Source organism: Pinus tabuliformis, chromosome 4_1, assembly GCF_031772625.1.
Source record: "Pinus tabuliformis cultivar Carrire ecotype Pingquan chromosome 4_1, CPIR1, whole genome shotgun sequence".
Lineage (NCBI taxonomy): Eukaryota > Viridiplantae > Streptophyta > Pinopsida > Pinales > Pinaceae > Pinus > Pinus tabuliformis.
In genome coordinates this window covers 119,098,240-119,170,328 of record NC_142303.1, presented here as the reverse complement: position 1 = coordinate 119,170,328, position 72,089 = coordinate 119,098,240, and positions in this window count along the sequence as shown.

Here is a 72,089-nt window from a genome sequence, read left to right as displayed (position 1 = left end):
TGTGGCCTAGATGATTGCCTAATGGCCTTGGAGTTCTCTATTTTGATTAGGTCTCTCTTAGGCACTGCCATTTTGTGTTTTAGCACAATTTGTTCCTTTCTTCCTTCTTGTAGCAACATTCTGTCTTCTTGTAGTAGCCATTCTTTCTCTTCCAGAGTCTTTTAACTATATGGGAGTGATGAGAAATGATGTAGAGGGTTTGGAGGATGATGCAAGGGGTCAGAGGGAGTAGTGTAATTTTGTTAAAATGGAGAGGATGCTCTGTTTGTTTTTTCAAGAAATTTTCAGGGTGAGATAGAGTGTAGGGTATTGTTCTTGAGATTATGAAATGGGATGGATGAATGATGAATAGATAGTGAATATGAAGTGGATGGAGGGTTTGGAGTGTTGTGGTGACTTGGACTTTGTAGAAATTTCTTCTTTTAACTCTTGTCCCCATTCCTCGGAATCGTCACCCTTCCTAATTTGAATTTTCCACTTTGCATGAGCGAATGAGTGAGCTGAAATTAACTAGTTGAAGGTGGTTGAGACTGCTGACCCATACTTATCTTATAAAACCTCATCTCTCATGCATTGGAAACAAATTTATAACTATAATATGCTCAAGAGAAGAGGTCAAGAATATTACATAATTGTACCTACTTGATGGTTGTTGGAGAGACATGCATGTTGCTGCTAAGTTGATGTTCTTGTGTTGCTCATGACTCAGGTACATCTTCTTGACTACCTTTCACTTTTTTTGTTGATCTTATTTTGCTGATGGGTTGTCTTCTTGTTGATGTGCAAGTGTTGGCTTCCTCTATTTCTTCTGATCTCTGGAGGAGTTTCCTTTTGTATGCAATCATGATTCTTCTCTCTCAATCATTGTGCTGAAGATTAGGTATGGAGTTGCTGTTTTTTTTAAGAATAGATTGCTACCGGATTTCCTACAAGAAAACTATAGGATGTCCTATAACTGCCTTTTTCTTGATTTTTTTTTGCATCCTTCCTCTACTCTGAGGGTGAACAGGTCATGGAGTGGCAGGTGAGGTAGGCATCTGGTATTCTCCTTTGATTTTCTTTTCTCTTTCTTTTTTTCTTATTTCTTTTTCATTTGTTTTTTTAAAGACAACCATGACAGCCTCTTGTAGCAGACTTGTTTTGTCCATATCTCCCAAACATAGAATGGATTGACCTGAAACTTTTTGAGCATGCTGCCATCATCATTATGCACTTCCCCATAAAAACATCTTGGCCAATGTATGCATGAATCGCGAGAAAAAATAAAAATGACTGAATGTGATGGAGACTGATTTCTTGGAAACTGTGCACTAGAATTTGCTAAAATTACTTGGGCATGTTACCATCATCCATATACATCTCCCAGTGAAACATATTTTTAAATGGATTCACGAATAATGAGCAATCTCAAAAATGGTTGTAGGTGGTGGAGGCCGATTTCTCAAAAACTGTGCATTGGAATTTGCTGAAATTGCTTGATCATGTTACCATCATCCATATGCATCTTCCCCTTAAACAAATTGGATAATGGATGCATGGTTTGCAAGATATGGGAAAAATAGTTTTATGCTCTATGTACTTCTGTTTCATGTAGTAAAATAGAGCATTCCTGTAGTTGTTTAAGACAACAAGAAAATTGAATGGGAAAAACTTGAGAATGATTGGTGGATGGTGGAAATAGATGAGGGTGATGTATTGGAATGGCCTTGGCCTTGTTGGAGAATTTGAGAAAAGGAGGAGAAAGTCAAAATTTGACTTCTTTTGACTAGGCTTGACCAATTTTTTCTTTTGGTACCAACTTGTTTTTGTTGCTTGCAGATGTTGGAGAGCACCTACATTCATCATAGAGATACATGGAGCAAAGATTTTTTATTTTTTCCTTTTTTTTTTTTTCTTCTAGGCCTACTAGCTGCCTCAATGAGGTTTTCAACTAGTAGGTCTACCTAGGCGCCTCAAAGGAGGTTTTCACCTAGGATATTTTCTTTTTCTTTTTTTTTCTCTTTTTTCCAACCCATTAACCGCCTCATGGAGGTTTTCAATCAATGAGCCAATATCAGGCGCCTCAAAGGAGGTTTTCACCTGAGATTTATTTTTTCTCTTATTTTTCATTTTTAAATTTTTTCTACCCTACTCTACTTGAAAAACAAAATAACTTTCAAGTATAAGAATACTTCCAATGGAGCCATGTTCACATCAATATGACAGACAAACTAATGTGTAGGCTTGAACTATATGCTTTGACATGTACCTTAATTTGAGAGATCAAATTATTTGACTTTGACGATATCAAGCACAGTTGAAGAAGAGAGTGTTTTTGCAACTTAGTGATTGTCTGGAACCAAACCTCAATATAACTTTGATGCCCTTAGTTTGATTTCTTATCTGGATCATTCTTCATGTCTTCTTCTACCATGACCTTCAAATCTTCCTCTTTTTGCTGATTGTTCTCTTGAATACATGGAGGATTTGATGGTAACCATGAGGGAGCTTTCTCAATCTTTGATTTTGATGTCTGCTCTTCATCAAGTGCAGCCCATGGTTCTTTGATCTTCTCTTTTGAATCTTCTTTTTTTGCATGTGGTCCTTCAATGATATCAATAGAATATCCTTTTTGCAATACTCCTCCTGAGCTATGGTGAATACCATTTAGCTCAAGAGGAGATGTTTGGAAGTGTTGTACCTCAGCATTGTAAGTGGGTTGAGATACTTCAATGTGTGGGTTTGGAAATGGTGGTACAGGTAGTTGAGTGGGAGTGGATATTTGAGATGGATGTGATTTGGGTTGTGGTTGTGGTGGAGGTGAATGGTAGGGATAACATGGAGTTGGGTATGGAGGATATTGAGGAAAATATTGAGGATATTGTGGATGGCTCCCATAATTTCCTTGCAAACCTTGTTGCCAAGATTGGTTTTGGGGTTGAGATGGCCAATGTTTCCAAGGAAAGGGTGTGTTCCAATTACTTTGAAGTGGATATGCATAACCTTGAAATTGTGAATTAGGCTCTTCCATCATACTAGGTTGACTAGGCTACCATGGTCCTCTTGGAGCTACATAACATAGTTTCTTTGGTGATTGACTTGCTCCATTGTCCTCTTGGTAAAATTCCTTCAACCTTGGTAATGATGGACAATGTTTAACATTATGTGATTTTGCATGGACAACACAAATATCAACATCTTCTTTTTCTTCATCTTGCATTCTTAACATTTCTACTTGTTTGGTTAGATTGCTAAGAATTTCTGTTTTAAAATCATCAAACAAATTTCCAATTTTAGCTTGACTTACCGATCTTGATGTTGATTTACCTACTCTTGCCCTTCCTCTTGATATGTGTTTGCATGTTTCACAAATTTCTTCAAATGATAATTGGTATACATCACCTCTACTCATGAGATCAAGGAGATTAATCCATTCATCCCTAATTGTTCTAAGTAAGAGGGTTTTTAGTGTGTCGGATCCTAAATGATGTAGTTTTTCCCTCTTAACATTATACATGAACCTCTCTATTAGATCCTCTAGACTCTCATCTTCCTTTTGATTCATTCTAAATATTTCTTCTTTAAGATCATGATCTTTATATTTTTCTAAAAATATCTTTTGCATATCATTCCATGATCTTATTGAATTAGTCCCTAAACTCATGAACCATTTAAGAGCTATATCCTTCAATGTTGCCGGAAACAATCTCAATTTTTTAGTTTTTACTAAGTACCATAAGATCTACAAACAATTTCAAATTCAAAGAGAAAGGTTTCTAAATTCTCTAACCTTAGACCATGAAATTTTGGATGAAAATATGGAGCGATTTTCTTCATGTGCACACTAACATTAGTATCTTGAATGGGAAATCTGAGAGGATCTTCCTCATTGTTATCTTCTCCATCCATTTCTTCTACACCATATCTTCTTCTTCTACCTGCAAAAGTGGATGGTGATATGTCTCTTACTGCACCATGTGATCAAATGGGAGGGTGGGTTGGTGTTGGAGAATTTTTTTGTTTTTATGATTGAATGAAAACACTAATGCAATGCACTTTTCTGTTTTTTAAATGAAATATGCCTAATGCAAATATTTTTTTGTTTTTACAAAAGTAAAATGAAATGAATCAACTAGGGAAGAAAACAATGCATACTTTGACACCTCCCCGGCAACGGCACCAAAAAGTGATGAGCCTCGTTATTGCAACAAGAATGTTGCAACTCCCAAAGCTAATAACTTTAATTATCAACCAGGGGTTCGTACAAACTTAAGAGGTATCAACACTATATGTGAAACATATAATGTGTCCTTCCTTTGTTTTCATGGTGTAATGGAGTGCATGTACTAAAATCAAATCCTAAACTAATTGCAGAAAATGAAATGCTTGAAATGGAAACCTTAACCTATTACAATAATAAAGTACAAGGAAAGAAACCTATTCTAATTGCATAAATATCATAAACTAAATGTAAAAGAAACCTAGCTTAACCTTATTTATCACATGTGGTAATTTAAACTAATTGAGCATGGAGTCTGATATAGGGAGTATTAAATGTTATGTGCATGTGTGAATATAAAAGAACTTTTTTTTTAATCTTTTTGTTTTATAAATGCAAATGCTAATATTCCCTTGTTCTTTGGCAGGGGAGACAGGTATGGAGGAAGAGGGTTACAATGGTCTTGATGGCATGGAGGTCAAGTAGGGGACTAATCATAGCTTCAATGATGATTTTTCTCAATTCGGGCTCAAAACAGGCTGCTACAGGATTTCCTACAGAATGTCTACAGGATGTACTAGTTCTCCTACAAGATCCCATGTTTTACTACATGAACAGGCCGATAGATTAGAAAGTGATCTATAAGGTGGAATGAAGCTTGGGAAAGGTGGATAATGGAAGAATAAGGCATGGATGTGGTGGATACTACCTAGAACTCAAGCATGGGCTTCAAGATGGTTGGATTTGCTCAATAGAAATGTCAATTTTTGCTTATAAAACAAGAATTCGGATTGAGATTTTAGTGGATTTTGGTGACATGGGTGGATGAGACATGGATGAGGTGAACGACATGAGGTCTCCTTGCAATGTAGAATATCCTACACAAAGACACATTCTTGTCTGTATCTATACACAAATGCATCTATGCATAGGGAATATTTATTAAATGGAAGAAAATAGAACGGTTACCATCTAATGGCTAGGTGCATGAATGGAAATTCTTGAAATCAATCCAAAAGTGGTTTGAAACCAGTACGAAATATAAGAGATTAGAAATGAAAATTGCAACTTATCCTAAGAAACTTAAAGAAAATTAACCCATGCAAAAAAAATAGGGGAAAATTACTAGTCTAAAATCCAAAAATTCGAGAACTAGTGAGCTAGTAAATCTATAAAATTACTAACCTAATCAAGTGCAAATGCAATGGGGTAATTTTTGTTATGAAATATTTTTTTTTTGTGATCTAATTCAAGTGGAACCAACTCGATTGAATCTCATTAGCATGCTCTAAAAAATAGCAGAAATTTATTGTTCTTTGCCACAAAGGAGTTCCAAAAATCTAGATTTGGGAATAAGAAAACTAATCCAAGTAGCTCAATGATTACTATGACCTTACAAATATTTTCCAAGGATGAAATTATACTTTTGATCCTTCAAAAGAACTTACGTTAACCATTTAATCCAATACTACAACAAGAAATCATTAATACTAAATGCAAAAATTGAAAGAAACAAGAACAAGAGACGCATGTGAATAAGAAGTGACAAGAAGAAAAACAAATGATATAAAAGGGCTTTGAGGCTCCTGGGATGGCCAAGCCCAAGGAAACTCAGAGACCTATGGAGGAGAACAATATTTAGAAGCTGAACATGACACCAATCTTCATTATTTTCATCAATACAATTACATCCCTGCAAGAAAATATAATGGAGCTGCAAAAATACGAGTTCTCTCCATAAGAAGACTAATAAAAATCTACCCCTAGAGGAAAATTAGACTTGGTACTTATAAAAAATGATTAAGAATCATTCCCCATGAAAGGAAGAAGCTTTCCCCACCAAAATCCTTTGATTAGTGGATCTCGTTCCTGATACTAAGAATCTGCATTAAATGGCAGGGAACACATTCCTAGATTTTCTCAATCATTGGAGTTCCACAATCTGTGCCATAATTCCAAAATATCTTGTTGATTTATTATTTAATATAGTTCATATTGTAGTAGGGAGCAAGTCCCTAAATTTTCTCCTCCTCTAAATCTTCATAATCTACCTAATATTCTCATAATATTCCACAAAAAAAAATAATATTGGGCACAAATATGAAATTATTCATAAACCTTCATCGGGAACATATTAAAGTTAAAAATACATTATCTAATGCAAAAAGATAGGTTTAATGTGCTAAAGGATGGTTAGATGGGCCTTAATTTATGTTTAATTTAGAGGCCCATCACTAGTAATAGAGGTTATTTCAACAACATGTATCGAGTTCCATATCTACAGATTTTTCGTGTTGCATGCTTGTTATAATTTTATTTTTCAGTAGTACGAAGGCATGTGGTCCAGTACTCTAATGATGTCCTGGTTCTAATTGATCCAGGTCTGGGTGTGAAGAAGGACCTTTCCAAGAACTTTTACTTCCGTGATGTGTTAAAATTGCATTTTAAAAGAACATTAACAAATACAACTGCAGGCTGTAAAGAAGAGGAACATAACAATCATTAGCATATGAAAACAAAAGTCGTTGATAATAGAGTTCGTCTAGGAGGGACTACATCTTTGGGCCCCGGTGTCAAGATGGTGTAGGCCACTGCATTAAGTGCTGTCAATGAAGATGATGTACACAGAGATGATGTCTAGATCATACAAGGAAGAATGCCCTCACACAGGAGTGGCTCTAAGAGATGTTCCACAACTAGAAATCTCAATCAAAAGACTCCTATCAGTATGACACAAAACAAGCATGGTGCGCATCCCGCCAACATGGCACAAAAGGGATGTTAAAGAAAAAAACATGCATGACGTCAACAAGAGTATCCAAGCAACATATCACAAGGGATCTCAAAACATAACATGAAGAATTATGACAGAAAGTACATCACATAGAAAGATTTCGCATCAAATCAAGCAAGGAATCATGACAACATGTGATAAACAAGATCTTGCATCAACATCAATCATGGATATGTACAACATAATGTAGAAAGAATAAGTACATGAACACATCATATACCTCACAACCAAGGGCCATCTGAAGAAGTGGATGTTTCATGGCTGAAGTTGCTCGGACCATTGCTCTCAAGGCATCGATCTCATGAAGATGGCTACTCGCACAAGAATGTGGACATCTGCACTGGCACTTAGAAAAGTAACTAGAAGAAGAAGAAATGAGAGAATAAGAAATCTGAAGCCACCATCACACTTGTGGCACCAAGTAGTGCTGAATCGACTGTCCAAAATCTGAATTCTGAGAAGTTGAGAATTCTGGGCTCAAGGAATCTTTTAGATTCCCTTGGGATTCCTCAAAGATTCTATTCCATGGATGAACTGTAAATATGCAACTTAGATGGCGAATCGGATCTCGCCATTGTGATCTCTACTGAAAAACATCAAAAACAAGTATAAACTTAACTATATTTTGAAATGTCAAAATTTTACCTCCTTGGGAAAACTTCATGGCTCATGGTTCTGCTCCCTGTTTTTGCTGAAATCATGGTTCCACGTGCATTCTGGAACTGACTGGAAAATGCAGACCTCTAATGAAGAAACGAATAGCACCATTGTGTTGGTGGCGATGAGAGGTGTAAAAACCATATAAGACTTGTCAAATTCTGACAAAGTGAGAATTTTGCCCTCCTGCAAAATTCATGGTTCCTGCATTAAAATATTAATTAATTTACTACCTTGAAATCTATGCTTGCATTCTGCCTCTCTCTGTCTCGAACTACGTGCAGAGAGAAAAATGACTATTTAAGTAGAAAAACCTTGGGCGGATTCACCAAGGTAAAGTGGTTGGCGTATTGGCAAAGGAGGCATACGGTTACAGAGAGGTCGGGGGATCAAATCCTGCCTCTTCCATATATAAACCTTTCAACCACAAAGTATTTGAAATAGGGGTGTCAGTCCCCTTAAACCCCACATTAATCCATATCGGCGCATTTTAATACATAAATCGCGCGCATAATCAGCAGTCGGCAGTTGCAAGGGGCGTTGGCGCATATATCGGCGCTCGATATAGGGTTTTGCTGATACCCATATCGGCGATCGCGTTCATCGGCGATCGGCATGGTGTTGTTAACGGTGATCGGCAAGGCAGTTTGTGCGATACATGGAGGTTGCGCTGATATATATATATGTATATATATACATATATATATACATATATATACATATATATATACATATATATATATATATCTATATATATGGAGGTTGCGCTGATATATATATATATATGTATATATATGTATATATATACATATATATATGTATAGATATATATATATATATATACATAGATATAGATATATATATATATATATATATATATCTACATATATATATATATACATATATATATATATATATATATATATATATCTATATGTATAGATATATATATATATATATATATATATATATATATCTATATATATATGTCTATATATATATATATATATCAGCACAACCTCCATGTATCGCACCAACTACCTTGCCGATTATATATATATATATATATATATATATATATATATATATATATATATATATATATATATATATATATATATATATATATATATATATATATATATCAGCGCAACCTCCATGTATTGTACCAACTGCCTCGCCGTTATATATAGATATATATATAGATATATATATATATATATATATATATATATATATATATATCGACGATATATATTATGGTTGGACCATTGGGGTGTGGGCCGGGTCCACCACCGATGGCCCGCGCCCACCCCTTAATACAATATTTTTTAACCATATAACATGCGGCGACTGTGGCGGAGGGTTCGGCGGGGGTTATTGCCGCTGATCCCTTAATGCGACTTGCAATAAGGCTATTTAAAAGGGTTCGGCGGGGTTTGTTGCCGCCGATCCCGAAACCATGTCTTCGATTGTTTTTATATAGTTATTTTTAACTATATATTAAACAACATTTTGTTATATGGTTATTTATTTAACCATTTTCCATGATTTTGTCTCTTATGCAAATTTAGGAGACAAATGAGAAATTGCCAAGTGTCAATGGCTGATGGGCTGCCATGTGGGTCCTGCCTGCTTACTGGGATGCCATGTGGCACACTGTGGGCCCCACTTTTCCCCTGTCATGTCAAACTTTGAAGAGCTCTATCTTTCACATATGAGCTCAGTTTGACGAGCCATTCAAACCACCACGATGAGGACAACAAGGTCTTCAATCTAGTCCTGGGTTGAGGACAATCCAAACACTTTGATTTTTGAGCCATCTTTGTCCTGCGTGTCTCTCTGGAGCCACTTGGACCAATCCTCCCCACTGAGGAGCTTTTGGTCCTCCAAAATCATGAAAAATAATCTGCACTTTCTCTCTATACCCTGTCTACATCACAAGAGTCTTGTAAAGGTCTTGCTTCCATCTCCTTCACCTTTGTTCTTCGGAGCCTTAAGCGACGAACCGACACCTGCTACTTCTGCAACCTGTAATACAATGCTTGCAAATGACATGCTTTGAATGACATGACCAAACTAAAGACCCAAACGTCCCATACTTGCCATGAGTTTATAACACATACTCGGTGGTCAAGTTTACAACAAGATGGACGTAATACCCCAACTATGACAACAAGGCCAACTCATCATGGTTGCTTCAAAAAGTGATGGAAAACACATCATCACTGCAACACATGATTTACATACATAAGGCCAAACATTATTGTTTTGACAAGTGATGTAAACATAACATCACTTTCATAATTTTAACATGTGACTCAAAATACGACTCAAAACGTGAACAGACATCATTGTCGCTGACCAAGCGATGGAAACACATCATCACTTTTACACTTTAAAAATGCAACAAATGATTTACAAAAGAATGATCATGAAATGACATCATGTCAAAAAAACCACTTTTCACTTATCAATGTGAATGGGTCACCTCCTTGAGGTGGTTTTGCTTGTCGAACAATTTCTCTTACTGGTTCACGCACCAATGCTTTGTCTTTAAGGCGCTATTATGGATGGAGCCTCCAACAAGTGGCTCTCTGATGGCCATTTCTGTCGCAATGAATGCAGTAGGCTTTCTTCCTCCATATCTTCTTAACCTATTCCTTTTCATGCTGTTGAGAGGGTTTTTCACGCCTCATGAGTGCTGCCATTGTTTTCCAACACTTGGAAAAGGTATGGTTAGGTAAACCACAAAAAGTGAATGTTTTTCGATGCCTTTGTCTTCATTCATTATTAACAACATGATCATAATAAAAATGAACATTCGAAGATCGAAAGTGATTATACCTCACTTTTTTGTTGTTGATGTCAGCATGGCAATGAGAGCTTGCTTCAGCTCTCTCCCTGCAATGGAAACTGCCATGGGATGATGGGGATGTTTTCCCATCATTCTCTTTTCTCGACGATGTCTCGGACAAATCTGACACCTTTGGGCACTCTCCTCTGGTGTATCTTGAGCCTACAAATTGAGGTTTGTGCACAACCTCCAAAGGTTGACTTATGCCTTGGTTGGTAGCACCAAGTTCTTTCCCCTCGTGCCTTGTCTTTGTAAGAAGCCTCATATTTGTCCCTGTAATTGGGATCTCCAAATCTCCAACAGACATCATACTATCAGAAGATGAAACTGAAAGGAAATCAACATCTTTTAGCTTCTCTTTTGATGTGGAAAGGACTGATGAGGGTTGCTCATCATCCATTGTTGGTGGTTCACTAATTGTCTCGGTGCCTTGCCCAACTTCTTTCCTGACATACCCAAGTGCTGCCTAACGGGGTAATTCCTCTACTTGGATGGGGTTGACAATGCCTTGGCCATTAATGCCCAAGCCTTTTCCTTCATACCCCATTCTCTTCAACAGTTTGGAGCCAATTCCTATGGTATGATTTTCAAAAACAGTGAAATCATCATCAGGAAGCATACATGAAGATGGAGAACTACTTTTTACCTCACATGGGTCTCACTGTAGATTTTCCAAGGCCTCGTCCTTTGCTTGCAGTTGTAGTAGAAAACTCTGCTTCTCCTCTTTCTCTTCATGTAGACGCATCTTCAATTCATCATTCTCTGTTTGAAGATTATGTCTATCTTGCTTCAGTTCTTTCATGGCCTTTTCTGTGGATTTCAACTGAAGTCGTAATCACTCCTTTTCCTCTGTCTCTTTTTGTAGAGTTTCATACATTTTTTTCACCTTCTTGGAAATGTTGAGCATGGTCTCGTACATTTCTCTTTCATCCTCTGTCATTGTTCATGCTGCAATTCACATCAACGTAAAGACCTGCTCTGATACCACTTGATCCAGGTCCGGGTGTGAAGAAGGACCTTTCCAAGACCTTTTACTTTCATGATGTGTTAAAATTGCATTTTAAAAGAACATTAACAAATACAGCTGCAGACTATAAAGAAGAGGAACATAAAAATCATCAACACATGAAAAAAAAGCCGTTGATAACAGAGTTCATCGAGGAGGGACTACATGTTCGAGCCCCGGTGTCAAGATGGTGTAGGCCGCTGCAAGTGCTGTCAATGAAGATGATGTACACAAAGATGATGTCTTGATCATACAAGGAAGAATGCCCTCACACAGGAGTGGCTCTAAGAGATGTTCCACAACTAGAACTCTCAATCAAAAGACCCCTATCAATATGACACAAAACAAGCATGGTGCACATCCCACCAACATGGCACAAAAGGGATGTCAAAGCAAAACACATGCATGACGACAACAAGAGTATCCCAGCAACATACCATAAGGGATCTCAAAACATAACATGAAGAGTTATGACAGAAAGTACATCACATAGAAAGATTCTGCATCAAATCAAGCAAGGAATCATGACAACATGTAATAAACAAGATCCTGCATCAACATCAATCATGGATCTGTACAACATAATGCAAAAAGAAGAAGTACATGAACACATCATATACCTCACAACCAAGGGCCATCTGAAGAAGTGGATGTCTCACTATTGAAGTTGCTCGGACCATTGCCCTCAAGGCATCGATCTCATGAAGATGGTTGCTCGCACAAGAATGTGGACATCTGCACTGGCACTTAGAAAAGTGACTAGAAGAAGAAATGAGAGAATAAGAAATCTGAAGCCACCATCAGACTTGTGGCATTGAGTAGTGCTGAATCGACTGTCCAAAATCCGAATTCTGAGAAGTTGAGAATTATGGGCTCAAGGAATCTTTTAGATTCCCTCGGGATTCCTCAAAGATTCTGTTCCATGGATGGACTGTAAATCTGCAACTTAGATGGCGAATCTGATCTCGCCATGCGATACCTGCTGAAAACCATGAAAAACAAGTATAAACTTGACTATATTCTGAAATGTCAAAATTTTACCTCCTTGGGAAAACTTCATGGCTCATGGTTCCGCTCCCTGTTTTTGCTAAAATCATGGTTCCACATGCATTCTGGAACTGACTGGAAAATGCAGACCTATGATTAAGAAACGAACAACACCATTGTGTTCATGGCAATGAGAGGTGTAAAAACCAAATAAAACTTGTCAAATTCTGACAAAGTGAGAATTTTTCTCTCCTGCAAAATTCATGGTTCCTGCATTGAAATATTAATTAATTTACTAATTGAAATCCGTGCCTGCATTCTACCTCTCTCTATTTCGAACTGCGTGTAGAGAGAAAAATGATTGTTTAAGTAGAAAAACCTTGGGCAGATTCACCAAGGTAAAGTGGTTGGCGTATTAGCAAAGGAGGCATATGGTTACGGAGAGGTCAGGGGATCAAATCCCACCTCTTCCATATATAAACCCTTTTAACCACAAAGTATTTGAAATAGGGGTGTTAGTACCCTTAAACCTCGCATTAATCCATATCGGCGCATTTTAGTACATATATCGTGCACATAATTGGTAGTCGGCATTTGCAAGGGGCGATGGCGCATATATCGGCACTCGATATAGGGTTTCGCCAATACCCATATCGGCGATCGCGTTCATCGGCGGTCAGCACGGTGTTGTTATCGGCGATCGACAAGGCAGTTGGTGCGATACATGGAGGTTGCGCCTATATATATATATATATATATATATATCTATATATATATATATATATATATATATATATATATATATATATATATATATATATATATATCGGCGATATATATTATGGTTGGATCGTTGGGGTGTGGGCCGGGTCCACCGTTGATGGCCCGTGCCCACCCCTTAATACAATCGTTTTTAAACATATAACATGCGGCGATTGTGGCGGAGGGTCGGCGGGGGTTATTGCCGCCAATCCCTTAATGCGACTTGCGATAAGGTTGTCTAAAAGGGTTTGATGGGATTTGTTTCCGCCGATCCCGAAACCATGTCTTCGATTGTTTTTATATAGTTATTTTTAACTATATATTAAACAACATTTTGTTATATGGTTATTTATTTAACCATTTTCCATGATTTTGTCTCTTATGAAAATTTAGGAGACAAATGAGAAATCGCCAAGTGCAATGGCTGATGGGCTACCATGTAGGTCCCGCCTGCTTACTAGGATGCCATGTGGTACACTGTGGACCCCACTTTTCCCCTGTCATGTCAAACTTTGAAGAGCTCTATCTTTCGCATACGAGCTCAGTTTGACGAGCCGTTTGCATCACCATGATCAGGACGACGAGGTCTTCGATCTGGTCCTAGTTTGAGCACAATCCAAAAACTTTGATTTTTGAGCCATCTTTGTCCTGTGTGTCTCTCTAGAGCCACCTGGATCACTATTGGAGAGTCAAACATACTTAGCTAAATTAAGCATTGTACATAAGTAGGATTGTACATAAATAAGCTCACCAGCTGAGCATTTAATTTCAATTGTTAGAGTTTTTATTTTCTGCATGTAGATGGATAAAGAAAGGTCCCATGGAGATTTTGTTGATTATAAAATATATATATTACTGACTCCATGCCCAATGGTGAAGGATGTTGGTTTGCAGGTTCTCAGTACATTTCTAGCAAGGCACTGTCCCTAGTAGGAGCCAATGTTGTCACTGACTACATTTTCAGTCACCAATGGCTTCAGAAACCAAATAATAATGATGTTTGATGCCATATTTTGAGCCAAAAAAGCTACCAGAACTAGATGTGACTCTCTATAGTGTGTAGTGCTCAAAAAGAGCTTTCTGGTGGTATATAGAAGTCCAAAAAAGGGTTCCTAGATCAAAAGTTAGGGCCTGTTGAAGAATCCCTTTAGAAAGCTTAGAAAACTCAAAAATGGCTAAGTGTTGAAGAAAAATCACAATCGGGTCTTGGGATAGTTCATCAAAATCGCATATCGTTATTGATGGGGACCAGGAGTTAAAGAATATCGGCGATTGTAGAAACTACGATCCCCTGATCACCGATATCATATATTGGCATCGGCGGGTCAAGGCACCATGTTTATTGGCTGAACAGTGGGATTTAAGTCCTGAAGACTATGTGGGGGAGCCGATTGCGAGACAGTGCAATATCGCCAGGGGGCAAAGAAATTAATTAACAAAGAAAAGCATGGCAAAACCAAGGCCCGACCGACCTTTTTCTCTCTCCTCCAGGGGGATATGTGGCAACTTCTGATTGGTCCTCGGAGCTGATGTGGCAACTGACGTCAGCAATAATGTGGTACATACAGATGATGATGTGGCAGGGTGACACGTGGCAGTGATGACATCTGAAATGACGTCAATAGGTTATTGGTGATCCGCGACAATGCGTCTCGGGTTTATTGGCAATTTTGATGCAATGAGGAAGGGTCACAGACGCGATATATTATAAATGACGACCTATAAAATTTTTGGGTCCGGGAAATCGACTGATAAGGGACTTATTGCGATATAAAGAAAAAGGTTGATGACACGTTTATTGAAAGCCTTAAGCACTTTAAGAAAAATCCCCTGGTCTCTGCTTGTGTTCCTATGGGAAAATTCATAAAAGGGGCTGAAACAAAGAGGGCCTAAGACTCAAATGAAAGCTTCCACCGATTCACCTATTTGAATGATTCAATAATCCGCTTGTTCGCTTGTTCAAATGGTTAAAAGCCTGTGATGCATTGATAACACTACACATAGCCTTTGAAAGATGGATGAGTCGGCTGTTGGGCATTTTACGAGGATTATGGGTGCATTTAAAGAAAGACGACCTGCAACATGCTTGTATCCATCGACGTAGAAGGAATTTTAATTTCAGAATTGACGTAAGTCAGTTGATGTATAAATGAATCGCCTCAAAACAATTGAAAAGAGTCTATGATAGCAGGGACGTGGCTCCTTCTGAGGCCTCCACTGAAGCAGCAAGGGGACACCTCCTCCTTTCTCTCTCGACTTTTCTTCATTGTGCATTTATATCTATATTTCTTCAAGAAATGGATTTGATCCAACTTTAATCTTTTTGGGGGTAGAACTTTAGAAGAGCCTGTCATAGATCTGAGACAGCTAGTCTAGTATGAAAATTGGGGCTTGGGCTCAGATATTTTTTGTAAACTATAATGATAGTACCCATCTCTTCTTATAGAAAGGGGGGAATAAATATTATGTATGGGTTCTAGTTCCAGGGGGTTGCAGAGATTCTTGGACCTACGATGGTTGATCTCTGTGAGGCTGATTTGGGCTCAATTTGTCGTATTCATGGGAGGGCTTCAATGATTTCATTACATGATGTGTGGACTGGTTATTGGATCTTTAAGATTAATGTCAATTCTTGAGTTGATTCCAAACATGGTTGATGTGGAGTAAGTGTTCCCTCTTGTAACTTCATTTCATTGTGTATTTTTTCCTTAAAAAAATGTTAAGGAAGTTGTCATGTTTCTGGCTAATAAGTGAATTTTTCTTCATTACTAAATAGAAGAGAGTACCTGTGTGATACCACAAAATTACTTTTGTTATCCTTATGCATGCAGTACTTGTCATCCTTCAGATTTACTCATGTCTGTGAGTAGCTTACAATACCTATGGTGGCTCAGACTTACCTCAATTGTTGAAACAAATATTGATACCCATTACTATGCAAGCCTGAAGCTTTACACTAGTTCCCCCTATTGCTGTCATTCTACCTTCTTCCTCTCTCATGTTTTTGCTGAAATACAATGGTTGAGGACTCTATTTATTGTAGCCCTTTGCACCTGATTCCCCCCTTCTCCTCTCCCTCTCCTTCACCACTTCAACTTTAGTTCAAGCTCTCTCATTTCCATGTGTAGGCCACCAGAAGAAGAAACCATTTCTCTTTGAGATTGCTCCATAGACCCCCATTATCTGGATTCATGAGTTGGTTTGAATCTCCATATTTAAAGGCATATTGAACCAAGCCCCCTCCTATTAATTTTTACGTGACAATTGGAGTGCTGCAACCCCCTCACATATAACCTTACAATTACTCTATTTAACATGTCCTAGGCATTGGTCTACAATCAACCCATAGGTTGTCTCTACAGAGCTTTCCTTGCCTCCTACTACACTTGTACTGTAGGTGAAAAATTTAGTGATAACACGCCCTCTACCAAACATAACAACAATACTCCCATCAGGTCCTTCCAATAGAGTAGACCATTAGATATGATATATTTTTGTGCTTGCAATATCAAAGTTCGGTATTTGGATTTATCTAGCCCTAGTGGGAACCTTAGGAATACGAGATAATGAACAATGTTCTTATACTAGGGTGATCCCTCATATTTAGCATAGATCTTCTGCTTGGATGTTCTAATCCTGTTCTTATGATCCTATGGTTTTCCTTCCTCTATTATTAGGTTTATCCCCAAATCTTGGCAATTAGATTCGGATAAAACCTTAGCCAACCCCTGGCCTTTTATGAGCTTAGTAGGCTTTATGTCTAGCTTATATTCTTGTATCTTTGCTATCCACCTAACCCTTTTTCCTTCATTATCTCCTTGCACCAGGATGTCCTTGAATGCTATCGTTGGGACGAATTTTGTGATTTTTGAGTGTAGCACATACATACAAAGTGCCTTCAAAGCCTTCACTAGTGCATAGGCTTGTTTCTCCAAGATGTTATATTTTGGCGCAACATCCCTTAGGACTTGGCTGAATAAGGAAATGGGCTTTTTATAACCATCTTTATTCTTCTGTAGTAGAACTATGGAAATAGTATGCAGAGAAGCAAAAGAGAAGATATAGAAAGGCATTGAATAGTCGGGGTTGACTAGTACCAGGGGATTTAGCCAAAGCTTCTTTAATTCTAATGAAAGAATCTCGTGGAGAAGGGCTCCACTTGACTTCATTTTCCTTCTTAAGCATGTCCGTAATACCCTTGATTATTTCTGCGTAGTTGGGTATGAACCTCCTCAAGAAATTTATTCTCCCCAAAAAGGTTTGGACTTCTTTCTTATTCCTAGGTAGATGAATATGCCTGATGGATTCGACTTTCTTAAGATTAATCTTCACACCTTTCTGCACTACTATGTGTCCTAGTAGCTTCCCCTCACTGAGGGTGAACTGATATTTCTTAGCATTCAAAGAAATACCATACCTCCTGCATTTCTCAAAGGCGAGCTTCAAGTGGAGGACATGCTCTTCATCAGTCTTAGAAAAGACTGTGATATCATCTAAATAAACCACAACGAATTTGTCTTGCTCAACTAAGAAAGTTATGTCCATAGCTCTCTAAAAGGTGGCCCCTGCATTAATAAGACCAAAAGGCATGCGAGCATACATGAATGTTCCCCATGGGGTGGTGAAAGAAGTCGTCTTCTGATCATGAGGGTGGGCTGTTACTTGGTTGTAACCAGAGAACCCATCCATCATGGACATTCTAACTGAGCCAACCACCTTCTGCAATATATAATCCATCTTATGTAGTGGATAGATGTCTTTCAATGATGCCCTATTCAGATTTCGAAAATATACACACAACCTTATTTCTCCATTCTTTTCCTGGACAGGGACTAAGTTGGCCACCCACTCAGAGTACCTTAAAGGCACTATGATCTTTTCCTGTAGCAGCTTCCTCACTTCTTTTTCAATGGAGGGGAGTAAGAGTGGATTTATCTGTCTGAGTTTCTTCTTGCATGGTTTTATTCCACCCTTTAAAGGAATCTTATGTTGTATGATGTTAGTATCAAATGCTTTCAAATCCTCATAAGACCAAGAAAAAACATCCTTGTAGATTTTGAATAGATTTAAATACCTTTGTTTGTATTGCAAGGGGATTCCTTTTGACAACTTGATCATCTGGGATTCCTTCTTTGAGCCAATATTGCAGTTTTCTACTTGATCATCTATCTCCAGAGCCATTGGTTTGGAGGCTATGTCATCTTTATTAAAAATCCTTTCTAGTGGGACTAGTCCACAAGGGATGGTATTCCCTTTTAGTTGCAGAATTTTGTGCCTAGCCACTATGTCTTCCCACGAAGTGATTTCTTGATCTATCTCTTTCTCTTCTTCTTGATCTATGGTAGAGTTAGTGAACTCCCCAACGAATTTTATAAATTGTTTCACCTACTCGTTATCCTTGAATACGTGTGAATGCTTGACATTATCAGGTATAGAGGGTCTGTATCTGAGTTCCACCTCATACCTGAGCAGCGGATTTTGAGGGAGCCTAAAACTGCTTATCGCTACAACAAGGGAGTCAACCATTCTATTTCCTTCTATGGGCATAAAATGGATATTAAAATCCTGGAAGAAGTTATCAATTAAATCCCATCATTTCATTCTGGTAAGTCCTCTATCTGGGGTGCTTGGCATGGCACTGATTTTTGATCTTCCATACGACCATCTAGGAGTATCCATAGACCGTTAGGCAATCAATATTCATATTCTTTTCCGTTTGTAAGCTAAGGAGAAATTCTTCATACTCAGCCACGTTGTTGGTCGCCTCGAATTCCATGTTGAATGAGAGGGGTATCAGGTTGTCCTTAGGAGATACCGACAATACTCTCGCTCCATTTCCCTCTTTGGAATTTAATTTGTCAAAGTATAATTTGCATACTTTTTTCTCATTTGCATGCTAGTGTTCTGACTGCCTTGTTAGGTGTACTAGTGTTCCTTGTAAGATGGTCTCATCTTCTTCTAAGAATAGGCAAGAGAGGTCGCTTTCTTTTCCATGCACTGGGGAGTTTTCTAAGCCTTGAGCTGGGGTCACAATTTTTACAAACCTGGACTCTCTGTACAACCTCCTTTTCTCGCCTCACCCAAAAATGGGAATAGTGGCATAAGTCATATCTAACTTGATAGAGCCCCCTGTCTTGGAACCCCAAGATTTAGATAAAATCATGCCGAACCGGGGGGGATATCTGCCACCACTATGTCTATTACCACGCTCTTCACAGGGATCTGAACCAAGTTTACCATCAGAGATTTTATCATTCCTAAAAATTTGAACCTCTTAGAGTCAAAGGAGTATAGGTCCTTGTAGGGCCTAGTGATCTGCAAGCCAAGCTATTCCATCACTGTTAATGGCATGATATTGTGTGAGGCTCTAGAGTCCAACATGCAATTATGCAATAAAAGGTCATGGATTACCAGGGTCACATAGAAGGGTGCAGTATAAGGATCAAGTTCTTCCACATGCGGCCCAAACAAAAGTATTGGCCTCTCCTCTTGAAGATTTAAATTGTCATGGGTTGGTGTTGAGGTGGATGGATGCATGAATTGAGAGACTTAAGCTTTGTAAGTAGGTTGCTTTAGAATTTCAATAAGAGGAACATGAATCTTTACCTTTTCAATCTCCTTCTAAAGATTGAATGTAGGTTGGAATTTTTCTATACCTCCTGGCTCTGCTTCTCCTTCCTTACCATTGGTAGTATTTTGCAAAACCGGTGTCTCCTTTTCTCAGTGTCCCTCAGAACTATTTCCTTCCTTATTTGAGGGGACCTTTATTTTCGAAGAGTTAGGATTCAACTTACCTTTCACTTTATCTAGTACTGGGGGGATAACTTGGGGAGAAGTCCCCTCTTGTTGTTCCAGTTCCCTTAACCTCTTTCTTGAAGATCTTAGATCATACTTTCAGTGGGGCTATCCTTGCATGAAATCTGCAAAATGATTACAATAATAATATATATTCTCCTCATTTGTTGTAGCTTCTCTATCATGACTGGTCTCGTGGTGATCCATATTTTCATGTTCTTTTTCAGAGAAAGCGGAGTACAAGTTTCCTTGCATCTCATGTGTATCTGACGATTGTTCATCGGGATCATATTCTATATATACATGATGAGGGATCTGGTCAATTTGTTCCTTTCTTTCCCTTGGAAGTATCTACAACGGAGGCCTTCTATATTGTGGGTTATTACCTCGGTTCTTTCCTTGAGCATTCTATTTGGAGAGACTCTTGTTCTCAAGTTCAAGATTTCCAACCTTATGTGATAAAATCCTGGTGAGTTTATCCAATTCATCCCACTTTGGGTCTGGTGATTCTTTATCTTGATCAGAGAAGGATGACTCTTCTTTCCTTCTTTTATTCTTAGTAGGTTCCTACTTTCCTCTTGACTTCTTGACTGAGGTGAAATTTGCTTCCACCTCAAGTGAATCGATTTGGAGTTGGTCTAAAGTGAGAGACTTCCTTTCCCTTAGAGTAAAGCCAAAGTTGGGTTCAAAGCCTCCAAAAAAGGCTACTCAAGTAGCAGTTGGGGGAGGCTTTATCTCACCTGACAAATTATTATACTACTTATTGAACCTTTTTATAAATTCTGAGCTATCCTCTTTTGGCTTCTTCTTTATAGAGTTGAACTATGTGAGGAGGTACTCGTGATTTCTCTTTTCTCCCCATTTCTATGCGAAAAAGTTTTCAAGTTCCTCCCTGGTAGTGATGGAGGCAATGGTTAGGGCTTTAAACCATTTTCTAGATTCTCCATCAAGGGATTATACAAAAAGTCTTGTAACCACATCCAGTTGTTCTACGTTAAGATTCTCATCAAAAGCACAAAAGGTCTCAATGTGTCTTTGTGTAGTATTATCATCCTCCCCATTGAACCTAGGCAAAGACTTTAGGTAGTGGTGGGGAATATCACTTAGGGGCTGAGGTAGATTAAGAGGGGCATATTTGTTTAGTAAAAAACCCTGAAGAGCCATCTGGATTAATGGAGGGGGATTGAGACTTGCTTGAGGAACTTTGTCCAAAAACACAGTGGTATGAGTGGCTAGACAGAAAGCAGGGTATGTAAGGGTTTTAGGAGTAATTCCTGAGTAGTGAGTAGCAATGGGTTGAGAGGTGGATGAGGAGGCTTCAAAGACTGATGGGATAGTAGCACAGGTAGTAGGAATTTTCTCCTTCCAAACTTTCCTAGAAATTAATTTCTCGGGGTTAGATACAAATGGGGATTTTTGTTGAGAGGTATCTGACCGAGTGTGGGCCTTCTTAAAAGCCAGGATGATAAATGAGCATGGGGGTTGTGGAGTTGCCAAGGTGATGTGGATGCAATCAGAACTTCTTTGCTCACCAACACAAAGAGTGTTCAATTTTTCGTATCCCAGGGGGGAAATCCTTCAATAAGTTCCCCGGAAACGATGCCAGAAGATGTTGTCGCTCTCAAAGATAGCCTCAGATTTCTTACAAGACCACTACCTGAACACATCTAAGTTCTGTGTGTCTCATATGGTTCTCAAGAAATTGGATACATGACCTTTATTCTGTATATGTATATATATAAATGGAATGATTGGTTCATTCATCTAAAAGAGTAAGCCATGGATTTATGGTACTTCTTCACATGTACAAATTGCAAAAATATATGCATAAACAATGGAGGCCGAGTAGTTGAAGGACTTGCAGTTTAATAAGATTTTGCAGAGTAATGAGAGAGGATAAGGATAAGGAGTAACTCATTACATAGATCTTAAAGCATCAATATTTCTACCTTTGACACATAGATCTTGAAGCATTAGCGATTTATACACTTATTTGAGTTATGGGTAGAAATAATGGAGAAAAGAGGAATTGAATGCTATGATTCATGTAGCGCAAATTTAAAGATACAATTTCAATAATACATACAGACACATGAATTAATAAGTCAATACAAATGAATCTATGAGGAAGTATGAAATATTTCTAGCAGATATGATTGCATGAATCTAGAGAATAAACATGAACATAATGGGTTTTAATAGAGGGATAACATACTGTAATACTTGAAGGGGGAATCACCACCGTTTCCTTGATATTCTAAAAGATCTATGATATAAAGTCATATAGTCTGAAAATAACATATAGCATTTTCTTTAGGATTTCTAAACATTTGTGAATTTTTGTTTCCCCCTATTTATCTGGAGAGGGGGAGCGTGGAACATTTATTACATCAAAATATCTTCGGTCGAGTCTTACCTGTCAAGTCGACTAGCTGTCTCGGCCGTGGATGGTGTTGTGGCCCAAAAGGATTACAAAATGTTAATTTCCTCATTAAAGGGTGACACATTACAGGATAAAAAATCATTCAACAATTAGATGAACAATGTTAACAAAATATCTTCATGCTCATTTCTGTGATCACTTCTACTTCAAGTTGTAGTTTGCTCATGGTATGGCCGCTTGTGTTGCTCAACCGACTCCTGTCATTTCTGCCTTTACCGCTTGAATCATTCATCCTTCAAAGCTGGTAGTGGGAATGTTATAGACATATTTTGGCACTGCAACCCAATCACATATGTCCATAAACCAAGGGCTTCTAAGTCCCTAAAAGTGTTGTTTCATACCCTAAAGGAACAAGGTCAGCTGATTACATCATCTCCCAGAAGTTCTCCATGAAAAACTGCTCAGAACTGGTCAAAATTGGACCATCTCACCTGCTCCATGGTAAAAGTGCGATGCATCCCACCTAATGCACATGGGGGGTGCGATGCATACTGAAAAGCCCTTCTATGGGGTGCGATGGGTGAGAGTAGACAAATGGCAGAGACAGTTTGCAAGGTGGATGATCATGGAATCTTCCAGAAACTTCTCCTGTGACACTTGCCTCTCTGAATTCACCTAGGGATGAGTAAGAGATCATGAAATCTCCAAGTGGAATTGAGAACTATTAGAGAAATGACACTAATAAAAAACCCAAAAGTTGACTCACCCACCTGCAAACATCTATATATGGATCCCTCATCCTAGAGATCCAGGGGCTGGAATTTTGCATCTTGTAAGGAAGTGTTGTTGGTTTCTTTGTGGAACATCATAGTGTTGGGTGATCTAGCTTTTCATGAGGTGAAGAAGGGCTTTCATGCTGGGAGGATGGAGTTGGGTCAGATCAATGGGTTGTAATCCTCTCTTCTACTACTTCTATCAATAAAGCTATTTGAGTTTTACTGCATATTCTTGTATGTCTTTGAATCTTGAATTGATATATGCATTTGTATGGTCAATATATATCTGATCCTATATTGTTTATGATTGTAGATCTCTATGCTTTGATGGTATTATGCTGCTTTGACTCTACAGGTGTTCTTTGAAGTGCGACAAGTGAGGAAGGAGCAGCAAAGATCTATCAATGGAGAGAGGAAACAAGCAAGGAGCCAAGCAGAAGACTAAGGTTGGTACTCTCTGCTTCTTTCTCATCTACTTCTCGTAAAGGAAAACACAAGTAACTTTAGTTTGTTTGTTTCTAACATAGCTACCCATCTTAGTGGGACTAGCAGCTCTGAATGGACACTAGTTTTCCCGATAACAGGGCATTATCAGTTTCATGCCGCAGTACTGAAGCAGAGGACCCCGAGGTGGTACTTCGCCTTCCCTCTGTATGGGGGCACCATGCTGGATAATCAATTCTTCCTGAGCTACTAAGTCCTTGTTTACTTCTGTCAGCATCGACCCTAGTTTCGTGTCATAGAGGGCCTTTCTGGATCATCCCATGCTGGGTTTGAATGCTCCATCTTCCTTATTAAATGCCACAATTGTCGACCCATCTGACTTCAAAGCCCTGTATTATACTATTGGGTCTTTATGGAATTGGGAATTTTACTCTAAACGGTGCTGCATAACGGTGATCTCCGATGCTCCTTGGCCCCCTTTGGTTTAACATCTGCCTACATTTCTTCTCATACAACCAGGGGGTTGTTAACAGGTGCTTAGTCCCCGTGTGCTAGGGCCTTTGGTGAGAGGGAGTGTGAGTATGAGTGGTTTTCGAAGGGGGGCATTTGTGGTAAGTGGTAAGTGAGAGGGGGGGTGCGAAGTGATATGAGAGGGACACGTAGCGGTGGGGCCAAGCCACAAAACCACTTTTTCAGACCCCCACCACCGATAAAGGGAAACTTGGAGGGGGGGGGGGCAAAAAGGCATGGGATCCGTTGACCTGGCGGAGTCAATTTGGGCCACTCGGAGATGGGGGGTGTTTATTTGATGGCGGACAAGGGACCCTGAAAAATTGATGACGTCATTAGTGCCAGGTGGCACCTCCTGAGTGGTGACACGTGTCACCCGGACAGGCCCCCATAGGACCCCTGAAAATGCCAAATCTGTGTGCCACGTGTCCTTCATACTACCATGTCATGCTGACATCAGCTGCCATGTGTATTCATTTGGACCAATGATATTACGCCACGTGGCCTCCCTAGAGGAGAGAGAAAAGGTGCGCATGCCTCTGGTTTTGCAATTGATTTCCTTTGTAAATTAGTGTTGACCCTCACCTGATGATTTAATACTATCGACATGTTCCCCTGCAATTCCTTAATTATGACCGGTTGGACCCGCCAATCACTGATTTTCTGATTTTCCGATATCAGAGCTCTGCCCCTTTGTACTGCAATTTGAAATCCTGTTGATCGTTGATTTGCCGATATCAGAGCTCTGACTTTCGGGTAGTATTAATGCAAGATTTACACCAACATTTAATTTGTCAATTCAGGTTGGTAAGATTAGAGGCATAGCATAGTGAATGTCAGAATACGACCTCAGGGATCTGTCAAATAAAAATCAAGGTCTCGCAAGAAATTCAAAAAGGAGCATCATTCAAGAAAAAGGAACAAGACTTTTCGAAATTAAAGTAAACACACTCCAGGAATCTACTTCTGGCTCCTCTTCTGGGCTGAATTGACTCCTACAGTAAGACTTCCTTAGTTGTCCAGGGGACAAAGGAATGTAGGACCCATTCAACAGAAAGCAATTTAATAAAGAATGCAAAAACCTCTTAAAAGATTACTCCTATGTTGCAAAGATGAAAAACATGAAATTAAACTAGGAATCATAAAGAAACTTCATTCCCACTAATCTACGGAAATTATTGAATGCTTTGAAAAGAATTGAGATGATATATACATTGCTTCTCTGAAGACAATTCAATATTTAGCTATAAGGAAAGTGTGTAATAAGAGAAAATAGGATAAATATATTTTCTGCTGCTTACATACTTCCTCTGCAATATAGAAATATCCTATATGATGTGTGCAACATTTAATTATGATGAAAGGAATATCAATCATAGCTATTAACCTCAAGACATTTCAAGAATTCTACGAGAACTTTACTTTGCCAATAAAACAAGATTCACAACTTCACCTTATGCTGATCGTGGCATTTATTTGTTTAGTAAGATTTCAAAAATGAATGTTTTTCTTCAAAGTGCAGGAATCAGTTTCACATTTAAAATAATGATTTTAAGGCAATCATGAATACTCAAATGGTATATGCTAAATCAGAATTCTTAATAAGCCATTATATCCTTGTACGCAACAAATGACACCATGGTAAGCGTCACACTTAATTTGCAACTAAAGTAAGAGATGCAGTAGGGCACTCACTATCGATCCTCTGTCTACCTCAACTCAACCTTCATAGAAATACATTCCAAAATAATAGCTACATCATTAAACTCAAATGACCAGAATAATGGAAAAGAAATCATGGAATGAAATCGAACAAAAGATTGACTAGAGCAGGAAGAAGAAATTCGAAATGAAATTGTAGAACTATATTAAATCACACTCACACCATGCAAAACAAAATGCAACAAAGGAAATCCTAAGAAGTTTGGGGCGAAGGACTGGCTAGTGGACCAAACCACCCAGCTCGTTTCCCTTGCAACATTTAAATCACAATATCATAATCATTCAGGAGAGATAGAAACATAGAATCGAATGCCAAGTAAATTAATTTCAAAGTCCTATTACAAAATTATGGAATGATGCAGCACTAGCTCTAGTTGTCCCCTCTATGGATCATCCAACTGGGCACACAACTCCTCCCTTCCCTGCATAACTCCTTTCTTTTATAATATTTTTACATGATAATTTTGGCTCTAGACAAGCCATTCCTTAGCAAACAACATAGGGATTAAATCCAAACTAATTCTAATCAAATAAAATATCAGTACAACCGTTTCCCTATTGAAAGAATGAATATTTGATACGAATTTCCAAATCTAGGCGTTTTTTGGAATTCTGGAAAAAATTGGTATTTTTAACAAACTGCCTCCAAAGAACTCTTCATATCTCCTTAACCTTCACGAATTTTGTAAAATGGCCCATGTCTTACTCAATTTCCTTTGTTGGGAAACAAACCCATGTTTCATAATATTGATATTTGCTACGATCGGTTTGGAAATTGAGAAGGAAATTGGTAGTCTGGAAATTGCTACAAATTCAGGGCTTAAGCATTAACTATTCCCTAAATATAAGTCCGTATGACTTGGGTGTATCTTGACTCATGTGGAAGTGTTCAAACAACATTTTGAACAAAAACCTCTTTCATATTTTCCTAGAAATGTGTCAATGTATAAAAGCCCCAAATTGGTGCAGGAATGTTGTTGTAGAACTGAATTGGTGCAGGAATGTTGTAAAATATGAATTGGTGTAGGAATTCAATGCGTGGTGCAGGAATGTTGTATGATACAGGAAGGTGAATGCAAGACCAAGGCTTGTTGGCATATGCATAAAAAAATGATCAACTCAGTTTTAAATAGTAGTTTGAGAAGAATCTTGTACTGCAATGGATGTGGCAATTTCTTGTTACATCTACGAGCAAGTAAATGGTAAGCATGACTTCTCCCGGGGAATGTCAAGGTCCATGCCAAGCTATCAAAGCCAACAACATTAGTATCTCTTGTACTGCTAGTATAGGAACAACTGGTACAAGAACTACTAGTACAAGAACTGTTAACACCTGCCACAAAAGAGCCTAACATTAATGACATTCTCACATTAAATACTCTTCAATTTAAAAAAACAAGAAGGGTTCATAGATCAATAGCCATTGGCTCAAAATGCCTCTAAATAATAACTTAATAATTCATAAAAATAAAAGTAATGATTATAGACACTTAGTACAGGCATAAAATTATTCAGTAAAATCATGAAAATCTAGACAAAATGGAGGCCCAACACTCCCCCACGCTGACCTTCTTGCATGTCCTCATGCAAGCTGAATTATAAAATCATGGAAGAAGGTGGGGGAAATGTTTAAAGATCAAACTATGCTCCCCAACAAAAGTGTCAACAAAAATCTTAGCAAGGAAATATTAAGATATCATGGTATGCTGTCATTTTTAAAGCATTCATCAAGTCTGCAACATCACTATTATAGTGCCAACTAAAACCAGGTTACAACCCTGACGAAGGTATCAAGTGCAGGAATGATAAAATTGCAATGTAATAAGACCAGGTACGGGAAAGTAATGCTTTGTACTATACATTATGGAAAAAGAGTACTGCACCTTTATGATAGACATCACATACCTGCTGTCCTATTTCAAATGAACTCCCTACTTGTCATAGATTTCAGAGCTCTTATTTCTGCCTAGAGCCTTATTAACATTCATGATAAAAAAATCAAATGTTTGTTGAAAAGGTGCAATTTCAAGAAGACTACCACAACATTCCTGCACCTACTATAACAATCATGTACCTAAGTCATGTAGTGCTTATTTAGAGATAGACACAATCAACACACATTGTTGTCCATCAACACCTAGTGAGTAATCATCGCTGAGCAATTCATCACTCTAAATACCATAAAGAATTGGAGTTATGATTCCAGAAAAAGGGAAATAAAAATATAACAAGATGACACCTTCTTGGACCAATCAACAACCTCTTCATTGAACACTCTATATTTTTTTTGTCATCCAAATGCAAAACTGAATTTCTTTTTAATCCAGTACAAAGAATTACCTTCACTAGGGGTACCACATCATTAAAGATTCCTAATTTTTGAAAGACGGAACTTAAGGCATCATGCTCAAATCATCTTAAAACCATTGTCCAAGAAAATAAATGATGAGTTTTAGGGAAAGAGAAATATAACCGAGTAAATCTTAGTATGCAATTAACTTTAATACCATAGACATGGCCCTGATGCCCGCAAGCGTCTGTAGCCTCGGCAGGGATGTCTTCTAACCCAATGAAATGCCTATGTCCCACTTACTAGATATATATTCAGATTTATCTTATTTAATTAAAAAATTAGATGAGGGCATTGTCCTCGCTTGGTAACCAGTTGATGGCGGTGCCACTCACTAAAAGTAACATGGATGAACATGTTGGCTCGTGATGAGACCTCCTGTCTTCCAACTTTTTAGCTGAAAGCTATTACTCTGGCTTGGTGATCAGCAATAATAATATCATGCATGTTAGGTCTCATGATCGTGGTAGGTCGGCTCATGACGAGACCTCCTATCCTCCACTAAATCTTCTTGTAAACTATGATTGTAATTAACTTCAAAAGTTACTTAATAAGTGGGGAGGCAAATCTAATCCTTACGAGTATGGAATGGCATGAAACATTTTTAATGACTAATCATTACTGGCTAGTTCCTCTACCCTAAAGACTTATTTAAATAATATGTCTCAGATGATGACTGAAAGACTGTTTGAAATAATGGTAGTGTTCTCATGAATAGCTCATTATGATCTTTACAAGAGTGGTCCACCATAGGGGGCTCTCCAATATGACCTTCTAAGGGAAACTGAAAATATATATCTCAAATGACAACTCATTAGAGTGGTTAATCATGGCTACTTTCGTAGAATCATGCAGTATTAGAGTGAATCATACTCAACAAGATTTGTACAAATGTGTGCATTAACAACCAATGTGGATCAAAATAAGTTTTAGTGGCTATGCTTTTAAAGTCAAAACCCTAATAGCATCGTTGTAACAACTTTATTCATGGCATGGATTTATTCTTCTATTATACTCTACCCTAAGAAGAGGAAGACTCCCTTTTAAGTATAAGAGGACTTCCAGTGCAACTAAGTGTGCAACAAGAGGATAATCATATTCATGTTCAAATTTAGAAAGTATATGCGAGAAAATACTAGAACATGAGGTACCAGCTGCATTAACTGATGTGATGCTACAAATTGTTGAATGATAAGGGAGGGATGAATACTAATAGTTATCTGAAGCTGGTATGCCCATTTTGATGATCTTTTCTCGTTTTTTTCTTCCTTTTTTTCAATTTTTTGTTTAAAGACAACCAGGACAACCTCTTGTAGCAGACTTGTTTTGTCCATATCTCCCAAATGGTAGAATGGATTGACCTAAAACTTTATGAGCATGTTTCCATCATCATTATGCACCTCCCCATAAAAACATCTTGGCCAATGGATGCACGAATCATGAGAGAGAATTAAAATGACTGAATGTGATGGAGGCCAATTTCTTGGAAACCATGCACTAGAATTTGCTAAAATTACTTGAGCATGTTACCATCATACATATGCAACTCCCCATGAAAAATCGTTTTTTTCTTCTTCTTTTTTTTTCTTCTTTTTTTCAAATTTGTTTTTAAAGACAACCAAGACAACCTCTTGTAGCAGACTTGTTTTGTCCATATTTCCAAAATGGTAAATGGATTAACTTGAAACTTTATGAGCATGTTTCCATCATCATTATGCACCTCCCCATAAAAACATCTTGGCCAATGGATGCATGAATCACGAGAAAAATTTAAAATGACCGAATGTGATGGACGCTGATTTCTTGGAAACCATGCACTAGAATTTGTTGAAATTACTTGGGATGTTACCATCATCCATATGCATCTCCCCATGAAACATCGTTTTAAATGGATCCATGAATAATGACAAAATTCCAAAATGGTTGTAGGTGATGGAGGCCGATTTCTCGAAAACTATGCACTGGAATTTGCTGAAATCGCTTGAGCATGTTACCATCATCCATATGCATCTCCCCCTGAAACAACTTGGATAATGGATGCATGGTTTGAAAGATATGGAAAAAATATTTTTCTTCTCTATGTATTTATGTTTCCTGTAGTAAAACAGAGCATTCCTATAGTTTTTTAGGACAACAATACAACTGAATGGGAAAAGCTTGAGAATAATGGGTGGATTGTGGAAATAGATGAGGGTTATGGATTGGCATGGCCTTGGACTTGTTGGAGCATTTGAGCAAAGGAGGAAAAAGTCAAAATTTGACTTCTTTTGACTAGGCTTGACCAATTTTTTCTTTTGGTACCAACTTGTTTTTGTTGCTTGCAGATGTTGCAGAGCACCTACATTCATCAGAGAGATACATGGAGCAATTTTTTTTTTTTCTTTTATTTTTTCTCCTAGGCCTACTAGCTGACTCAATGAGGTTTTCGACTAGTAGGTCTACCTAGGCGCCTCAAAGGAGGTTTTCACCTAGGATCTTTTATTTTTATCTTTTTTTCTCTTTTTTCCAACCCATTAACCGCCTCATGGAGGTTTTCAATCAATGCGCCAATATCAAGCGCCTAAAAGGAGGTTTTCACCTGATATTTTTTTTTCTCTTATTTTTCATTTTTTTATTTTTTTCTATCCTACTCTACTTTAAAAACAAAATAAATTTCAAGTATAAGAATACTTCCAATGGAGCCATATGCACATCAATATGACAGACAAACTGATGCGTAGGCTTGAATTGTATTCTTCAACATGTACCTTAATTTGAGAGATCAAATGATTTGAATTTGATGATATCAAGCATAGTTGAAGAAGAGAGTGTCGCTGTAACTTAGTGATTGTCTGGAACCAAACCTCAATATAACATTCATGCCCTTGGTTTGATTTCTTATCTGGATCATTCTTCATGTCTTCTTCTACCATGACCTTCAAATCTTCCTCTTTTTGCTGTTTTTTCACTAGAATACATGGAGGATTTGATGGTAACCATGAGGGATCTTTCTCAATCTCTGATTTTGATGTCTGCTCTTCATCAAGTCCAGATCATGGTTCTTTGGTCTTCTCTTTCGAATCTTCTTTTTTTGCATGTGGTCCTTCAATGATACCAAGATAATCACTTTTTTGTAATACTTTTCTTGAGCTATGGTGAATACCATTTAGCTCAAGAGGAGATGTTTGGAAGTGTTGTACCTCAACATTGTAAGTTGGCTGAGCTACTTCAATCTGTGGGTTTGGAAATGGTGGTACATGTAGTTGAGTGGGAGTGGATATTTCAAAAGGATGTGATTGGGGTTGTGGTTATGGTGGAGGTGAATGGTAGGGATAACATGGAGTTGGGTATGGAGGATATTGAGGATATTGTGGATGGGTCCCATAATTTCCTTGCAAAACTTGTTTCCAAGATTGGTTTTGGGGTTGAGATGGCCAATGTTGCCAAGGAAAGTGTGTGTTCCAATTACTTTGAAGTGGATATGCATAATCTTTAAATTGTGAATTAGGCTCTTTCATCATACTAGGTTGACTAGGCTGTCATGGTCCTCCTGGAGATACATAACATAGTTGCTTTGGTCATTTAGTTGCTCCATTGTCCTCTTGGTAAACTTCCTTCAACCTTGATAATGATGGAAAATATTTAACATCATGTGAATCTTCATGGACAACACAAATATCGGCGTCTTATTTTTCTTCATTTTTCATTCTTAACTTTTCTACTTGTTTGATTAGATTGCTAAGAATTTCTGTTTTAAAATCATGAAACAAATTTCCAAGTTTAGCTTGACTTATTGATCTTGATGTTGATTTACCTACTCTTGCCCTTCCTCTTGATATGTGTTTTCATGTTTCACAAATTTCTTCAAAGGATAATTGTTATACATCACCTCTAATCATGAGATTAAGGAGATTAATCCATCCATCCCTAACTGTTCTAAGTAAGAGGGTTTTTAGTGTGTCGAATCCTAAATGATGTAGTTTTTCCATCTTAATATTATACATAAACCTCTGTATTAGATGCTCTAGACTCTCATCTTCCATTTGATTCATTCTAAATATTTCTTCTTCAAGTTCATGATCTTTATATTTTTCTAAAAATATCTTTTGCATACCATTCCATGATATTATTGAATTAGTCCCTAAACTCGTGAACCATTTAAGAGCTTTATCCTTCAATGTCGCCGGGAACAATCTCAATTTTTGAGTTTTTAATAAGTAATCATTGTTGGAAATAATACTGAGAGGGGGGGCAGGGGGGGAAGAGGAATCAGTATTAGCAAATCAATAACTTTTTCATTTCCATAATCAGATTCATATATGCTACTTCAGTTAAGGGAACCCACGTGTACACGCAACTGTGTTTAATGCAACTAGCGTATATCTAGTAAACTTATGATTCAGTTAATTCATCATATGTTGATCTTTAAACTGTGCATCAGAACTTCATTAACCATATAAACAGTAACCAAGTGCAAAAAAATAGAACAGATGATCACACATAAGAAACACACATGAACACCATGATATAAGGTGGGAACCCAATGCGGGACAAAAATCACCTATTGCCGTTTTCCTTTAATATAAGAAAAACCTGTTTACAATCTTGTATTGGCACAGACTCATACTAGTACGTAGACACCCACCTACAGAAGGCTACAACCTTCTCTCATTCTCTAGCTACTACTGGAAGGGAGCTACAACCCCCTGGCTCTTGTACTACCCGATATATTTACTAGTACGTACGCGCCGACCTACAGAAGGCTACCACCCTCCCTCATTTTCCAGCTACTACTGGAAGGGAGATACAACCCCCTGGCTCTTGTACTAGCCGATATGGTTACCAGTACATAGGCTCCGACCTACTTAAGGCTCCAACCTTCACTCTTCCTCCAATGACCATGTTTCATAAATTTTCAGACTGGATACTCCTGGATCACAACACCATAATATGAAGGCCACGTTTCATCCAATTTTCATACTGGACCCATCAACAACATTGAAGCTAAAAATCAATCACCACTGTAATACAACCATTGCATCAACCAATCATTAAATTCTGAATCACCCAACACTGAATCACTGAAGACCTGTCACCAGAACACAGAGCAGAACCCAGAACTCTGCAACAACCACTAGAACCATCTGCACATTCAGATATCATATTTCATAATATATATGCTACTCTAATGAGCTGAACCAACGTTTATACGCGCTTTTACCAAAGTGAACACACGTACAGATATGCAAATATTAACTCATAACTTTGCAGCTATTCCAGACATCAATCATACCTAAATCATAACATTTATAGAATAAACATGCATCAATAACTCAGATCTAGTCTATCCATGATCAAACCACATAATGATAATACATTCCAAGCCTTATGATCCCGATACATCATCCATCATCATCCACATAGGTGCATCCTTGGTTCAGATTAAGCAAAGCATCACAAACCCATAACCTGCATACTGGATCTCTCACGTCATTAGATTTTCAATGCTTGCACACCTTGGCCTAATGATCTTCTCCTCCTTTTATAGTTTTAGACCTTTCTCAATACCATGGTCCAAAACCACTTAGGACCAATACCTTGGACCAAATACCTGGGTCAATATGTCCGACCAGATACCTTGAACCAATACCATGGATCACAATACCATGGACCAAATACCTTGGACCAAAACTTAGTTTTCCAAGATATACGCGCCTTTCCTTCTGTGAAAGTGCATGTGTACGTTATATGCTTCTTTTGGTTTGTTAACCCGCGTGTATATGCTCCTTTGTCAAGGTGAACCTGCGTATACCTCTTTCTGATCATTAATTCTTTGCTATTGACCTGCTGCACTATGATTTGTCATCTGAGTGAGTTGCCATCAAGGAAAACACCTGTATCATAATGCCAACAATCTCCCCCTTTGGACTTGATGGCAACAACAACACCAAGTCACTCTCCCCCTTTGACATCAAGGGAAAAGGGTGGACCAGGATATTCTCTCCCTTGATATACATTATTCTTTCCATACTCCCCTTGAGTACATGCTGAAATCTCTGATCGAGCTCCCCCTTTGTACATGCTGAGATGCACTATCTCATCCATGCTCCCCCTGAGCACATGCAGAGTCTGCAAAAATATATTCAAAATAACAACATGGCTCTATGAATCAACTATGTGAGTATGACCTTCCTATCACCAATGAATCATACATACATCAATCTCCCAACCAAGTGGGGATACACCATTTTTGACTCATCCACCCAACCAAGTGGGGATATACCAAATGTTTATACATGATTGAAATAGACATTATTACATCATACTTCCCATGCATAGTGGGGTACAAATTAGGTCTTTGCATGAACTTTACATAAAATGATATACATGACTTTTATAATAAAGACCAGCAATGTAAACAAGACCATGATAGTCTTCAGCAACTATCATACACCATATATGATCTGCACCATAAGCATCTGTCAACAACATCCAGACCTGTAACCTACAATACCATTCTCTTGACCAACCAACAATAAGTAGCAAGATGTATCATTTAGCCACATAAGCATAATCACCAAAGACTTCTAACCATAATGCCAACAATGCATTATTCGAAGCGTATGCTCCCCCTGAATTTGTTCCATCTATTCGCTGTCAGATCTGATCATGCATATATCAGCAAGACGTATCAAGGCATCATATACATCAAGTTAATTTGTGAGGATCAAAAGCACTTCTAAATAACATCTTATGAGTACCAACACATTTCCACACATCATCAGTAGATTGTAACCATCATCATACAGAGCAAATAATTGACAGAACCATATTAGACCCCTTTTTTCTGAGTCTGTCCCACTGCTTTTGCTCAAACTAGCATATACGCGACTGTGTAGCTTCGAACTCGCGTATATACACAATTTGTCTTTATGAAACTTGCGTATGAGATTTAGAACACTGAGGTTTCACACTTTTAGCTCCCTTTGAGTATGTCATGTCTTTATACTCTGCTATGCCACATCTTTTTTACTGTACTTCCTTCTTCTTCGATATCTTCGACTATGATGATGTTTTCTCCTTTTGGTATGGTGCCCGAAATATTCTCTTGCATTCCTTTGCTATATTTCCAAGCTTGTTACATGCATAGCATCTTATATGTTTCATATTCCTTCTATAGTAGTCAATGGCTTTGTGACCAAACACATTGCAAGAAAAAAAATATCCCTTAAAGTACCTAGAACGTGATGATCTTTCTGTGTGACGGTATTGCACCATTCTACTTCTGCATCTTGCTGCAACATGTCCAAGATTATGACATACATAACACTCAACATTATTCATCTGAGAAAATAACCGACTATCACTTCCATAGTTTGGAGTAAAAGATTTTCTTTAATGGATTTCTTTCCTTGGTTGTTGATGTGGTTGACCTCTTATCTCCTTGTTGAGCATTTCAGGTTTTGCATTAGAGTTCCTTGCCTCACCCTATGAGCTAGATTCACCTTCAACAGATTCATAAAAACCAAGACCAGTTTTGATAGCAGGAGATCTTTGACTACTAAGAATATCATCCAAAATCTTAGTACTGTCTTGAAATCATAACAATTTATCCTTTTATTTTAATTTACCTTTTAAGATATTTACCTCAACATGATATTTCTCTTCCTTTTCCAGATGTTGCTTCTTCAAGATTTCTACAGCCTTTCTTCCTTCTTCCACTTGTTGCCTTAATTTGAGAATCTCATTTTCTTGTTCTTTATCTGCTTGAGGTAGTTCTTCATTTTGCTTATTTTTTAATGATATCACTTGATCCTGCAGCATTTGTCGTATTTTGAAGGCACACTTCAGCTGAGCTTTTAATCTGGCAACTTCTTCTTGGAGGGCATACTCCCTTTTGTTAAATAGATCTTGTTTATCTATGATTTTATCTGATGCTTCGTTTGCTTTTTCATCTTCAATCTGAGGTGATTCAAAATATGAATACTTTCTTCCACCTAACGGCAAGCTGTCATTGTTCCTTTGAGTTGTCTTCTTCTTCTGACACACTTTCTTTCCCATTGTTCTATGGATATCCTTCAAGCGATCAAGCTTCTACCAAAGGACCTTCTCTGATACGAATTGTTGGAAATAACACTGGGGGGGGAGTGAATCAGTATTAGCAAATCAATAACTTTTTCATTTCCATAATCAGATTCATATATGCTACTTCAATTAAGGGAACTCGCGTGTACATGCAACTGTGTTTAATGCAACTAGCGTATATCTAGTAAACTGATGATTTAGTTAATTCATCATATGTTGATATTTAAACAGTGCATTAGAACTTCATTAACCATATAAATAGTAACCATGTGCAGAAAAACAGAACAGATCATCACACATAAGAAACACAAATGAACACCATGATATAAGCTGGAAACCCAATGCGGGACAAAAGCCACCTGTTGCCGTCTTCCTTTAATATAAGAAAAACCTGTTTACAATCTTGTACTAGTGTAGACTCATACCAGTATGCAGGCACCCTCCTGCAGAAGGCTACAACCTTCTCTCGTTCTGCAGCTACTACTGGAAGGGAGCTACAACCCCTTGGCTCTTGTACTACCCGATATATTTACTAGTATGTAGGTGCCGGCCTACAGAAGGCTACCATCCTCTCTTGTTTTCTAGCTGCTACTGGAAGGGAGCTACAACCCCCTGGCTCTTGTACTGGCCGATATATTTACCAGTACATAGGCACCGGCCTACTGAAGGCTCCAACCTTCACTCTTCCTCCAGGGACCACGTTTCATAAATTTTTAGACTGGATACTCCTGGATCACAACACCATAATATGAAGGCCATGTTTCATATTGGACCCATCAACAACATTGAAGCTCAAAATCAATCACCACTGCAATACAACCATTGCATCAACCAATCATTAAATTCTGAATCACCCAACACTGAATCACTGAAGACCTGTCACCAGAACACAGAGCAGAACCCAGAACTCTGCAACAACCACTAGAACCATCTGCACATTCAGATATCATATTTCATAATGTATACGCTACTCTGATGAGCCAAACTAGTGTTATACGTGCTTTTACCAAAGCGAACCCGCGTACAGATCTGCAAATATTAACTCATAACTTTGCAGTTATTCCAGACATCAATCATACCTAGATCATAACATTTATAGAATAAACATGCGTCAATAATTCAGATCTCTAGTCTATCCATGATCAAACTACATAATGATAATACATTCCAAGCCTTATGATCCCGATCCATCATCCATCATCATCCACATAGGTGCATCCTTGGTTCAGATCAAGCAAAGCATCACAAACCCATAACCTGCATATTGGATCTCTCACTTCATCAGATATTCAATACTTTCACACCTTGGCCTAATGATCTTCTCCTCCTTTTATAGTCTTAGGCCTTTCTCAATACCATGGTCCAAAACCACTTAGGAAGAATACCTGGGGTCAATACGTCAGACTAGATACCTTGGACCAATACCATGGATCACAATACCGTGGACCGAATACCTTGGACCAAAACTTAGTTTTCCAAGATATACATGCCTTTCCTTCTGTGAAAGTGCATGTGTATGTTATACGCTTCTTTTGGTCTGTTAACCCATGTGTATACGCTCCTTTGTCAAGGTGAACTTGTGTATACATCTTTTTGATCATTAATTCTTTGCTCTTGACTGGCTGTACTATGATCTATCTTCTGAGTGAGTTGCCATCAAGGACAACACCTATATCATAATGCCAACAACCATAATATCTACAAAGAATATCAAATTCAAAGAGAAAGGTTTCCAGATCCTTTGACCTTAGACCATGAAATTTTGGATGAAAATATGGAGGGATGTTCTTCATGTGCACACTAACATCAGTATCTTGAATGGGGAATCTGAGAGGATCTTCCTCATTGTTATCATCTCCATCCATTTCTTCTACATTCTTAGCCATCTCTTCTTCTTCTACCCGCAAAAGTGGATGGTGATATGGCTCTTACTACACCATGTGATCAAATGGGGGGGTGGGTTGGTGTTCAAGAATTTTTTTGTTTTTATGATTGAATGAAAACACTAATGCAATGCACTTTTCTGTTTTTTAAATGAAATATGCCTAATGCAAATTTTTTTTTTTTTTTTTTGCGAAAATTAAAATGAAATGAATCAACTAGGGAAGAAAACAATGCATACTTTGATACCTCCCCGACAATGGCACCAAAAAGCATTCAGCCTCGATATTGCAACAAGAATGTTGCAACTCCTAAGGCTACTGACTTTAATTATCAACCCAGGGTTCGTAAAAACTTAAGAGGTATCAGCACTATATGTGCAACATACAATGTGTCCTTCCTTTGCTGTCATGGTGTAATGGATTTCATGTACTGAAATCAAATCCTAAACTAATTCTAGAAAATGAAATGCTCGAAATGGAAAGCTTAAACTATTGCAAGAAATAAAGTACAAGGAAATAAACCTATTCTAATTGCATAAAGATCATGAACTAAATGTAAACGAAACCTAGCTTAAGCCTATTTATCACATGTGGTGATTTAAACTAACTGGGCATGGAGTCTTTTCTAGGCTTATTAACTACTGTGTGCATGTGTGAATATTAAAGAACTCTTTTTTTAATCTTTTTGTTTTATAAATGCAAATGCTAATCTTCCCTTGTTCTTTGGCAGGGACACAGGTATGGAGGAAGAGGGTTATAGTGGTCTTAATGGCATGGAGGTCAATTAGGGGCCTAGTTGTAGCTTCAATGATGATTTCTCTCAATTCGGGCTCATAACAAGCAGCTACAGGATTTCCTACAGAATGTCTACATGATGTACTAGTTCTCCTATAGGATCCCCTGTTTTACTACATGAACAGGCCAAAAGCTTAGAAAGTGGTCTAGAAGGTTGAATTAAGATTCAGAAAGGTGGATAATGGAAGAATAAGGCATGGAGGTGGTGGAAACTACCTATAACTCAAGCAAGGGCTTCAAGATGGTTGGATTTGCTCAATGGAAATGGAAATTTTTGCTTATAAAACAAGAATTTAGATTGAGATTTAGTCGATTTTGGAGACATGGGTGGATGAGGCTTGGATGAGGTGAACGACATAAGGTCTCCTTGCAATTTAGAATCTCCTGCACAAACACACATTCTTGTCTGTATCTATACAAATTTATTTATGCATAGGGAAGATTTATTAAATGGAAGAAAACATAACTGTTACCATCTAATGGCTAGGTGCATGAATGGAAGTGCTTGAAATCAATAAAAAATTGCTTTGAAACCAGTAAAAAATGTAAGAGATTAGAAATGACAATTGCAACTTATCCTAAGAAACTTAAAGACAATTAACCCATGCTAAAAACGTAGCGGAAAATTACTAGTCTAAAATCTAGAAATTTGATAACTAGTGAGCTAGTAAGTCTATAAAATGCCTCACCTAATCAAGTGAAATGAAATGGGGTAATTTTGTTTATTAAATAGAATGTTTTTGTGATCTAATGCGAGTGTAACCAACTCGATTGAAGCTCGTTAGCATGCTCTAAAAAATAGTATAAATTTATTGTTTTTTTCCACAAAGGAGTTCTAGAAATCTAGATTTGGGAATAAGAAAACTAATCCAAGTAGCTCAATGATTACTATAACCTTCCAAATATTTTACAAAGAAGAAATTATGTTTGTGATCCTGCAAAATAACCTACATTAACCATTTAACCCAATACTACAACAAGAAATCATTAACACTAAATGCATAAATAGAAATAAACAAGAACAAGAGATGCATGTGAATAAAAAGTGACAAGAAGAAAAACAAATGATACAAAAGGGCTATGAGGCTCCTGGGATGGCCAAGCCCAAGAAAAAACAGAGACCTATGGAGGAGAACAAGATTTAGAAGCTAAACATGACACCAATCTTCATTATTTTCATTAATACAATTACATCCCTGCAAGAAAATACAATGGAGCTGCAAAAATACGAGTTCTCTCCACAAGAAGACTAATAAAAATCTACCCCTAGAGGAAAATTCGACTTGGTACTTATAAAAAATGATTAGGAATCATTCCCCATGAAAGGAGGAAGCTTTCCCCACCAAAATCCATTGATTAGTGGATCTGGTTCCCAATACTAGGAATCTGCATTAAATGACAGGGAACACATTCCTAGATTTTCTCAATCATTGGAGTTCCACAATCTGTGCCATAATTCCATAATATATTGTTGATTTATTATTTAATATTGATCCTCCTGTAGTAGGGAGCAAGTACCTAAATTATCTCCTCCAAATCTTCATAATCTGCCCAATATTCTCATAATATTCCACAAAAATAAATAATATTAGGCACAAATATGCAATTATTCATAAACCTTCCTAATGAAGATATTAGAGTTAAAAATACATTATCTAATGCAAAAAGACAGGTTTAATGTGCTCAAGGATGGTTAGATGGGCCTTAATTTATGTTTAATTTAGAGGCCTGTCACTAGCAATAGAGGTTATTTCAACAGCATGTATCAGGTTCCATAACAACAAATTTTTCATGTTGCATGCCTGTTCTAATCTTTACTTTTTAGCAGTATGAAGGCATGTGGTCCAATACTATAATGATGGCCTAGTTATATTGGAGAGTCAAACATACTTAGCTGAATTAAGCATTGTACATGAGTAGGATTGTACATAAATAAGCTCACCAGTTGAGCATTTACTTTCAGTTTTTAGAGTTTTTATTTTTTGCACATAGATGGATAAAGAAAGGTCCCATGGATATTTTGCTGATTATAAATTACATATATTACTAACTCCATGCCCAATGGTGAAGGATGTTGGTTTGTAGGTTCTCAACACATTTCTAGCAAGGCACTGTCCCCAGTAGGAGCCAATGTTGTCACTCACTTCTTTTTTAGTCACCAATGGCTTTAGAAGCCAAATAGCAGTTATGCTTGATGCCATATTTTGAGCCAGAGAAGCTATCAGAACTAGATGGGACTCTCTCCAGTGTGTAGTGATCGGAAAGAGATTTCCAGTGGTATATAGAAGTCCAAAAAAGGGTTCCTGGATCAGAAGTTAGGGCTTGTTGAAGAATCCCTTTAGAAAGCTCAGAAAACCCAAAAATGGCTAAGTGTTGAAGAAAAATCACAATCGGGACTTGGGATAGGTCATCACAATCACATATTGGTATCAGCAGGGAGAAAGAGGCAAATAATATCAACGATTGCAGAAACTGTGATCCTCCAATCGCAGATATCATATATCGGTGTCGGCAGGTCAAGGCACCATGTTTATCCATTGATCAATGGGATATAACTCCTGAAGACTGCGTGGGGGAGGCGATTGCAATACAGTGTAATATCGTCGGGGGGTAGAGAAATTCATTAACAAAGAAAAGCATGGCAAAACTAAGGCATGGCTAGCCTATTTCTCTCTCCTCCAAGGGGCCATGTGGCGACTTCTGATTGGTCCTCGGAGCGGATGTGTTGGTTGACATCAACAATGACGTGGCACATATGGATGATGACGTGGTAGGGTGACACGTGTCACTCATTTATTGCATTTTTTGTGGTCCTATAGGGTTGTTTCCGAGTGTCACATGGCACCACTCACAGGGTGACACGTGGCAGTGATGATTCTTGAAATGACTTCAGGAGGTTAACAGTGCTCGGCGATCTGCAACGTTGGGTCTCGGGTTTATTGGCGATTGCAATGCAATGAGGAAGGGTCCCTGACGCGATATATTATAAATGGGGAGCTATAAAATTTTCGGGTCTGGGAAATCGATCAATAAGGGACTTATTGTGATATAAAGAAAATTTCCCAACGTGCGTTTATTGAAGGCCTTAAGAAATTTAAGGAAAAGCCCCCGGTCTCCGCCTGTGTTCCTATGGGGAAATTCATAAAAGGGGCTGAAACAAAGAGGGCCTAAGACTCAATTGAAAGCACCTGTTGATTCACCTATTTGAATGATTTAACAACCCACTTGTTCGCTTGTTCAAATGGTTAAAATCCCATGATATGCCAATAACATTGCACAGAGCCTTTGAAAGACGGATGAGCCCGCTGCTGGGTGTTTTACAAGGATTATGGGCACATTTAAAGAAAGATGGCCTGAAACATGCCTCTATCAGTCAACGCTGAAGGCATTTTAATGGAAGAATTGACTTAAGTTAGTTGATGTATAAATGAACCACCTCAAAAGAATTGAAAAGAGTCTATGACAGTAGGGATGTGGCTCCTTCCGAGGCCTCCATTGAAGCAGCAAGGGGAAACCTCCTCCTTTCTCTCTCGATTATTCTTATATGTGAATTTAAATCTATATTTCTTCAAGAAAGGGATTTGATCCCACTGTAATATTTTTGGGAGTAGAAGAGCCTATCATAGAGCTGAGACAACGAGTCTAGTATGATAGTTAGGGCTTGGGCTTAGATCTTTTTCGTAAACTATAATGACAGTACCCCTATCTTCTTATAAAAAGAGGGTAAGAAATATTATGTAGGGGTTCTGGTTTCGAGGGGTTGCAGAGATTCTCGGACCTACGAGGGTTGATCTCTATGAGGCCCATTTGGGCTCAATTTTTCGTATTCATGGGAGGGCTTCACTGATTTCATTACTGGATGTACGGACTGGTTATTGGACCTTTAAGATTAATGGAAATTCTTCTGTTGATTCCAAACATGGTTGATGCGCAGTAAGTTTTCCCTCTTGTAACTTCATTTCACTGTGGATTTCTTCCTTAAAGCAATGTTAAGGCAATTGTCATGTTTTTGGCTGATAAATGAATTTGTCTTCACTACTAAATATAAGAGAGTACCTGTGTGACATTGTTGGGTCCCTATAATAATAGTGATTACCCCATTACTATTGTAGTTGTACCCCTTATTAATATTGTTGTGCCCCTATTGTCCCCATATTGTTATTACTGTGCCCCATAGAATCCCTCTATTGTTATTTTTGTGGCTTTATATTATTATTGTTAGGTCGGCTGGGTTATATTGTGACTCCTTAGACTCCTATATATAGAAAGGAGGTTTTGTCATTTGAATCATCCAAGAATTGTTCATTTATGTAATGTAAAGGAGGTTTCCCCCTCGAAGAGGCTAAATTTTAAGACGTTGATCTATCTTTTTTATCTTTTTCTTGAGCTGGTTTCATAACATTTGGTATCAGAGCTTTGGATTCTAGGGTTTCGCTGCTCCAAACAGGTCATCGTGGAATTTTCTCTATAACTTTTTTTCTATGATGTTTCAGAAGCTAAGAAAAAAACCCATTTGAGAATACATCGCGCTGAAGCTCGGGTCCAAATTTCAGAGTTTTTTGCACTATATTTGTAGAGATATGATCTGAGGAAGTTGGTCTTTTTACAGACTCCTGAATTACATTCCAAACAGGTGACCTAGGGAAAATCATCATAACTTTCTGTCTGAGCATCAGATCGAAATTTTGTAAGAAGGTACAGAAAGATGATGGACTGTAGTTTCTTGTATATATTTTTCAGAGCCAAAGGTCAAAACAGGGACACGTGGCACGTCGTACAAGTTCTCTCTACTGAATTAGTCTATAATTAGGTCTGTGTGGGAGATTTGGCATAAATCTTCATTGGAGAATCCAATTGGGGTTATACTGGTGGCATTGGAAAGAGGACACAAAGGGCTACCACAAGTCACAATTTTAGAATTGGATGATCCGAAATTACAGAGATACATCAGAGGCAATATCAAGCTCCTACAAAGTGAAAAAAGGTGTGTAGATTTTTTAAATTTTTGCTTAAGCTTGGTTTGAAAAATGATTTTGAAGGAATTCAAAGGGCATAGTAGAGCATTAGTATCGGTAATTGATGCCCCGTGGAAAGAAAATGCAAACACCTAGTAAGCAATCTGAAATCTCTAGCATGACTCATGAAGAAGAGGAAGAAATGCTACATGATATATCAAAATTACAAGACCAAGTGCAACAAATTTCACTCTCACAAAAGCTAAGAGAAGCTAAGATAAATGGAGTGGAATCTAAGATAAAGGGAGTGGAAGCCAAGATTGATGATTTGAAGATCGATTTGAAGGCAGATTTGACAAATTTTCTACAAGAAATACTTACTAATGGTGAAAGGGGAGGAAAGGAAACTCATGATGCAAACAAAGGAAATGTTAATCATGATTTCATAGACTCTATCTTTTCTATCTTTTTCTTGAGCTGGTTTCATAACAGACACCACAAAATTAATTATTTTATCTTTATGCAAGCAGTACTTGTCATCCTTCACATTTACTCATTTCTGTGAGTAGCTTACAGTACCTATGGTGGCTCAAACTTACCTCAACTGTTGAAACAGAGCTTGATACCCACTATATGCAAGCTTGAAGCTTTACATCAGCTCCCCCTATTTCCGTCATTCTACCTTCTTGCTCTCTCATGTTTTTGCTGAAATACAATGGATGAGGACTCTGTTTATTACAACCCTTTGCACCTAATTTCCTCCTTCTCCTCCCCCTATCCTTCACCACTTCAACTTTAGTTCAAGCTGTCTCATTTCGATGTCTAGGCCACCAGAAGAAGAAACCATTTCTATTTGATATTTCTCTATATATCCCCATCATCTGGATTCGTGAGTTGGCTTGAATCTTCATCATTAAAGAAATATTGAACCAAGTCCCCTCCTATTACTTTTTACATGACAATTGGAGTGATGCAACCCCCTCACATATAACCTTACAAGCACTCCTCTATTTAACATTTCCTAGGTACTTTTCTACAATCAACCCATAGGCTGTCTCTAGGGAGCTTTCCTTTCCTCCTGCTACACTTGTGCTGTAGGTGCAAGATTTACTGACAACACGCCCTCTACCAATCATAACAACAATACTCCCACAGGGTCCTTCCAGTAGAGTAAACCATTAGATATGATATATTTTTGTGCTTGTAATCTTAGAGTTCGGTATTTAAATTATCTAGCCCTAGTGGGAACCTTAGGAATACAGGATAATGAACAATGTTATTATACTAGGGTGGTCCCTCATATTTAGCATAGATCTTCTGCTCAGATGTTTTAATCCCATTCTTATGATTCTCTGTTCTGCCTTCCTCTATTATCAGGTTTATCCATAAAGCTTGCAAATTAGATTAGGATAAAACCTTAACCAACCCCTCAAATTTTATGAGCTTAGTAGGCTTTATGTCTAGCTCATATTCTTGTATCATTGCTATCCACCTACCCATTTTTCCTTCATTGTCTCCTTGCACCAACATGTCCTTGACTACTGTCATTGGGACAAATGTTGTGATTCCTGATTGTAGCACACACATACAAAATTCTTTCAAAGCCTTAACTAGTGCATAGGCTTGTTTCTCCAAGATGTTATATTTCAGCTCAACATCCCTCATGACTTGGCTGAAGAAGGCGATGGGTTGTTCATAACCATATTTATTCTTCTGTAGTAGAACTGCATAAATAGTATGCAGAGAAGCAAAAGAGAAGATATAGAAATATTTTTTAAATCTAATGAAAGAATCTTGGGGGGCAGGGATCCACTTGACTTCATTTTCCTTCTTAAGCATGTTTGTAATACCCTTGACTATTTCTACGTAGTTGGGTATGAACCTCCTCAAGAAATTTATTCTCCCCAAAAAGGCTTGGACTTCTTTCTTATTCCTGGGTAGAGGAATATGACTGATGGCTTTGACTCGCTTAGGATTGATCTTCACACCTTCCTGTACTACTTTGTGTCCTAGTAGCTTCCCCTCACTACGGGTGAACTGATATTTCTTAGGATTCAAAGAAATACCATTCCTCCCGCATTTCTCAAAGGTGAGCTTCAAGTGGAGGATGTGCTCTTCATCAGTCTTAGAAAATACTGTGATATCATCTAAATAGACCACAACGAATTTGTCTTTCTCCCCTACAAAAGTTATGTCCATAACTCTCTGAAATGTGGCCCCTGCATTAATAAGACCGAAAGGCATGCAAGAATACATGAATGTTCCCCACGGGGTGGTGAAAGAAGTCTTCTTTTGATCATAAGGGTGGACTACTACTTGGTTGTAACCAGAGAACCCATCCATCATGGACATTCTAACTGAGCCAACCACCTTCTGCAATATATAATCCATCTTAGGAAGTGGATAGTTGTCTTTCAATGACACCCTGTTCACAATCTGAAAGTCTACACACAACCTTATTTCTTCGTTCGTTTTCCGGACAGGGACTAAGTTGGCCACCCACTCAGAGTAAGTCCTCATTTTGGGGTGCTTGGCCTAGCACTGATTTCTGATCTTCCTTATGACCATCTCAAAGTCTCCATAGACCGTTAGGCATTCAATATTCATATTCTTTGTCGTTTGTAACCCAAGGAGCAATTCTTCATACTCAACCATGTTGTTGGTCACCTCAAATTCTAGCTTGAATGAGAGGGGTATCAGGATTCCCTAAGGAGATACCAACAATACTCCTGCTCCATTTCCCCCTTTGGAATTTTCTCCGTGAAAGTATAATTTCCATACTTTTTTCTCATTTGTATGCTGGTGTTCTGACTACCTTGTTAGGTGTACTAATGTTTCTTGTAAGATGGTGTCATCTTCTTCTAAGAATAGGCAGGAGAGGTTGCTTTCTTTTCCATGCATTGGGGAGTTTTCTGAGCCTTTAGCTGGGGTCACAATTTTCACAAACCTAGACTCTTTGTACAACCTCCTTTTCTTGCCTCCAAAAGTGGGAATAGTGTCATAAGTCACATCTAACTTGACAGAGCCCCCTGCCTTGGAACCCTAAGATCTAGATAGAAGCATGCCGAACCGAGTGGGGATATTTGCCACCACTATGTCTATTAACACGCTCTTCAAAAGGATCTGAGCCAGGTTTAACATAAGATATTTTATCATTCCTAAAACGTTGACCCTCTTAGAGTCAAAGGAGTATAGGTCCTTGTAGGGGCTAGTGGTTTACAAGCCAAGCTATTCCATCACTGTTAATGGCATGATATTATGTGAGGCTCCAGAGTCCAACATGAAATTATGCAATAAAAGGTCATGGATTACCAACGTCACATAGAAGGGTGTAGTAGAAGGATCAATTTCTTCCACATGTGGCCCAAAAACAAGCACTGGCCTCTCCTCTTGAAGATTTAAACTATTATGGGTTGGTGCTGAGGTGGACGGATGCATGAATTGAGAGACTTGAGATTTATAAGCAGACTTCTTTAGAAGCTCAATCAGAGGAACATGAATCTTTACCTTTTCAAGCTCCTTCCAAAGATTGAATGTAGGTTGGAATTTTTCTATACCTCCTAGCTTTGCTTCTCCTTCCTTACCACTGGTAGTTTTTTGCAGAACAGGTGCCTCCTTTTCTGAGTGTCCCTTGGAACTATTTCTTTCCTTGTTTGAGGGGACTTTTATTTTGGAAGAGATAGGATTCAACTTACCTTTCCCTTTATCTGGTACTAGGGGGGATAACTTGGGGAGAAGTCCCCTCTTGTTGTTATAGTTCCCATGACTTATTTCTTGAATATCTTAGATCATACTTTCGGTTGAGCTATGCTTGCATGAAATATGTAAACTATTTACAATAATAATCTATATCCTCCTCATTTGTTGCAACTTCTCTATCATGATTGGTCTCCTAGTGAGCCATATTTTCATGTTCTTCTTCAGAGAAAGTGGAATACAAGTTTCCTTGCGTCTCATGTGTATCCAATGATTGTTCATCGAGATAATATTCTATATATAGAGGATGAGGGATCTGGTCAAGTTGTTCCTTTCTTTCCCTTGGAAGTATCTGCAATGGAGGCCTTCTATACTGTGGGTTATTACCTTGGTTGTTTCCTTGAGCATTCTTTTTGGAGAGACTCTTGTTATCAAGTTCAAGCTTTCCAACCTTATGTGATAAACTCTTGATGAGTTTATCCAATTCATCCCACTTTGGGTCTGGTGATTCTTTATCTTGACCAGAGGAGGATGCCTCTTCTTTCCTTCTTTTATTATCAATAGGTTCCCGCTTTCCTCTTGACTTCCCAGCTAAGTTGAAATTGGCTTCCACCTCAAGCACATCGATTTGGAGTTGGTCTAAAGTGAGAGACTTAATTTCCCTTAGAGTAAAGCCAAAGTCAAGTTCAAAGCCTCCCAAAAAATCTACTCAAGTAGCAGCTGGGGGAAGCTTTATCTCACCTAGCAGGTTATTATACTACTTATTGAACCTTTTTATAAATTCTGAGATATCCTCTTTTGGCTTCTTCCTTATAGCATTAAACTCTCTGAGGAGGTACTCGTGATTTCTATTTTCACCCCATTTCTGTGTGAAAGAGTTTTCAAGTTCCTCGCAAGTAGTGATGAAGGCATTGGTTAGGGCTTCAAACCATTTTCTGGATTCTTCATCAAGTTGTTCTACATTAAGATTCTCAGCAAAAGCACATAATATTTCAATGTGTCTTTTTCGAGTGTTAACATCCTCCCCATTGAACCTAGGCAGAAGCTTTAGGTAGTCGCGGCCCATAACACTTATGGGCTGAGGTAACTTAAGAGGGGCATATTTTTTTAGTAAAAAACCTGGAAGAGCCATCTCGATTAATAGAGGGGGATTGAGACTTTCTTGAGGAACTTGGGCCAAAAACACAGTGGTAGGAGTGGCTAGACGGAAAGCAGGGTGTAAGGGTCTTAGGAGTAATTCTTGAGTAGTGAGTAGCAGTGGGTTGAGAGCTGGATGAGAAGGCTTCAAATACTAATGGGATAGTAGTACAGGTAGTAGGAGTTCTCTCCTTCCAAACTTTCCTGGAAATTAATTTCTCAGGGTCATATACAAATGGGGCTTTCTATTGAGAGGTATCTGAGTGAGAGGCGATTTTTAAAATCTAGGATGATAAATGATAATGGGGGTTGTGGAGTCACCAAGGTGATGTGGATGAAATTAGAACGTATTTTCTCACCTACACAAAGAGTGTTCAATTTGTCATATCCCAAGGGAAAAATCCTTCAATAAGTTCCGCGACAATGATGCCAGAAGATGTTGTTGCTCCCAGAGACAACCTCAGATTGCTTACAAGACCAGTGCTTGGGCACAACTAGGTTCTCTGTGTCTCATATGATTCTCAAGAAATTGGAGACATCACCTATATGCTATATATGTATATATCTAAATGGAAAGATTGTTTCATTCATCTAAAAGAGTAAGCCATGTATTTATGTTACTTATTCACATGTACAAATTTCAAAAATATATGCATAAACAGTGGAGGCCGAGTAGTTTAAGGACTTGCAGTTTAATAACATTTGCCAAAGTAATGAGAGAGGATAAGGAGAAGGAGTAACTCATTACATATAGATTAAAGCATCAATATTTCTACCTTTGACACATAGAGCTTGAAGCATTAAGGATTTCTACACTTATTTGAGTTTCGGGTAGAAAAAATGGACAAAAGAGGAAATGAATGCTACGATTCATGTAGCACAAATTTAAAGATATAATTTCAATAATACATACAGACACATGCATTAATAATTCAATACAAATGAATTTGTGAGGAAGTATAAAATATTTCTAGTAGCTATGATTGCATGAATTCAGAGAAGAAACATGAACATAATGGGTTTTAACAGAGGGATAACATACTGTAATACTTGAAGGGGGAATCACCACCATTTCCTTGATATTTTGAAAGATCTGTAATATAAAGTCATAAAGTCTAGAAATAACATATAGCATTTTCTTTAGGATTTATGAACCTTTGTGTTGCTCCCCCTTATTTATCTGGAGAGGGGGAGCATTGAACAATTATTACATCAAAATATCTTCGGTCGAGTCTCAATTGTCAGGTCAAATAGTTGTCTTAGCCATGGATGGATCGGTGGCCCAAAAGAACTAAAAAATATTAATTGCCTCATTAAAGGGTGACACATTACAGGATAACAAATCAGTCAACAATTAGATGAAAAATCTTAAAAAAATATCTTCACACCCATCCCTGTGATCGCTTCTGCTTGAGGTTGTAGTTTTCTCACGGTATGGCCTCATGTGTTTCTCAACTGACTGCCATCATTTCTTCCTTTACTGCTTGAACCATTCATCCTTCAAAGCTGGTAGTGGGCATTAATAGTTTCATGCCGCAGTACTAAAGCAGAGGACCACTGGGCAGTACTTCGTCTTCACTCTGTATGGGGCAACCATGCTGGATAATCAATTCTTCCCGAGCTACTAAGTCCTTGTTTTCTTCTGTCAGCATCGACCCTAGTTTTGTGTCATAGAGGGCATTTATGGATTAGCCCATGCCAAGTTTGAATGCTCCATATTCCTTATTAAATGCCATAGTTTCCGACCCATCCACCTTCAAAGCCCTATACCATACTATTGGGGATTTACGGCAGTGAGACTTTTACTTTGGAAGGTGCTGCAAAATGGTGATATCCAATGTTCCTTGGCCCCCTTTGGTTTAGCCTCTGCCCACATTGCTTCTCGTACAACCAGAGGACTATTACCGGGTGCTTAGTCCCCAGGTGCTAGGGCCTTTGGTGGGATAGAGTGTGAGGATGAGTGTTTTTCGGAGGGGACATGAGTGGTAAGTGGTAAGTTAGGGGGGGTGTGAAATGATATGAGAGGGACACGTAGTGGTGGGCCCTGTCCAGGTAACCACTTTTTCGGACCCCCCCCACTGGTAAAGGGAAACAAGGCAGGGGGGGGGGGGGGGGAAGGCCTAGGAGCCATTGATCTGGTGGAGTCAATCTGAGTCGCTCAGAGATGGGGGGTGTTTATTTGATGGCGGAGGTGGGACCTTGGGAAATTGATGATGTCATCAATGCCAGGTGGCACATCTTGAGTGGTGACACGTGTCACCCAGATATGCCCCCATAGGACCCCTGAAAATGCCAAATCTGCATGCCACATGTCCTCTGTACTACCATGTCATGCTCACATCAGTTGCCATGTGTATTCATTTGGACCAATGATATTACACCACATGGCCTCCCTAGAGGAAAGAGAAAAGGAGTGCATGCCTTTGGTTTTGCAACTGATTTCCTTTGTAAATTAGCGTCGACACTCCCCTGCTACTTTAACACTATTAGCATATTCCCTTGCAATTATTTAAGAATGGTCCGTTGGACCCGCCGATTGTCGATTTTCCAATTTTCTGATATTGGAGCTCTGCCCCTTTGTATTGCACTTTGAAATTCCGCTGATCATCAATTTGCCGATATCGGAGCTCTGATTGTCGGGTGGTATAAATGCAAGATTTACACCAACATTTAATTTGTCAATCTGGGTTGGTAAACTTAGAGCCATAGCACAATGAATGTTAGAATATGACCTCAGGGATTTGTCAAATAAAAATCAAGCTCTTTTAAGAAATTCAAAAAGGAGCATCATTCAGGAAAAAGGGATAAGACTTTTCGAAAGTAAAGTAAACACATGCCAAGAATCTACTTCTGGCTTCTCTTCTGGGCTGAGCTGACTCCTGCAGTAAGTCTTCCTCAGTTGTCCAGGGTATAAGGGAATGTAGTCCCATTCAAAAGAAAATGATTCAATAAATTGGAAAAAACTCGTAAAAGATTACTCCTATTTTTCAAAGATGAAAAGCATGAAATTAAACTAGGAATCATAAAGCAAATTCATTCCCACTAATCTACTGAAATCATTGAATGCTTTTAAAAGAATTGAGATGATATATGCATTGCTTCTCTAAAGACAATTCAATATTTAGCTCTAAGGAAAGTGTGTAATAAGAGCAAATAGGATAAATATATTTTCTGTTGCTTACCCTGATCTTATAAAATCATTAAATACTTCCTCTGCAATATATAAATATCTTATATGATGTGTGCAAAATTTAATTATGATGAAAGGAATATCAATCATAGCTATTAACCTCAAGACATTTCAAGAATTCTGCGAGCACTTTACTTTTCAAGTAAAACAAGATTCACAACTTCACCTTATGCTGATCTTGGCATTTGTTTATTAAGATTTCAAAAATGAATGTTTTTCTTCAAAGTGTAGGAATCAATTTCACATTTAAAATAATGATTTTAAGGCAATCATGAATACTCAAATGGTATATGCTAAATCAGAATTCTTAATAAGCCATTATATCCTTGTACGCAACAAATGAAACCAGGGTAAGCATCACACTTAATTTATAACGAAAGTAAGAGATGCAGTGGGGAATTCACTATCAATCCTTTGTCTACCTCAACTCAACCTTCATAGAAATACATTCCAAAAGAACAGCTACATCATTAAACTCAAATGACTAGAATAATGGAAAAGAAATTATGGAATGAAATTAAAAATAGAATGACCAGAGTAGGAAGAAGAAATGTGAAATGAAATTGCAGAACTATATTAAATCACACTCACACCATGCAAAACAAAATGAAGCAAAGGAAATCCTAAGAAGTTTGGGGCAACGGATTGGCTGGTGGGCCCAACCACCTAGTTCGTTTCACACTCACACCATGAAAAACAAAATGCAGCAAAGGAAATCCTAAGAAGTTTGGGGCAACGGACTGGATGGTGGGCCCAACCACCTAGCTCGTTTCCCTTGTAGCAATTAAATCACAAGATCATAATCATTCAAGAGAGATATAAACACAGAATTGAATGCCAAATAAATTCATTTCAAAGTCCTATTACAAAATTATGGAATGATGCAGCGCTGGCTCCAGTGGTCCCCTCCAGGGATCATCCCACTGGGCACACAACTCCTCCCTTCCTTGCACAATGAAGTTGATCCCTATGCTTTGCAAAAAAATGCGATTTCATCAATACCATCTCCTCACACCTGCATAACTCCTTTCTTTTATAATATTTTTACATGATAATTTTGGCTTTAAACAAGCCATTCCTTAGAAAACAACATGGTGATTAAATATCAACTAATTCTCATCAAATAAAATATCATTACAACAGTTTCCCTATTGAAAAAATGAAGATTTGATACGAATTTTCCAAATCTGGGCATTTTTTAGAATTCTGGAAAAGATTGGTATTTTTAACAAACTACCTCCAAGGAACTCTTCATATCCCCTTAACCATTATGAATTTTGGAAAACGACCCACCTCTTACACAATTTCCTACATTGGGAAAAAAACCAATGTTTCAGAATTTTGATATTTGCTACGGTTTGCTTGGAAATTGAGGAGGAAATTGGTAGTCTGGAGACAACTACGAATTCGAGGCTTAAGCATTAATTATTCCCTAAATATAAGTCCATATGACCTGGGTATATCTTGACCCATGTGGAAGTGTTCAAACAAAATTTTGAAGAAAATCCTCTTTCATATTTTCCCAAAAATGTGTCAATGTATAAAAGCCCGAAATTGGTGCAGGAATGTTGCTATAGAATTGAATTGCTTCAGGAATCATGTAAAATCTGAATTGGTGGAGGAATTCGATGCATGGTGCAGGAACGTTGTATGATACAGGAAGGTGAATTTAGGACCAAGGATTGTTGGCATATGCATAAAAACATGATCAACTCAGTTTTAAACACTAGTTTGAGATGAATCTTGTATTGCAATGGATGTGGTGATTTCTTCTTACATATACGAGCAGGTAAATGGTAAACATGAATTCTCCTAGGGAATTTCAAGGTCCATGCAAAGCTTTCAAAGCCAAAAACATTAGTATCTCTTGTATTTCTGGTATAGGAACAACTGGTACAAGAACTGCTAGTACAGGAATTGTTAGCACTCGCCACAAAAGAGCCTAACATTAATGACATTCTCACATTAAATACTCTTCAATTTAACAAAACAATAAGAGTTCATAGATCAACAACTGTCAACTCTAAAGGCCTCTAAATAATAACTTAATAATGTGTAAAATAAAAAATAATGATTATAGACACTTAGTACAGGCATAAAATTATTCAGTGAAATCATGAAAATATGGACAAAATGGAGGCTCAAAACTCCCCCACACTAACCTTCTTGCATGTCCTCATGCAAGACGAATTATAAAATCATGGGAGAAGGCAGTGGAAATCTTTAAAGATGAAACTATGCTCCCCAAAAAAAGTGTCAACAAAAATCTTAGCAAGGAAATATTAAGATATCATGGTATGTCATCATTTTTAAAGCATTCATCAAGTCTGCAACATCACTATTACTGTGCCAACTAAAACTAGGTTACAACCCCGACGAACGTATCAAGTACGGGAATGATAAAATTGCAATGTAACAAGATCAGGTACGGGAAAGTAATGCTTTGTACCATACATTATGGAAAAAGAGTATTTCACCTTTATGATAGACATCACATACCTGCTGTCCTGTTTCAAATGAACTCCCTGCTTGTCATAGATTTCAGAGCTCTTATTTTTTCCCAGAGCCTTATTAACATTCATGATCAAAAAATCAAATGTTTGCTGAAAAGGTGCAATTTCAAGGAGACTACCACAAGATTCATGCACCTTGTTATATACATATTTGGGCACATCAACCCCAAACTCATATCTCAATGATATTAGGGCTCATCAACCCCTAAAACAATTGTTTTATACCCTAAAGAATCTTAGTCATCTGAATGCCTCATTCCCCAAAAGTTCCATCTTAGAAATCATCCAGAAAGTGCCTAAATTGAACCATATCTGAAAGCCTTGTGTTAGGGTGAGATGCATCTCACCTGCTACACTGTCTAAGTGAGATGCATCACAGTTTGGCCCTTTAGTAAGTGTGATGGGCGAGGTTGGACAAAATTCTGGGACAATTTGTGAGTTGGTTGCTCATGGAATCTTCTAGAAACTTCTCCTGTGCCACTTGCCTCTCTGAATTCGCCCAAGGATGACCAAAGGAACTAGGAAACCATCTCCAATTCCCCTCTCTTGTGGAACTAATTTCAACAAATGGAATGGAATTCATCATCCCCATTGATGACTCACCCTCTTGCAATCATCTATAAAAGGATCTCCCATCCAAGAGATCAGGGGGGTAAATTATTTTGAGTTGTAAAGAAGTGCTGCTAGTTTTAGTATTGAGGTGAGAGAATTGTGTCATTGTTGGTGTGTTCTTGCTGATTCATGAGGTGAAGAAGGCTTGAAGCTGGGAGGATGGCATTGGATCAGACTTCTTATGGGTTATAATGTTGGAAATAATACTGAGAGGGGGGGGGGGGGGGGGGTGAATCAATATTATTAATTTCTTTTTAATAAACCATCCAGATTTATGCTTTAAATTATTCTTCCAAAATTGATAATTAACTTGTATGTCAGTACCATATAATGATGAACAAGAACAGTTAAAAACAGATTGTCACACAACGGAACACCAGATATAAGGTGGAAACCCAATGTGGGTGAAAACCACCTACTGCAATATGTCTCTATCTTCTTTCAAATAGAATTTCTTTTACAATGAATTTGTACTGGTGCAGTCCTTTACCAGTACGCAGGCTGCAACCTGCAGAGAGCTACAACCCTCTCTCGTTTTCCAGTCTCTCCTGGAAGGGAGCTACAACCCCCTACTTCATTCAAGGACCACGTTTCATTAATTTTCAGACTGGATCCAAGAAGATCAAATGGTCATCAAGTATAAACAAATCTTCAGAATTACCCAAGCATCAGATCAATATATATTTTCTTTATACAATAGATCTTTCAAAATCACCCAAGCACCAACCCAAGCACTAGATCAAAATATAAATAAATATTCGATCTGGTCACCCATTAAAACAGAGGTTGTTTATGCCAAAATCAGAACACAATGCAGAGGATATACATATAACAGTGCACCCGGAGGCTAGACACAAGACAAACCCAATATGCACACCTAGAACCCTTTAGTGAACAACAGAGGAGGCTATATCAGAGTTAAAGAATGACTGCTGCTTAAAAGAAACCTTGTGGTTGGATGCTCTTATGCTACTTACTGAACTGCAATACACCCGAAGCAATGCGATTTCTCTCGAAGAAATGTCTGAACTTCAAGCCTGCGATCCTTTGCTCTGTTCTACGCGCATTCTCCTTGATTTAGGTTCAGTAATTGCTCCTTAACTGATCACAAGAATGCCAATCAATTCTCCCTTAAGATCTTCAATTCATAATCGATGCCTTGCCACAGGATCCCCTTTTTCTTTATATAATCACGCTTTTGATAAAACCAAGAATCGAAACCAGAGGATCCGAAAACCTGGGGCGCAACTGTTTTGACCGATCTCTTAAGAAAAAGGCTTAAGCGGGAAAACGATGAAAACGGTCCAAACAACAAAAGGCGGACTTTAAACTGAATGAACCCATAATAATACTATATCGGGTCCGCTTCTCATCGCTACCAGTGCATGCCCATATCATGGCCTATTCCCAACGTCCGATCGGATGCCCATTAACCAGCCTTTATATATATATATCGAGTCCGCTCTTTTCATTGCTATCGGCAATTTGAAGTGGAAGGCTTTTATAAACTGTGCGATTTCCGCGGATGCGATGTTATTATAAAATCCCTTTAAAGCTTCCATCGGGTCCGCCACCACTTATCGTAGTCGGAGGATTGGGGTGGACGGCCCTATATACATTGCGACATACTGCGGATGCGATATTATTATAAACCAGTTTTAACGCCACCATCGGGTCCGTGGAGTTATCGCAATCGGAGGATTTGGGGTGGGCGACCCTTTATGCTGTGGATGCGATATATTATAAACCAAATATGAAATGCCATCGGGTCCATTGCGATATGCCATCAGGTCACATAGCTGAAACCTCGATGCGCCGATATGGCGAAATATATATATATCTATATATATAGATATATATATGCCATCAGATCTATATGTGCTGAAACATATCTAACTTGTGTTGTTTTCGCCTAAAAGGAAAATGGCCTTTGATTATTGTAAAAGCATATATATAGGTTTTGGGCACCCAAACACTTCCGATAACGTTAATACATGCATATATGGCCTGATTACTCCCGATAATGATTTAGCATGCATCCAAGGGTTTTAATAAGCCGGATACCTCCTAATAAGCATGAGAATGAGCCTCTATTGCTCCGATAAGCTCCCAATGGCTCAATGGTTCCGATAACTGCTTCTTTGTGATATAAACATATGTAAATGGCCCCTCTTCTCTCCTCTTAGCTCCTCTTGGCTCTTCTTGTATATAAGAGAGATGTCTGTCTGTGAGAGGGTTGCCATCAAGTTCAACACATGTCCATAATGCCATAATGCCAACAATCTCCCCCTTTGGACTTGATGGCAACAACACCGACCAAAAAGCACTCTCCCCCTTTGACATCAAGGGAAAAGGGCAGATATCTGCTTCTCCTGACTATTTCTCCCCCTGAGAGCTTGCTCCTCCTGATTTCTCCCCCTGAGAACCTGTTCCGCCTGATTATGAACCAGATTCTGAAAGTGACATCAACTTCAGAGTTTTCTGGCAACCATTTCATTCCACAGCAGTTGGCGACACCATGTTCTTTATGACAGAAAGTCGAGCTATTCTGGCTACGTATAATACAGAGACCGCCCTATTTTTCCCTTCAGCTGGTGCCGTTAATTGAACTCGGCACCTTTATTGCCATGGATATTGAGACAACCAAGAACTTACCGAGGCCCGCCGGCCGCCCTGTTCGCTCCTACTGAAATCAAATATGGTGCACGCCTTATTTACAGTTCATCTACCAACATATTACTCCTTCTGTAATACTATAATGCCAACAATGAATTATGCTCCCCCTGAACCTTGTACGCGTATACCCCATAAGAACCTCGCGTACAAGCACCAATCTGAGAATTAACAACAGGATGATGCGTCGACAACCCCCAGCTTTTGCCTGAGGTATTCAAAAGTCTCTCTGGGCAATGGTTTGGTAAATATATCAGCCGCTTGTTCCTTAGAAGAAACATATTCCAACTTGACCTTTTGTTCAAGCACTTGTTCCTTGAGAAAATGATAGTTGATCGGTATGTGCTTGGTTTTTGAATGCATGACTGGGTTCTTTGAAATGCGGATTGCACTTGTATTATCACATAAGATGGAGATAGGTGGAGTACAAGTGATTTGAAAATCCTGCAAGGTCTGCATCATCCAAAGAAGTTGAGTGCAACAAGATGCAGCAGCCACATATTCTGCTTCAGCTGTAGATAAGGCAATTGAACTCTGTTTCTTGCTGAACCATGATACTAATCTAGAAACCATAAAGAAGGCACCACCACTTGTGCTTTTACTGTCATCCACACTTCCGGGCCAATCTGCATCTGTGTAAGCATGGAGTGTGAGATCTGTGTTTCTAGGATACCATAAGCCATAGTTTTGAGTACCTTGAAGATATTTGAAGATTCTCTTAACTGCCTGAAGATGAGTTTCCTTAGGATTGGCCTGAAATCTTCCAACTATTCCCACTGCATGCATGATGTCTGGTCGGGTACCTGTCAAATAAAGTAGACTTCCAATCATAGATCTGTAGGTTGGTTGATGAACTGCTGCTGATTCATCATTTGCACTAAGACTGCATCCTGTAACCATGGGGGTACATACTAGTTTTGAATCTTCCATGCCATACTTCTTCAAAATCTGCTTGAGGTACTTGGTTTGAGACAAGAAGATACCGTCTTCATTTTGTTGGATTTGCAATCCAAGAAAGTATGTCAGTTCTCCTAGCAGGGACATTTCGAATTCTTTCTGCATTACCGAGGCAAAGTTTTGACTCATAGCTTCTTCATTGCTGCCAAAGATAATATCATCTACATACACAACAAGTATTAGCAACTTGTCATTTTCAATTTTTATATAAAGATTGCTATTTGCTGATCCTTTTGAAAAACCTTGTTGATGAAGATATTTGTCCAAACGGTAGTACCAAGCCCTTGGAGCCTGTTTAAGACCATAGAGAGCCTTTTTCAATCTGCATACAAAATTTGGATCATTCCCAAGAATGAAACCATCTGGCTGCTCAATGTATACTTCTTCTTCTAAGTCTCCATTCAGAAAAGTTGATTTCACATCCATTTGAAATACTTTGAACTTTTGAAAGCTTGAGAGAGCAAGGAACATTCGGATTGCCTCAAGTCTTGCAACGGGAGCAAAAGTTTCTTCAAAATCTATTCCTTCTTGTTGGGCATACCCTTTACACACCAGTCTTGCATTGTTTCTAATTACTTCCCCATTTTCGTTCAACTTATTTTTGAAAATCCATTTTGTTCCTATGACATTCTTATCCTTTGGTCTAGGAACCAACTCCCAAGTGTTGTTCTTTTTGATCTGTTCAAGTTCTTCATCCATTGCCTTGACCCAACATTCATCCTTGCATGCCTCTCTTACATTTTGTGGTTCAGTGGAGGAGAGTAATGCCAAATAGCTTGAAGGTTCTGCAGTTGATCTTCTTGTTTGTACGCCTGCCTCCTTTTGTCCCGAAATTTGAGATTCTGGATGATTCTTCTGTACATACCTGGATGGAGTCTTTTCTTCTATCATTATCTGTTCTTTGGGTGCCTCTTGAGGTTCTTTTTCTTCATCATTGGTCTGATTTGGAGGGTAGTCTTCATCTTCTTCGATATTTTCATACCTTACTTGCCTAGGAATGTATCCCTTTTCATCAACCACTACATCAATGTTGTCAACAATTCTTCCAAGTCTTTTATTGTAACACTTATATGCTTTGCTGTGAGGAGAATAACCAAGGAGAATGCCTTCGTCTGCTCTAGGCTCAAGTTTGCCAAGCTGTTCATCAGTATTCTTAATATAGCATTTTCTCCCAAAAATTTTGAAGTGCTTTACCGAAGGAGTCTCACCATACCAGAGCTCATGCGGAGTTTGAGTGCTGTTCACTCGGACATTTGTTTTGTTGAGAATAACAACCGCAGCAAATGCAGCTTCACCCCAGAAGGTTGCGGGAGTTCTAGACTCATCAAGCATAGCACGAGCCATTTGTTGGATTGTTCTGTTCATCCTTTCCACAACTCCATTCTGCTGAGGAGTCCTAGCTGTAGAGAATTCCCTTCTTATTCCATGTTCTTCACAGAAATCGAAAAACTCATTTGAGGTAAATTCCCCACCTCTGTCAGACCTGAGGCACTTAATTTTGTAATCTGATTCATTTTCAACCAAGGCTTTGAAAGACTTGAACTTTTCGAATGCTTCGTCTTTGTGCTTCATAAGTCCTAACCAAACCATCCTAGAGAAGTCATCAATGAATAATATAAAATATTCTTCTCCTCGAGGTGACCTTGTCCTAAATGGACCACATACATCTGTATGTACCAGCTCAAGAGGCCTGCTAGCTGATCCTTCCTTTTCAGGAAAGTTAGTTCTGGTTTGCTTACCAAACTGACATGATTTTCATATTGTGTTGTCTGGAATTTTGATGTTTGGAAGACCACGGACTGCCTGGTATTTGCATGCTTTCCTTATTTGTGAAAAGCTTAGGTGCCCCAACCTCCGGTGCCATAACCAATGTTCATCGTCCTTGCTCAAATAGCATTGTTGTTGTCCTTCTTCAAATATGTATAAATTATTTGGAGTTCTTCTGCCTTTGATCACTGTTTTTCCTGTATCAAGATCACGAACACTACATCCATTTGATCGAAATATTACCTCTGTTCCTTGATCGCACATCTGACTGACACTCAGTAGATTATGCTTCAAGCCATCAACATACAAAACATTTCCAGCCTTGACCTTTTCTTTCAACTGAGCAGTGCCTTTTCCTTTTATGGCCGCAGGAGTATCATTTCCAAAAGAAACCTTCTTTCCCTTTTCTAGAGTAGTATATGATTCAAGTTTTTCTTTATCACCTGTCATATGCTTCGAACATCCGCTGTCGATAAACCATAAATTTTCCTGTCCTTCTGCATAAAAATCTATTCCACATCTTTCTGGTTGTGGTTCCTTCATTCTCCATGTTCTGGCATTCGGGCTTTGTTCCTTCTGAGTTGTCTTCCGAAACCTGCTCCTGCATTCAAATTCTTCATGACCGAAGTTATTACAAATAGAACATTCAATTTCACTTTCAAGGGCGGAAAAATTGTTATAGGTCCTTTTCTTGATTCCAGACATACTTCTTTGTTTTTGAGCTTCTCTAGTCATGATTGTCTTATAGGCAACACATTGAGCTGCTTTGTGACCAAAGTTATGGCAAGAGAAACATTTCCCATTGAAGAAACTTCTGCGATTATCAAATCTGTCATCCAACCGATTGTAGTTTCTACCAACATCCATTCTTGAGGCAAATTGGGAAGATTTTACCTGTGGCTGGTTGTAGCTTCTGTTTCTAGCTTGCCTTCGATTTTCTTGATAGTTTTTGTTCATTCTTGAGATAAACTGTCCCTGATTTACTTGATGATTTCTATTAGGCCTTTGCTCGCTCCTTCTTGGTGCATCAAGATAACTTTTGGAGGTGGATGCTTGAGATGCTTCTCCATTATATCCTAGACCTGTCTTGATCCAGAGTTTCAGATCCTTTAACAAATTTAAGATTAAGAGCTTTTGTCTTCTCAATCTCTTTTCTAAGACCAACAATTTCACATTCCAATTTTTCAAGATGTTTTTCCCTTTCAGCTAGTTGACATTGCAGATATTCAATAATCACATTTTTCTCTTCTAGGCAAATTTTGAGATTAGACATTTCTTTATAAAAACCCTCTTCATCTATAGCATCCATGTAGTCATCATCCTCAAAAGCCATTAAGAGTTTATAGTCATTACCTCGTTCATCTTCGTCACTATTTGAGAGTCCATCACTATCTTCATGAGTGTAATAGCTTTTCCTGTTAGCATTCTGTTTCTTGTTCCATCTAACAGGTTCCTTTCCCTTGTCATTCTTTTCTTTATGAGGACATTTGGCAGCATAGTGACCCACTCTTCCACATGCAAAGCATTTGAAAGGTAACTTACCTCAAAATCGTCCAACACCCCGTTGGAGATTTTTGACAAAATTTGATTCTTCTTCTTCTTCTGACACGTGTCTTGATTCATAGTATTCTCCTTTGCCTGAAGCCTTGAAGGCAGCTTCTCTCCTGTCTGATGGACCTCCTTTCCTCATTTCATAAGCAGTAAGAATTCCGTGCAGCTATGACATTTTAAGACTTTGTAGATTCTCCTTTTCTTCTATTGCAGAAACTTTAGATTCAAACCTAGGTGACAAAGATCTTAGAACTTTTTCAACCACAACAGCCTCTTTTATTTCTTCACCCAAGTTTTTCATACAATTAACAATCTCATCTACACGAAGAAAATAGTTAGCCACACTTTCATCATTATACATCTTGAGATTTTCATACTGAATCCTGAGGGTTTGAAGTTTTGCTCGTTTTACCTGATCATCTCCTTCATAGCTTAGGACAATCTTGTCCCATATTTCTTTTGTTGATTTATACTGCATAACTTTCACGAATTTTGATTGAGATAGACATCCTAGAAGAGTATTGATCGCCTTTGCATTTGTTTCATATTTCTTCTTCTCAGCTGGATCTGTAGGAGTAGCTGATGGAAAAGTATACCCTGTTTCTATGATGTCCCAGACTTCTGTACCCAGAGATTGAAGATAGGCAGTAACTCTTACCTTCCAATATACGAAGTTTGTCCCATCAAAAATTGGTGGCCTGATTGATGCTTCCCTCTCGTAGTTGCTCATGATGAATGATCTCCTTCAAGCGATCAAGCTTCTTCAGAAGGACCTGCTCTGATACCAATTGTTGGAAATAATACTGAGAGGGGGGGGGGGGTGAATCAGTATTATTAATTTCTTTTCAATAAACCATCCAGATTTATGCTTTAAATTATTCTTCCGAAATTGATAATTAACTTGTATGTCAGTACCATATAATGATGAACAAGAACAGTTAAAAACAGATTGTCACACAATGGAACACCAGATATAAGGTGGAAACCCAATGTGGGTGAAAACCACCTGCTGCAATATGTCTCTATCTTCTTTCAAATAGAATTTCTTTTACAATGAATTTGTACTGGTGCAGTCCTTTACCAGTACGCAGGCTGCAACCTACAGAGAGCTACAACCCTCTCTCGTTTTCCAGTCTCTCCTGGAAGGGAGCTACAACCCCCTACTTCGTTCAAGGACCACGTTTCATTAATTTTCAGACTGGATCCAAGAAGATCAAATGGTCATCAAGTATAAACAAATCTTCAGAATTACCCAAGCATCAGATCAATATATATTTTCTTTATACAACAGATCTTTCAAAATCACCCAAGTGCCAACCCAAGCACTAGATCAAAATATAAATAAATATTCGATCTGGTCACCCATTAAAACAGAGGTTGTTTATGCTGAAATCAGAACACAATGCAGAGGATATACATATAACAGTGCACCCAGAGGCTAGACACAAGACAAACCCAATATGCGCACCCAGAACCCTTTAGCGAACAACAGAGGAGGCTATATCAGAGTTAAAGAATGACTGCTGCTTAAAAGAAACCCTGTGGTTGGCTGCTCTTATGCTACTTACTGAACTGCAATACACCCGAAGCAATGCGATTTCTCTCGAAGAAATGTCTGAACTTCAAGCCTGCGATCCTTTTCTCTGTTCTGCGCGCATTCTCCTTGATTTAGGTTCAGTAATTGCTCCTTAACCGATCACAAGAATGCCAATCAATTCTCCCTTAAGATCTTCAATTCATAATCGATGCCTTGCCGCAGGATCCCCTTTTTCTTTATATAATCACGCTTTTGATAATACCAAGAATCGAAACCAGAGGATCAAAAAACCTGGGGCACAACTGTTTTGATTGATATCTTAAGAAAAAGGCTTAAGTGGGAAAACGATGAAAACGGTCCAAACAACAAAAGGCGGACTTTAAACTAAATGAACCCATAATAATACTATATCGGGTCCGCTTCTCATCGCTACCAGCGCATGCCCATATCATGGCCTATTCCCGACGTCGATCGGATGCCCATTAACCAACCTTTATATATATATCGGGTTCGCTCTTTTCATCGCTATCAGCAATTTGAAGTGGAAGGCTTTTATAAACTGTGCGATTTCCACGGATGCGATGTTATTATAAAATCCCTTTAAAGCTTCCATCGGATCCGCCACGACTTATTGCAATTAGAGGATTGGGGTGGACGGCCCTATATACATTGCAACATACTACAGATGCGATATTATTATAAACCAGTTTTAACGCCACCATCGGGTCCGCGAAGTTATCGCAATCAGAGGATTTGGGGTGGGCGACCCTTTATGCTGCGGATGCGATATATTATAAACCAAATATGAAATGCCATCGGGTCACATAGACGAAACCCCGATGCGCCGATATGGTGAAATATATATATATATATATATATATATATATATATATATATATATATATATATATATATATATATATATATATATATATATATATATATATATATATATATATATAGATATATATATATATATATATATATATATATATATATAGATATATATATATGCCATCAGATCCATATGTGCCGAAACATATTTAACTTGTGTTGTTTCCGCCTAAAAGGAAAAAGGCCTTTGATTATTGTAAAAGCATATATATAGGTTTTGGGCGCCCAAACACTTCCGATAACGTTAATACATGCATATATGGCCTGATCACTCCCGATAATGATTTAGCATGCATCCAAGGGTTTTAATAAGCCCGATACCTCCCGATAAGCATGAGAATGAGCCTCTATTGCTCCGATAAGCTCCCAATGGCTCAATGGTTCCGATAACTGCTTCTTTGTGATATAAACATATGTAAATGGCCCCTCTTCTCTCCTCTTAGCTCCTCTTGGCTCTTCTTGTATATAAGAGAGATGTCTGTCTGTGAGAGGGTTGCCATCAAGTTCAACACATGTCCATAATGCCATAATGCCAACATATAATTCTCCTCGATATTAATAAAGTTCTTCAAGATTTTTCCCAATTGATTGTGTTAACTGTAAATGCATTCATTTGTTTATCATATTTCTGATTCTATGATGTTTATGCTGTGATGGATCATTATGCTTTGATAGATATTTGTTTTTGTAGCTGTGCAGGTACTCTCCAAGCGTGTTAAGTATGGGGAGGATTTATGGGATCAGCCAAAGGAGAGGGAGATCAAGCGAGGATTCAAGCGGAAGTTACAGGTTGGTATTTCATAATCTCTTTCTTATCTGTCACTCATAGGAAAGATATTGAATTGCTTTAACTGTTGTTTCTAGGTTAGCTACCAAACCTAGAGGGTTAGTCGTTCGAAAAGACACTAATTTTCCTAGAAACAAATTGGCGACGATACTGGGGAACGATGATTGTTTTTTGCTATTTCTTGCTCTATGTTGGATTATATAAACTATAGACAGAGTCTGAAGCTAGCCAGGAAGCTTTCGAATCGCTTTTGTTATACAATTGCGTAGTAGATAAATGCTACTTTAGTCAATCTCTGGTTTAGTTTATATCTTGAACATTTGATTTTCAAAAGCATCAAAATGCCCTTGTTGGTAGCTTAGTAACCTCTTAGGACATTCCATCACACTTTGCTTATTATTGTTCATTAAAATCAAGCTTAATCCATTGAAAACTGCTGCAAATTTGAGCCAAAAACACTTTCAGAAATCGCTCCCTGGACCATCGCATTGTCTTGAACTGTAAAGTGAGATGCATCTCAGTTCCCAAATGGGAAAAGTGCTATGCATCACAGTTTTTCCCTCTAGGAAGTGTGATGGATGATTGAAACTCAATTTTCCCATCTAGGAGTTGAGGTTTTTGACTAATTTTTATTCATGTTTGGTTGCTTTCTGAATATGAACAATGTCTCATCACTGAAGCCAACTTAGATCACTCAGATCAGCCTCTATTTAGATTAGGATTAGTGAATGTTTTTGTGTATTTTTTTTTCATTTACAATCCATGGTCGAAAAGTAGTGTTAATCGATTTTCCATTTCGATAGAAAAAGTGTCGTAAAATCTTCAGTTTTCGTCAAAAAAGTGAAGTGTCGTAAATTCCTCCTTCATTTGCTAATCGATTAAACTATTTTTGGTGCATTTGATTTGATTTTTTTCCATTCAAAGTGTCGAAAAGATATTTCTTCAAACTTGAAAGTGTCGTTTTTTAGTCTTCCTTTCTCTCTTTGAAGAAAAATTGTTGAAAATTGTCATTTTGTGTGAAATAGTTTGAGTCATTGCTGCATTTAGTTTTCCTTCTTGGATCATTCACATTAAGGAGAGCTGAAAACAAATACATGCATTTGCATTTTAGTATTTTGGTTTGTGAATGCTTGATAGGAATAGCTAGGGAAATTGCATTAGATGTGCTCTTTGCTCTTTGTCAAAGATCTGTTTGCTCTATCCTTTAGTGGCTAAGGTTTTCATTGTTCAAAATAAATCAAAAGTTTGTTTATCATGATAGTTGCATTTTAGGAATTGCGAACATACATCATGTGGTGAACCTTCAAAGGCAAACTTTTAAGAAAGATCAACTTAAAATGAACCTCAATTAACTTAACAATGCTTTGGAATTAACGCAACACATCTAGAGGTCTAGGCTAGAGACGTGTTTCGGCATCTTTAAACCTAGTGGCTGTCATTTTCATTGAAGGTTGGGTGATTCCTCCTCCTTGATACGACAAGTGCTATCACAGACTTGTGCTCCCCATACTATTGCGTATATATTGGGAGACCACAATAGGCTTAAATCCTTTATCCATAGGAAACCGAGTCAGTCGCCTTATCGATTGCAATGCATTGAACACAACATTTGGGAAGATTGACTACCGTACGTAAAGTCCTTGGTAATTTCTCTTTAATTTATCACCAAGGTGTATATTGCAGTTTTGTGATTGGTCTGGTAAACCTTTTTGTCTAGATTCTCCAGAGTAGTCACTTTCGTTCCTTTTCGACTCTCTAAAAGAAAAGTTCCATCTGAGCACTTGTCCTTTCAGGCTCATTAAAAATCGAAGGCGACTAGAGTCATATTTAGCTTTTTCTCAACTCTTTAAAACTGAAAAAGCAAAGTTGCATCTAAAGTGTCGTTAAAATTAATTGACCACGAATAACATCCCTATTCCTTAGTTGATCTTAGGTTGAAACATATGGTAGCAAAGCTGGAGTCCACCGATCAAGGAATTCCTTTTGATGGGAATCCTAGTCCTTTTCCTTCTTTCAAAAATATTGGTGCTCCTTATATGGCTACATTGTCCCTTCCGGGATTTACCATTGGCTTGCTAGTATGGTTGTTTTCAACCTCCTTGGTTCAAAATGTCGTGATTTCTCCGCAATCAAGTACACCTCCAACTGGACAAAATCAATCTCCAGTTGATCCTAAAGTTGACCCTTTGCCTTCTTCCTCGTTTGATTCTTCCTCCCCTTCTTCCTCTTCGCCTAGTGAAAGTGTTGGTACTAGTAACCAGGTGGCTAAGAAGAAGAAGAAAGGGAAGAAGAAGAAGAAAGGGAAGAAGAAGAAGAAGAAGAAGAAGCCAATTCAATAGAGGGGCAACCAAGAAACCATTGCTCTGAATGCAACCGCTGATGAGAAACCATCCGTTAAGACACACAAAGTTTGATATCCATGCAAAATTTTTGCAGGATACCATCTTCTTTGAAATTGTCCTGATATTCCTCATATCTTAGAAGAATGGTCTTCCCATTTACATCATCCTGTATCATCAACCTCTGGAGATCATGTTGGTGACATACCATCAACTAGTGATAGTAAAGTTCATGGAAAGAAGGGAAAAGTTAAGTTTCCATGTAGGTTATGTGAAGGGAATCACCCCATTCACCTTTTTCCATATCTGGATGAAGCCAAGAAAGTGTTGGATAACCGCCCTGGTTCACCGTGGTGACTTCCATCTGGTTCCAAGAAACTTTCCCTTTATCCTTCATTAGTTGATGAACTGACTGACCAAAATCAATTGTCGGTTGAACCCACTCTCTCTGAAAGTGAATCCTATGAGTCTATACCCGATCAAAATCAACAGGTCGAGGTAACAGTTGACCCGGTTTCACCTTCAGTAAATCGTATCTTTTCCAAAGAGAGTGAGCACCATACCGCTCAGGTTCTTTTTGTTTCTTCAGATTCAAATGAGCTTGGGGGAAATCCACCTATTCCATCAAGATAGGAGGAAAATCCTCCAGTTTTCGTAACTCAAGGGGTTAATTCTCCTGTTTCTATGGTACCCCCTCCAAGTAGTCTAGTCACTTCCTTTGATTGGAATCGACTGGCAGGATTTCGCCTTCCTTCTTATGTGCCTTTCCAGATCATAGTACAAGTTTGTAAAATGATTATATCTGGCACTATTATAGATGAAGGTGCATCAGTGAGTATCCTTTCCTCAACTGCTTGGCAAGCGCTTGGTTCACCACCACTTGTGCCGGTTACACAGAATCTGTTGGGCTTTAACAAAGGAACCAATTGACCGTTAGGGATCCTTCCTCAGTTACCTTTTACTTTGGGAGGGAAAAATGTTTATCTAAATGTGATGGTAGTCCTAGGCCCTTTAGATTACAATTTACTTCTTGGGCATGACTATGTTTATGGCATGGGAGCTATTGTTTCAACACTCTTTCGAGTGATTTGTTTCCCGCATGAAGGAAAATTTGTCACCGTTGACCAGCTTTCATTTCCCGGTCCAAATATAGCTCTTAGTCAACCATCATCCCTAAATGGTCCATTTATACCAATGGTATCATCCCCACCACGGGTTAATTATGTGGCAACCTGTTTCACACCTACATTGACTCACGATCAATTCAATGATGTTGTACATTATGTACCAGGGGCATTGGAACTAGATCTCTCTTTCATGACCTCTTATGAGTTGTGATCAACAAAGCTCTGAGGATGGTTCATTTTCTTGTGTCAACCTCATTAAAAAATGAAACAAGGGTCTGAGTAGAGTTCCTTATCTTGTGCCAAGCTCATTAAAAAATGAAACAAGGACCCCTGGAGCAAAGTTCCAAGTCAAGTCTTTGATTAGATCTTGTGAAATCCCAGTCGAGTCTTTCACTTGATCTTGTATATGAACCTTCATTCCATCCACTTGATAGCCACAAGTAGTCTACTTAGGTTAATGTAATGAAGCTTGGGGGGCATGCACCTAGTGGTAAAGTTAAGTTTCCTTGTAGGTTATGTGAAGGGAATCACCCCATTCACCTTTGTCTATCTAGACGAAGCCAAAAATGTGTTGGATAACCATCCTGCTTCACCACAATGACTTCCATCTGGTTACAGGAGACTCTCCCTTTCATCATGCTGGGGGCATGTAAACTGAATCTCAAGCATAGTTTTTCATTTCAAGCTTGTGTAAAAATGAAACTGAATCCAAACATAGTTTTTCGTTTCAAGCTTGTACAAACATGAAACTGAATCCAAGCATAGTTCCCTATGGTTCAAGCTTGTGTAAAAATGAACCCATTTCCATTTTTGACCCTCATGATTACCCTTCTATCAGCCTCTTTCATCAGATGAGCCTTGGTTGTTTTCATCCCATCGCCACCATCCCTTTGGCTGATCATACGCTTTCACTTGGTTGTTTACCTTTTTTGAGGAACAGTTGCAATGAGTGGTCTTATTAGCCAACCTCTTCACATCAATCAACATGTTTTGAGAAGTTCCAACATCACCGGAACTAGTTTCTACCCTAGACACCACTCATTCCTCAAAATGTAGTCCTCTTTAAGCTCTTTTCAGACTCTCTAAACATGAAAAGATTGTCGAGTGCTTGTCATTTCCAGCTCGTTAACGGATTGGAAACAACATCTCTCTTGTATTATTTTATGCTTTTTCGGACTTGAGGGATTACTTTACGAAAAAGAACTTATAGAGTTTTCTTTTCGTCTCTTTTCAAACTCTCTAAACATGAAAAGGACCAAGTTATATTTGTCATTAAACTCGTTAAAATAATAGCGACAAACTCGTCCATCTAGACGAGACCGAGTTTCACCATCGCTAGACTCGTTAAAACATCAAATAGCAATGGGTTTGCCTGAAGGGAGAATTATAGAACAAGCATATGTTATCCTCCTCAAGCTTGATAAAAAATAAAGAGGTATTGGTCAGCAATGACTGGGGAAAAAGGGGAAAAATCTTGAAAAACTAATGGTAGCAAGTCGCTCTTGAACATGACACTTTCACTTCATCTCCATGATCGAGTTGGGTTGGGTTATTCCATTTACTGGTCATCATACCATTGGTCTATCATACCATCCATGTTTTTGGGTTAACGCTACCAATTCATCTCAGTGTCGCTGATATGTTCAAGAGAAGTCATCCAGTTAAAGTCTCATTCATTGTAATACCATAAACCTTCATTTTTCATGACCGCCATTCTTGGACCTTGTGTCGTTAGTTCATTTTCACCTCCAGTAATCATCTACTTCATTTCGTGTCGTAGATGTGGGATACATCAAGGCCCTCCTATGATGAGTTGCTTCCTGTCGACATCAACTCATTATCCAAGAAGTTGACTTAGAAACACCATTCTAGTGCTTTGAAGCTTGTTTACATCAATGGCAAGTTTCTCTCTTCCGGCGACAGGTTGACATCAATGGCCTTCGACCGAAAGATTTTGCATGGTGTTCGACATTAGATCATGTATTCACACCACGTGAAATGTACTGTAGTACCTTGAGGATCATTATCATTATCGGTGATCCCTCTCGTGTCTGTTAACAACTCACATCATTGGCTGGTAATCAGGCGATGTCTTTCCATGTTCGACCTCAGAACATCTCTTCACATGGTTTGACTTGTACATCGAGTGAATATTGAACGAGTTTGAAGACCCTGGATCTAGTTTCATCCATCCAGGCTGCGATATATTCAGGGATACAAAAACATCAAATGTACAAAGGCTCTACACAGATGGTCATCCTAATCATGGATTATGACTCTATATCTGTAGAATCACAAGTCTGTATCTGCAGACGACTATCTGATCTATGTACATGAAATGAAAATTTATAAAGTTGAGCATGGGAATGCCTCCCTCAGCTAGTTCATGAAAAATCATATTATCATGATGTATTGTATTGTAATTTATGCAGGTCACCTTCTAGTTCGAAACTTCTGATCCTCATGATAAAGCATTTCACCCGACATGAACATTTACGACCTCATGCTTTAGGGGGCAACTGTTATAGACATATTTGGGCACATCAACCCCAAACTCATATGTCGATGATATTAGGGCTCATCAACCCCTAAAAGAGTTGTTTTATACCCTAAAGAAGCTTAGTCATCTGAATGCCTCATTCCCCAAAAGTTCCATCTCAGAAATCATCCAGAAAGTGCCTAAACTGAACCATATCTGAAAGCCCTGTGTTAGGGTGAGATGCATCTCACCTGCTACACTGTCTAAGTGAGATGCATCGCAGTTTGGCCCTTTAGTAAGTGTGATGGGTGAGGTTGGACAAAATTCTGGGACAGTTTGTGAGTTGGTTGCTCATGGAATCTTCTAGAAACTTCTCTTGTGCCACTTGCCTCTTTGAATTCGCCCAAGGATGACCAAAGGAACTAGGAAACCATCTCCAATTCCCCTCTCTTGTGGAACTAATTTCAACAAATGGAATGGAATTCATCATCCCCATTGATGACTCACCCTCTTGCAATCATCTATAAAAGGATCTCCCATCCAAGAGATCAGGGGGTTGAATTATTCTAAGTTGTAAGGAAGTGCTACTAGTTTTAGTATTGAGGTGAGAGCATTGTGTCATTGTTGGTGTGTTCTTGTTGATTCATGAGGTGAAGAAGGCTTGAAGCTAGGAGGATGGTGCCAGATCAGAATTCTTATGGGTTATAATTCTCCTTGATATTAATAAAGTTCTTCAAGATTTTTCCCAATTGATTGTGTTAGCTGTAAATGCCTTCATTTGTTTATCATATTTCTAATTCTATGATGTTTATGCTGTGATGGATCATTATGGTTTGACAGATATTTGTTTTTGTAGCTATGCAGGTACTCTCCAAGCATGTTAAGTACAGGG